The sequence below is a fragment of the Pleurodeles waltl genome, chromosome 5 (genome assembly GCF_031143425.1).
Source record: "Pleurodeles waltl isolate 20211129_DDA chromosome 5, aPleWal1.hap1.20221129, whole genome shotgun sequence".
Lineage (NCBI taxonomy): Eukaryota > Metazoa > Chordata > Amphibia > Caudata > Salamandridae > Pleurodeles > Pleurodeles waltl.
The window spans coordinates 678315079-678387167 of record NC_090444.1 but is presented as its reverse complement, the minus strand read 5'-3'; positions in this window follow the sequence as shown (position 1 = coordinate 678387167).

Genomic DNA, 72089 nt, shown 5'->3' with positions numbered 1-72089 from the left:
CGTCCTCAGAACAACAGTCGATCAGCAAGGCATTCAGGATTCAGCATCAAAGTTCAGAAAACGCAAAGTCTTTAAGCTTTAAAGTTAAGCACGTCTCTGGTCAAGAAGCACACGAAATATTGACCTTTTCGGCCAGCAAGAATATGGGCAATGATGGTAATAGCAAAATGCAGAATGCTGGGTTTTTCTTAGTGCAGTGTCATTAAATTAAAACTAGTAAAACTACTTCCCAAATCCCCATTGGTCAATTAATCACATGTTCACACTTTGTCCAATGAAACTAAAACTTCAAATCTATGAATTCTACCATTACTCCATTCACATGTCGTTGATTGGTTGTCCTGCAATGTCCTCACCATCCGGCTTGTCAGGTAACAATATTGTTGCAGCTTCCACTCCAGTCAGTTTCTCCATTGTCCTCCTCCTGAGAAAGTCAGCCTCACACACATTACACACAAAATATTATGTTAGCAAGAACAGCATCTTCTAGCATTCGATTCTCATGAGAAAGCTTCCGTTATGAGCACATATAAACAATACAATAAAAATCACAGTTTAACTCTCTAGGACAGCCATTTTTTTAAACGTTAAGAAATAGAGCTTTGACATGAGGCTTGGCAAGTAGGCCAAGGCACTAGCTAAGTTAAGGCCTAAGCCTAAAATTAATAAAACTAGAGCATAATGCATAACCCTTAATATGACATTTTATTACATTAGTCAAACATATATTCAACATTTCACAGAGTTAGGATATTAATAAGTACACTTTGTGCGCATTGGCAGCCACTCTTTTTAATCACATTTTCAAATGTGTGTGTTATTTTCTACGTTATTATATTTTCTACACAAATCACTTATTCAGAATACATGAACACTCATTAGTAATTTATATTAATACACCTGCGCTAGCAATCCCTCCTCTGATTACTAAATGTGTCATCACACTAACTACCACCCACAAATTTTTGCAGCAGCTAAAATTCTGTCAATTCAATCCCTTCATACTTTTGAATTTTCTTCCCTATACAATTTTTTCCTTTTTTTCTTCCCTCCTTTGATTATTCTTTGACCTTTTCAATTTAATCTTTTTGCACAATTTACACAATCCCCATATTCCAATTAGACAAATCACAACAATTAATATCCCTTGCAAGATTTTCAATAGTATCCCATTCCAAATGCTGATGAGGCAATTTCCCACTGAAGCAAAACCTTTGCAAGCCTTTTCCCAAACACCTGGTTCTTTCAATTGTTTCAGATCAGCACTTTCATTAGTCAGATTAGTAATTAAGCCTCTAATTTCTTTACTTTTATCAGGAATGTACGACCCACAATGCCTAGAATTAATCATTCAACAGACTCCACCATCCTTCGCTAAAAGAATGTCTAAAGCAAGATGATTCTGAAGAGCCATAGCTCTATCAGCAGCTAACTCAGTATCTATCAGGCGTATGGCTCCTGTAAAATTTGTCAGCATGTTATCCACAATAGTAGACGACTTTCAAATCTTTATCAAATTCAGAATGACTCCCACTGAAGGAATCACTGCTCCAAATATATCTCCCACTATACCACAAGAGGACTCCCTCCTCTGTCTCTTATGATGTAATTCAGTGACTTTCGGAAACTTCTTCAAAACATCCATTTGATAAATCTTTAGGAAAACTATCCCCAAATAACATGTCCCATACCATCCTTTTGAAAGACTGTAATAAGCATTGAGACCACAGATATAATAAATTCTGGTAATCGCCAGGTTCTGTCCATTCAACATAAATGTCCATTTACTCTGCAACAAAAACACATGCTTACGTTCACTCGTTTCCACAAACAAAGTATCAGTGCGTGATTTAGGCCTAAAGATACAAAGTTTCCCTACGTGTTGTGCAGCTAAAGCTATTTTCCCTTGCGTTTCAATTGCACTATAAGCATAATACTTCCTGTAAGTCCTTTTCTCTAAGCCTTTTTCTAACTTCTCCTTCAATGCCTTTCTCCTGTCATCTGTGTGATCTAAAAAACTTTTCTCTAAACGTGTAAGCAAGCATGTCAGATTATTTCTATGTGCATAAGCTGTGCCAAACGTCAATGTAGGCTCAAAGAAACCTCTAACTATTACTATGTCATTATCCTTAGCTACTCTACTCCAATAACTAATTATGGGAACAAACGAAAACACAACATCATAGTTTGAGTAAAAGTACTGTATGTACTCCTCGTTATAAAATCTTGTTAGTAGCAGACCACAAGTTATTCCATACGTTAATGGCAAGCTATGATAGGTAACTCCTTCCTCAACTGATGAAGGAATCTGCGTACACACATAACAATTCTTCGCATCCATCGTCTCAACATACTCACCTAACAAGCAATAGAAGACATTAGAAGAAAGTTCTCCTTGCACATTAGTATCCTCAGGCAAATATTTCTCATCTCACCTAAACTTCTCTAATGCCGTTAGTGCAGTAGTCATTTCAAAAGCAGAAGTATGGTTGTCTTCACTCTTATCAAGAACAGACATACCCATAAACAACACCACAAACAATATCCCACACATAATCACCAAACCAATGCTCATATATTTACAGTGTCTAGTGTTCCTACTCTATTGACTAATGTTATTCATGATCTGTAAAGACTCAGAAAGCAGAAGAAAAGTTTTAAAACTGCAGCAAAACTAAAAAAAATACACAGCTCTTCTTTCAGCAGTTATTTACAGCTCTCAGTCTCACTTCCAGGATCCCTTATCAAAATCGGTAAGCAGCTTGCCAGAATCAGGTTTCAAAAGTCAAATCAGGCTATCAATGTCTCTTCCGGTTACTTTCAATAGCCTCTCTTTTTCAAAGATTTTCCTCTCAGATTCTTTCAACAGTTCAGTTCATCAGTTTCTTTCAAGTGCCAAAATTTGGACCCGGAATGTCTCTATGAAAACAAAAAGACAAAAGCTCTTGCTGCCATTCATTTGTAGTTGCATACACCCTTTCAGGACCTGCGTACCTTCGACTTGCTATTCTCTTTCCTTTCAACTTTCGATCACCATTCAATTCTCCTTTACTTAGATCTTCTCTCCTTGTTGTATCTACTTATTCCTCAATTGTTGTCTCAATAACCACTTCCTTTCCTATTTCTACTTGTGACTCTAGCCACTTATCTTCTTTCAGTGGACCTTTTGTCAGTGTTCTCTTCAGAGTCAAACTTAAACCTTCTCCTTATTCTGCCGTGTTTTCTCTTGACGGACCTGTAATCGGTTCAAGAGAAGTCAGATCACAATGACTTTGATCCACCTCAACTCCTTTTCCCTCTGGGTCTGGAAACTGCTCTGTTTGTCTCTCAAGACCTCCTGGTGGTCTTCTCCTTCGTCTCTCACAGGAGTGACTGAACTGTCTTCAACGTGCTCAGATCCGGTCTCCGTTTCCCTTTGTTCTCTTTCTGGCCCTGAGACTTGTCTCACTGTTGTTGGTACTCTCAACAACTCTTCTTCCTCATGATCCAGTGGACATGCCACTTTCTTCGTATGACTTGCATGAATCTAGTTCGGAATTCCAGCACACTTCACAGCTGTGGTATTTGTAAGAACTACCTAATAAGGTCCCTTCCAACGAGGCTTCAAAACGTTTTCCTCACCACAACCCAGTCTCCGGCTCTCAGGTTTTGCCCTGGGTCATGGATCGGTGGCAGTGTGGTGGCTTCCACCTGCTGAGAGAAAGAGCGAACCACATCAGCCAGACCTTTGCAGTAGTCCAACACCATATCATCTATAATGTTGACAAGTGCATTTGCAGGCACTGCTGGCAACCTCATGGCTCGGCCTATAGGGATTTCATGTGGCGACAATCCTGTCTTCGGGTGTGTTTCTCATTAACATCAACACTAAAGGCAATGCGTCAGGCCATTTCAAATTTGTGGACGCACACATCTTTGTAACTCTTGACTTCAAGGTACCATTCATCTGTTCCACTAGTTCTAATGCTTCAGGGCGGTAACTACAATGCAACGTCTGCTCAATGTTCAATCCTGTACACGGTAATTTAATTCTTTCATTGTTGAAGTGACTTCTCTTATCTGATTCTAAAGAGTTCCGAAACCTGAAACGTGGTATCAGTTCCCTAAGCAGTAATTTTGCTACTGTGAGACTATCATTCCTTTGTGTGGGGTAAGCTTCAATCCAGTGACTAAAGATGCAAACAATCACCAACACATATCTCAAACCTCCACACACAGGCATCTCAATAAAATCCATCTGCATTCTGCTGAATTAACCTCCCGCTCTTCCAATGTGGCTCAAATTAACCACTGTCCCTTTTCCTGCATATAGTTGTTGGCAAATTACACAACAATGGCAAACTTCTTCAGCAACTTGTCTAAACCTTGGGTTGAACCAGTCATGTTTGAACAATTGCATCCCTCCCAATATCTGCTTGGCCATGATAGTACCTTGCCATTTGAGACAACAGACTGTTTGGCAAAACCAGTTGACCCTCTTCTGAAACCCACAATGCATCTTGTCTTTGCATGCATTTCATTTTGCTCCATGAACACTTTTCCTCCCTGTCAGCATTATTCTGCAACATTTTCAATTTCTCCTAAGTGTCAATTACTTTTAATGCATAGCTTGTACAGGTTTCATCTTCTTCAGATAACATTTCACGCTTGTCTTTGAGTGATATACAGTTCAATGTGCAAAACCTTGCGACTTGAACCGCACATCCAATTCCCAATGACTCAAAGTCCTGCGACTTCAGATGTGCACTGCATTTCACCACAACAATCTTTTCAGGCATTTGAATAGCATGTAACAATTCTTTAATTCTTTCACCATTTCTCACTGGTGAACCAGAAGAGGTCTTGAAACTTCTGTGTGACCACAACATGCCAAAATCATGGACTTTTACAAATCCATACTGGCTATCCGTATAGATGGTAACTTTCAGCTGAGAAGAAACATGGCACACTCTGGTAAGGGCTACCTCGAAGCCAAGAAGCTTCCAAAATACCAGTAATTGGGCACAGAGCATATCCTGCTCTCAGTGTCCGAGCATTGTCTCTCAGACAAGAGCCATCAACAAGGACAATTTGGTCATTTTCTTCCAATCTGGTGTCTCTAATGTCAGGTCTCGGTTTTGTGCACAAGTCAGTTACTTCAAGACAATCATGCTCAACATCTTCCATTTTTTTCAATTTCAACATTTTCATTTAGAAGTAAGATAGCCGAGTTAAGCACTGTACATCTTTTCAATGACAAAACAATGTGAAAGGTCAGACATACCCAGTACTGGAACCTTGCACAAACTCTCTCTCAACTCAGTGAACGCTTTCATTCCAGCCTGGTCTAACACTATAGGATCCGTGCCTTCCTTATGAGTCAGCTTCTGCAATGGTCTCTAAATGACTGAAACATTTGGAATCCATTGGCAATAATAGCCTACCATCCTTAAAAACATCCTGACATCTCTCTGTGTGGTTGGGGTTTTTATTTGCAATATGGTTATAATCCTTTCTCTGGATATCTTTCTTGATCCCTTCTCAATCTGGTGACCCAAATATTTCACCACTTTTTGACAATATTGCAATTTAAGCTGAGACACTTTGTGACCATTCTTTCCCAAGTGGTTCAACAGGGCAATCGTATCATACTTGCAATCATCCCTTGTTTTGGACACAATCAGCAAGTTATCAATGTACTGCACCAAGGTCGATTGGAAAGGCAATTCCAACAACTCTAAATTATTTTTCATAATCTGATTGAATATGGAAGGTAATTCTGAAAACCCTTGAGGAATTCTGCACCAACAATAAACTCAATCCAGAAATTTGAAACAAAAGAGAAATTGGCTATTCTCATGGAAAGACACAGAAAAGAAGGCTTGCAACAAATAAAATGACAGTGAACCACTCGGCATCACATGGAATCTGAAACATTATCACAGCTGGATTTGGCACCACGGGACAACATTTGACCACAATCTCATTTATTTTTCTCGAATCCTGAACAATTCGAACCTTCCGACAGGGCTTTTGCAAACCCATTATCAGTGAATTACAAGGATTGCTCAATACTTCCTTCAAAACCCCTTGCTTTACAAAGTCTGCAATTATCTGGGCAGCCTTCATAAGGAAATCTTGTGGCATGTGGTACTGTGAAAGTTGAGGGAAAACTGCATTCGGCTTCACAGAAACTTTAACTGGCTCAACTCCCTTTATCAAATCAGTACTTCCTTCCCTGTCAAATCCCACACTTTCTCTTTAACCATTCCTTGCAAATAAGGATGAAGCTCTTTCACTCTGAACATCAGGAAATATTCAATCAGAGGGTACTCCTCATTTGTAGTTTTCCCCTCTATCTCTGGGGCTTGGTCATCTTCATCATCACTATTCACCTGGACCTCTATTCCCTCATTTGAACAAGTTACCAAACACTTAGTTTTACAAAGCAAGTCTCTTCCCAGTAGGGATACCGACTTGAACCACAGACTACGAATTTGTGCAATCCCTGAAAGTTGCCAATCTCAACTTGAACTGGACCTGTAATTGGGTCTGTCAAATACTGGTTCGCTACTCCCACAACCTGAACAGTTCTACCTGAAAGGGGCAAATTTGGAACTTCTACACTTCTCACTGTAGAGTGTGTAGCTCCCATGTCAACCAAGAATAAAACTCTGTGACCCATAACCTTTCCCTTCACATAGGGACCTCTTTGATCTACTTCTAAGGAAGTTGCAAGCACACACTGCTCCTCATCTGAACTATCACTTGTCCAATCGTCATTTATTCCATTCTCACTGTATAACGGGAATTGGTGCACTGTGTTACTACTTTGGTTAAGCTTCTGACCTGTGACCTGTGACCTGTTGAGAAAGCATCATCTGTTGCTGTTCCATCGGGGCTTGAGGTATTTGAATTTGCTGTCTAGGTACCATGGGAACCTGTATTGGCTGCAACTGTGTCATTTTCACACTTGGCATTTGCACCTGTTGCATGGGTTGGAAATTCAGCGTTTGATTCACATTATTCTGAAAATTTGGATTAGGACCTCTCACTCTCGATCCTCTCATGTTCTGGAATGAACGATGTCAGTGCTCTGCTGAATGACACCTTCCTGCACCATCATCGGACACTCCCGTTTCCAATGTCCAACGGCTCCGCAAACGTGACATGGAAATACCTTCTTCATTCCCTGCACATCATTCTGAACCCCTACAGTACCAAAGTCGGGACCACGAGTCATATTTCCTCCACGACCTTTCCCTCTCATCTGGGGCTGAAACATCATGTTTCCCTGCTGATGCTGCGGTCACTGTTGCAGAAAATTCCTTTGCACCCCTGTTTGAGCTGCTTTAATCTGCATCACCACCGCCTTCTCTTTCTACTTTTTCTGCTTCAACTCAGTCTCATCACTACAGTACTTCGCATACTGCAACACCTCATCAATCAGCTTTGCTTGCCAGCAAATCAAGTGACTCTCAATCATCTGGCTAATTTCAGGTCTCAACCCTTCCACAAATCTGAACACAAAATAGAGCATGTCTTTCGCCTCAATTGTTTCTGTACCACTGTAATGCTTGAATGCCTTTAACAATCTTTCATAATACGAATGTATGGACTCCTTTGCTTCCTGAGCCATCCTGTCAATCCTCTGCCAATCAATATTCCTGGGCAAAATTCTCATTTTCAAAAAGTCAATCACCTTATTGTAATATTTCATAACATCAGGAGATGGTGCACCTGTATTTGCAGTCAGCTCCAAAGAATCCCTTTTTCTTTTGTCTCTCTTCTTTACCCATCTGCCTCCCATTTGTCTAATGCTCTCCAGGTCTGAGCACTTTGAAGCAATTCCTTAAGGTGTGCTTTCATTCCGGCAGATCTCTTGTGTTCAAAACATTTAGCCTCAAAATCTAATCTGTAACTCCTTTTCAAATGCTTTGTTTTCTCTATTTCCGTGCCGTACTTCTCTGCCAAGTCTGCTAGTTTCTGAAGCACATTGCTCACTTCTCTTGTTATTTTTGGACACAAATATCTCAATCCTGCCTCTGTGTAGGATTCTAACCTATTCACACCCATAGTTCCCTCAATGCGTTCACCTACTTCTATGCTTAGCCTAGCACAATTCAAATACTCCTCTCCCTTAGGAGAACTCTTTGGGGTACTCAGCTTGTCTAACCATTCAGTCAGCTGCTGAGCTGTCAATCCTTGTAGCAAAATGTTACTTGCTTGGACAGGTGGCATCTGCTTTGCAACTGCATTTGGGGTCTGCGGTGTCAATAATTTCAAACTCTGGCTAACGTTTGACCCTGCCATAGCATCTGGAAGTGCTACAAATGGACTAATGTCTAGCAATGATCTTGGTCCGTCAAAAGTCTGTCCCACGGGAGAGACTACTCAAGCACTTTCATAATGTCCTCCCCTCGTTATACCTTGAGACATCGTTTCCTGTTTATCTACAGTAGTTTTTGTTGGTGCAAATAAGGGTACAGTTGGACCAACAGTAATAGGTAGCGATATGGCATCTGGGGCTGTTCTGGCACTTACACTCTGTGGGAGAGTAACTCCCATATTCTGATTCATTATCGAAGTCTGACTGTGTCCCTGGTACTGGACTAAATCTTGGCATTACCTGCGGCTGCACTTGGGGCAATAAAATTGGAGTTGGTTCAGTCTGAACCAACATCGGTCTCGGGTAAGCCTGTTCCATAGGCACTATTAAGTTCGAAGTTGTTGCCATAATGGGCACATCAGGATAAATTCTCTGAGCCTGTGGTGGTTGCATCTGATTTTGTACTAAAGAGTAGTGGGCACATTAAGACCACTCTGCATCGCATTCTGTGTATGACTAGCATTAACCTGCATCAGACTCATTGTCCCATTGACCTATGTCGGGGCTGTCGGATTAGCACTGATACTTGCACCACTCTCATGTGCTTCATATGGTGGTGGGCTATTTCTCAATAACTGCGTAATAAACTCATCATCATCTGATTCCTCCTTCGCTGTTGAAGGCTTTCTAGCCTCCCTACTTTCGGATGGACTTCTGTTAGTCTTTTAGTAGCTTTCCGTCCTTCCTTCTCATTGTCCTGCATAATTGCCAGAAGCAACTTAATTCAGTGTAAAGTCTCCATCCCCCAAACTCTCTGAGCACTGTCCCACCTAGCCTCTGTTAAAGTCTTTTCAGCCTTTCTCATCCTCCTCTCGAATTTCTGTTGCTGTTACTGTCTGGCTACTAAGTCATAAACCGCTAATGCCTCAAACTGTGCTGGTCTCGGAAGGGGCTTCGACTCATATAGAGCCATCCTTAAATGCTCCAAAACCCTTAAATTGAATGTCCCATTTATAGGAAACTCTAAGTTCCCATACTTCTCTGTCAATTTTCACCATTGCTTTAGCCAAAGACCTGGTGCGACACCCTTCTCTTCTATTACAATGTAAGCTGGTGTACCTTCTGGTGGTGTAGCCTCACCTACACTCGTTCTAATGTACGTATCTGCCCTTAAGGCACTTTTTAACGCTTTGAAAAATTTCACCTTTCAACCTTTTTGTCATTCAAAATCAAATGAGGAAGTCACTTTTAATCCCAAGATTCCTTTCACCTACATTCTCAACCAGTTGCCTCTCATGGACGGCTGCCAATCCGTGTGCGACCCTTCTCACTAACCGACCTATCCCAGTGCTGCTCCAATGATGTCACACTCACACGTACTGCTGCTAACAAAGTCTTGCAGATTGTCCTCCCAAACTCTGATTCACACAAACTAATGCACAAATTGCGAGCACTAATCAAAAACCAAAAACCAAATCTGCTGGTTTACTACAGGAAAGGTAACACAATTGTTTCAGAAACCTTACAGATTTTTCACTGATGGCTCTTTCCACACTTACAGCTACTCTTTCTTTCTCGGTCTCCCAGATTCACTAACAAATTTCGACCCGCAAATTTTACTCTCAAATGATCAATGGGTCTCTCCTGGTGCACATAGGACTCGCCAAATCTCAGTCGAAATTTTCTTTCACTCACTTTGACTCACACTCTGACTTGTTGACCACGCCCGATCAACCTACTAAACCAGGCAGATTACAACATAAAACCAAGTGTCTCATACACTTTTCAATATACTCCACAGTCTTAGACCATGCAGGGTCCGTACATCAACAACCATGTGTACAATTCTGTTGAGCACAAAACACCACACACATATGAATTTCGACGACTTCCCTACTCACACTGCGGAGTACACACACTCCTTCTACAACTTCATTCACTCAAACTCCCTAAACCCTCACAAAGCTCATAATTCACCTGCGATTTGCATAAGCTGTGCAAGCGCAACTACTTCATTCACACTGTCACTAGAAAGCTGAGAACATCCTCAACCAATCATTAGCAGGATCCAAGATTCTGGGAAAGTCATTTCTGGACTTAAGGGAACATTTTCTCTCCAATTAACACCATTGAAAAACAAAATCCAAATCTCAATAATAATAAATCTTCACCTCTGTTACTATGTCTGGACATCTATCATGGGCTCTTAAGGAGTCAAACCTTCACCTCTTTCTACCAACACTGCTAACACCTAATACTCTGTACTGAACATCTATGATAAAGTCTTAAGGACTAACCATCAGTCTCTCTTACCATCGCTGTTAACACCTATTACTCTGTACCAGACGTCTATGATAGTCTCTTCAGGAGACTTACCATTATCTCTGCTACCATCTCTGTTAGCGCGTCTGACCTTAATAAATAAACTTACAAGGGGACGCGAATAGGTCGATTAACCTTTTGACTTACAATTAAGATGAATCTTACCATAGCTCCAGTACATAATCAATAACCAATACACAATATCATTAATCAACAACAATCAATAATGATAATAATAAATAAAGTCAGTAATTATCACGCACCATGACCTTCCAGTCATGAATAACCATGCCAAAGTAATTACGTAAATTCAAATTCAGCAGAGAAATTCATCAAGCATTAATCCCTATTAGCACAATTTCATTAGTGAGGATCCTTAACTAACATCAGATTAGCATCAGCATGTTGGGCTTCATGCAAAACAATTTAGTAGCACAAATTTGGAAAAACATCTAACTATGGCTCTATCAAAACAATGCAGTTGGTACCTAGAAAGGAAAAGCAAATACACATGATATTCAACAGTCTAATTCATAATACCTATCCTCAATGTGGATCAGCAAGCAGAGTCAGTCTTCGTCCTTAGGACATCAGTCGATCAGCAAGGCATTCAGGATTCCGCATCAAAGTTCAGAAAACGCAAAGTCTTTAAGCTTTAAAGTTAAGCATGTCTCTGGTCAAGAAGCACAAGAAATATTGACCTTTCGGCCAGCAAGAATATGGGCAAAGTGCAGAATGCTGGGTTTTTCTTAGTGCAGTGTTGTTAAATTAAAACTAGTAAAACTACTTCCCAAATCCTCATCCGGCTTGTCAGGTAACGATATTGTTGCAGCTTCCACTCCCTTCAGTATCTCCATTGTTCTCCTCCTGAGAAAGTCAGTCTCACACACACTACACACAAAATGTTATGTTAGCAAGAACAGCATCTTCTAGCAGTTGGTTCTCATGAGAAAGCTTCCGTTATGAGCACATTTAAGCAATACAATAAAAATCAAGTTAAACTCTCTAGGACAGCCTTTTTTTTAAACGTTAAGATATGCAGCTTTGACATGAGGCCTAGCAAGTAGGCCAAGACACTCGCTAAGTTAAGGTCTACAATTAATAAAACTAGAGCATAATGCATAACCCTTAATATGACATTTTACTACATTAGTCAAACATATATTCAACATTTTACAGTGTAAGGATATTAATATGTACACTTTGTGCGTATTGGCGGCCACTCTTCATAATCACATTTTCAAATGTGTGCATTATTTTCTACGTTATTATATTTTCTACACAAATCACTTATTCAGAATACATGAACACTCATTCATAATTTCTATTAATACACCTGCGCTAGCAATCCCTCCTCTGATGACTAAATGTGTCATCACACTAACTACCACCAACACATTTTTGCATCAGCTAAAATTCTGTCAATTCAATCCCATCATACTTTTGTTTCCCTTTTTAATTTTCTTCCCTATAAATTTTTTCCTTTTCTTTTCTTCCCTTCTTTGATTATTCTTTGACCTTTTCAAATTAATCTTTTTGCACAATTTACACAATCCCCATATTCCAATTAGACAAATCACAACAATTAATATCCCGTGCAAGATTTTCAATAGTATCCCATCCCAAATGCTGCTGATCCAATTTCCCACTGAAGCAAAACCTTTGCCATCCTTTTCCCAAACACCTGGTTCTTTCAATTGTTTCAGATCAGCACTTTCATTAGTCAGATTAGTAATTAAGCCTCTAATTTCTTTACTATCAAGGAATGAACAACCATTACGCCTAGAATTAATCATTCTACAGACTCTACCATCCTTCGCTAAAAGAATGTCTAAAGCAGATGATTCTGAAGAGTCATAGGTCTATCAGCAGCTAACTCAGTATCTATCAGGAGTATGGCTCCTGTGAAATTTATCAGCATGTTATCCACAATAGTAGACAACTTTCGAATCTTTATCAAATTCAGAATGACTCCAACTGAAGGAATCACTGCTCCAAATATATCTCCCACTATACCAGAAGAGGACTCCCTCCTCAGTCTCTTCTGATGTAATTCAGTGAGTTTCAGAAACTTCTTCAAATCATCTATTTGATAAATCTTTGGGAAAACTATCCACAAATAACATGTCCCCTACCATCCTCTTGGAAGACGGTAATAAGCATTGAGACCACAGATATAATAAATTCCGGGAATCGCCAGGTCCTATCCATTCAACAGAAATGTCCATTTACTCTGCAACAAAAACACATGCTTACATTCACTCGTTCCCACAAACAAAGTATTAGTGCGTGATTTAGCCTATATATACAAAGTTTCCCTACGTGTTGCACATCTAAAGCTAATTTCCCTTGCGCTTTAATTGCAATTTCGTAATCCCATTTTCAAATACGTACATTATTTTCTACGTAATAATATTTTCTACACAAATCACTTATTCAGAATACATGAACACTCATTAATACTTTTTATTAATACACCTGCGCTAGCAGTATAAAATTGTTTAGTGCTAGAAGCTAAGCAAGAACGAACTGTTTTTGCATCACTTTGAATTTAAATGAGGTGCCATCTTTGTCAAACATAGATTAAGAAACATAGATTAAGAAAAATACTTTTTGAGGAAGGAGTTATCATATTTATTAAAGTAGACAACATTCGAAGGAGTGATTGAACACGTGGATGATACGAATAGGCTTTTATGATGGCTTTGTTCAGAATTTGTTTTAATTCATTCCGACTGTGCAGATTTGCACACTCTTAAACAGATTTTAGTGAAGGATCCATGAAATCCATGTCCATGTTGAAAGGAGTAAAATATTTTCTGATTTCGGATCTTAAATGCGTCAGCAGATTAAATTAACACCAGAAAGTTTAACCACTGGTGTTACCCTTTGGTTGGGCTGAAAAATTATTGTAGAGTGCAGATCGTTTTGCTATTCAATGCTGACATATTTCAGACGTGTACAGCTTTACTCTTTGGGAATGTGGGGGATGATGTGGCCATTTTTCAAAATATCCCTATATTTGCCAAAAGTGTGTTGGAATGGAATCACGTTTGGACTAGACATTGTCTGTGATACAGAGTAAAGGAATGAGTCCATGGTTTGAGAAATGTATAGTTTATTTGAAGCAGTGGAATTGTTGTGCCACAGAATCACGGGTTCGGGGATAAAACCAAACAAAAATATTTTTTGCTTGCGGTTAAGCAAGTCGAAATTCCAGAAAATGAGGTTTAGCTTTTGCAAGTATTACTCAAGGTTTGTTGAAGGGTTTGCAACAATTTGCTCTTCTTAGGTTGCTGTTTAAAAATGTTAAAGGTATCTTGACTCCATTCAAGAGTTAGCATTTTAGATGCTTATGTCTGCAATTTTGTATTCCAAAGCTCTTAGTGTGTTTACCCATGAGGTAAAGAATATTATCACCTTAGACACAAACGTTGAAGGTTTGGGAGCTGTGTTTTTTCAAGAGCAAAGAAGAGGAATACTTTGTTGGCTTAACCTCCACTATTCTGCGTGACACATAGAAGAGATAGTAAACTTGGAACTTGAAACGTTGGCCTCTGCTGGAGGAGGTGAGGCAATTGAACTTCTCAAATCATATATGAGGATCACCTTTGAACGTATGACTGACTACAAGCAACTGTTTTTTTGTAAAGAGATAATAGAGCAGAAAGTTTGCAGCTAAATTAGATTTTTGCAATATTGTATGAATATAATTTTGTCATTTTTCACATTACTGGAACAAAACAATCAAGAGACAATGGTTTATCCAGATTCCCATGTTGTTCATAGATTAATGATAAAGGAGAGCTGTTGGGGGAGTGGTGGCGAGTGTGGCAGATGCTATCGGTGGAAGCAAAAATGCTTTTTTTAAGGGGGCATGGAAAGATACTATGATGACACATTCTGTATTGAGTCAGGTTGCAAGATACATCAGAGCAGGATGGTCAAAAGGAAAAGGCACTATTGCAGAGCCACAGGTTTCTGGAAGGTAAAGGAGGACCTGTTGTGTGAAGGTGAGGTACCCATTTACAGAAATAGACTTGCAGACCTGCCAACTCACATGGTTCCACCGTGTGTTCACAATTTTGGCTCCCTTCTCACAGGGACCCGGTGAGGAGCCGAAATCACATGGTGGCAGGAAAAACTAGCTGGACATCACTGCACAGACTGGCTTTCTTACTTGTTTTCGGATCTGTAAGCATCCAATGCCCATTAAGGGGTATGAAAACACCCCAGGACATCGGCAACAGTCTCAGTGACCCTCTGTTTCTTTTTAGGGAAAGCAGTAGGGGTTGGGTGAGGGTTTTTTGGAGGATTTGTTGGGGTGGTAGGTGGAGAACAGAGGGCCTATATGTAGCTCTCAGAATGAGGCCCTCCACCCTCTTCACAAAGTGACATTTGTTTATAAGTTGGCAGGTATGGACTTGTGCCTCCCACTGCTGTGACACAGTTGACTATGCCAAAAAATATATTATATTTTAGACCTCTGCGAAAGTGCTAGAGCGATAGATGTCAAACGGAACAAGTTAAGCTTTCAGATGGACTCTGGAAAGAGGTTGCTATGGATTTTGTGGGTCGATTTGAACTGCTAGGTGCACTAAAGTGGTATAGTTTAGCAGTCATGGACCATTGTTCAGAGTAAATTGAGTACCAATGCTGGAGGAAATGGAATATGAGTAACGTGATTGACTTATTTAAGAAGTATTTTAACTAGAGAGAATCCGTATGTAGATCGCTGATAATGTTGTTCAGTTTATTTCATCCTAACGAGGAAGTTTTTGGAGGCAAGAATTATTTCTCACAAGGAAAGTGATTTGTATTCTTCTCACATAATTGTATTGTTTGAAAGGTTTACAAAGATCTTTATTGATGGTAGTAAATAGCATTCCAATTTGAATGTGAAGCAGGAGTTGAAATATACAGTCTATTCTTATCATTTTGCGAAACATAGTACAAGTAATATTTCTGCATTTGGTCTACTTGGGTGATGGAAAGCAATTGCAATTTGATTCCTGCTGTGTAAGGGAAAAAAAGTAAACATTATGAGGAATGCTGTTGAATGAGCAGTCTTGACATAAAGTGAGTTAGAGCAGAGGAAAGAAAATATGTGAATGCGAAAAATTAAACAATGGGAGGAAGCATTCATTTAAGCAAAAATGTAATTAAGATTAGAAACATACAGTCGCTTTACAAGGGGTTCCCAGCAGGTTTTTAAGATGAAACAGGTATGTAGAAATCAGTTTTGTTGGATAATAAATGGATAACGGCGGACTTTGTATAGGGCGATGAAGTTCGATGGCGTGGATGAATTCAGGGAGGATGTTTTGGGTGAGGTTTTTATTCAGATTGCAGAGGGGAAAGTGCAGCATTATGGTAGGTAGTCGAAGAGGAGTTACTGAATGTGTATTGGAAAGGATTTGGTCAATTTCGGGGAGGGGGTTACAGAATCTTGTTCTTGAATAGAAGCCTGTTTGGAGAAAGATAATGACATGATTGAAGTTAGGATGCCGGAGAAATACAAATGATTTTACTGCTTCTTGATCTATGGTCAAGAGAGATTTTTGGGGTGGTACATTTTGTGTTGAATGGAAGTGGCATTGTGCTGAAGTATGGCAGGGTTAACATTCTACCTAAAATTCTTTCGAATATGCATAGTATTCTCTTGTTTTATTGTTATTTGTTTTCATGTTCAAAGTATGGATTTTGTCTCCTTTGCTACATTCTAGTTTTCTCTTTGAAGAACGGAGATATGCAGTACTTGTCATACTTGCCTTGGAATGCTGCTTGCAATTGCCCTGGCTAGTGTTTGTTACATGCGTGTGTTTTAAAGGCTGGTGTGGATTTGACAGTTTGAAAACGGTTGTGTCAGTTTGGAGAGAAGCGCTATGGGCTCTCAATAATTACCACATTTAACTTCTCTGCTGCCTGACTTCATTGTTAAAACTGGGACTTCACAGACTTGGTTGAAAATGATATTTAAACAGACGTTTACTGATTTGGTTTAGTGCTTCGCTAAAGTTAGCTGGTGCACAATGTAACAATGCCTTCATATTTTTTAAGAAAGAAAATTTTTGGGCAAAACTAATTCTAAAAACTACAGGAGTGGGTTATTCACAAGTGAATGTTGACGGTTATATGTAGATTTTAAGAACTTAAGGCCCGTTGTACAAAACACATCTGCAGTCTTAAACCTTCAGATTTGCAAGCTCACAGGCTTTGGAAACAGAAAAGTGCTATGTGCAATGTACTAAATCCATTATGTGAGTTGGAATACCCTTTCCGACTTGCAAATAGTTTACCATCTATTCTAACTTGCAGTTAGGAGGGAGGGTGACAGAGAGATTCCCTCCTAATTGTGAATCTAATGATACGCTCAGTGATTTTTGACTGCAATTGAAGTTGCAAACCATTGAGCAGTTACTAGCACCTCGAAAGGAGGTTGTAATAGATTTAAAATGGGAGTGCTTTCCCCTTAGGAAACATTCCCTTGGTGCACCCTGTTGTATGATCTCAGTGTAGATCAGGCAGTGGTCCAGGAGACCACTGCCTGCTCGCACATAAATGTTCCAAATGGAAAATATTTCCTTTAAAAAGCAGCACTGGTTCCTTCAAGATGGGACATGGGCTGCTTTAAAACATGTTTCCCTTTTAAAAACGCTGTTCCTTACAGGGCACCAATCCTTTGTTTGTGAACCAATCACAGAGGGTCACAGATAGTGGCCTACCTAATTATTGTTTATTAGGCAGATTATTCTGCATTAGAAATTTGGCAACACAACCTACCTCTGTCCTTGGCAGGATGAAGCACTCTGGGCACCAAGCCCCCTCCAGAACCAGTGGACATTTACATCCACTACCTCTGTCCTTGACAGGATGAAGCACTCTGGGCACCAAGCCCCCTCCAGAACCAGTGGATACTGTTATCCACTTGAGAGACTGTGGCTTTGCACTCCCCAGGATATAGCAGTGGGCAACCCACCCACTTCAGAGACTTGTGAGACTGTGGCTTTGCACTCCCCAGGATTGAACAGTGGGCAAACCACCCACTGTAGAGACTTGTGAGACTGTGGCTTTGCACTCCCCAGGGTTGAACAGTGGGCAAACCACCCACTGTAGAGACTTGAGAGACTGTGGCTTTGCACTCCCCGGGATATAGCAGTGGGCAACCCACCCACTGTGGAGACTTGTGAGACTGTGGCTTTGCACTCCCAGGATTGAACAGTGGGCATGGGGCCCCCTCGTGGATTTTGGCGTCGTGCACTCAAACGGCTGAGGTGCCCACCCTTTCCCTTCCCCCTGAGGTGCCTGTTTTATTTCTATCTGATGCCCCTGCAGTGTTCTCTTCGTCATGTTCGGGTATCTTGTGTAGGCCTCGCTCATGCAGTATGGGACCAGTGGTCCACGGACTATAAGGGTGCAATACCTTGGACTAATATTCTTGGTGTATATATTTGTAAATAGTGTATGTATATTATTTGACTACTGAATTTTAATATATTACAATCGTTCACCTTATTTCCTTTTGTCTTTGCATTCTTCCGGGGGGTTAGGGGTGTCACTGTAATGTATCATGCTGTATTAGTGTGTGTGTTGTCATGGGTGAGGGTGGGGGTGTTGTGTGTTGCATGTGTGTGTCACTGTTTTTTCCCTCCCCTTCCCCTGTATCGTAGGTGCAGTACTCACCGTGGTCTTCGCCGCCAGCGTTCGTGCTCCTGGTAGAGGAGCAAGAAGATAAAGGCTGGTAAAATGTGGAGCTCTGGTTCCATGGCGTGCTGGTTCCTCGTGGGGTGTGCAGAGTTGAGCGTTTTCCCTTCGAAGTCCTGTTTCCGCTGTGTTTTTGTTTGCGGTGAATCCGCCCCGGAAAAGGTGGCGGATTGGTAGGTTGTGATACTGTGGGCGGTACACTGTCTCCCACCTTTCTGTTGGCGGTGACCGCCGCGCTGTTTGTTTGAACCGCCGTGGCGGTCCGAGTGTTAAAGTGGCTGTCTTTGTTGGCGGTTTCCGCCACGGTCGTAATTCCATTTTTTTTCCGCCGGCCTGTTGGCGGTCTTACCGCCGCTTTAACACCGACCGCCAGGGTTGTAAAGACCACCTAAATGTTTTTGTTTGATCACTTGAGCACCACAATTAAAACCTTTTACCAGCATTCTTAACTTAAATGCAAATCAATAGAAGAAAAATGATTAGAAAATCTTGAATGAAATTCATAAAACCAAATAAATTAACAGTTGATATTTGTTCTTAGGGTAATAAACATCTTTAATTTCATTAAATTATGTTTCTTGAAATATTGTTAACATAGTTTCAAGACTTCTGTTATGCTTGGTCATCGGGTTAGCAAAAATCAAGATATTATCCTGGTAGGCCACCACACCCTTTATGTGTCAAAACTACTTGTGCATGAGCATGTGGAAAAACAAGACTCTGGACCAACCCAAACAGCATGCTAGTATATCTGAATGCTATTTCTGGGCTAAGGAAGCTTGTAATATGCCTACACTTGGGGGTCAACTGAGTTTGACAATAAGTTAATTTAAGGTCTAATGTATTGAAGTACCTGGCAAGTTGGTGTACCAAGTAACCAGGGCACTTGTCCTCATGAGTTATAGGCTTTATCCTCCTCAGCTTGCTAATTTGAAAGTATCTCATCATGTTCGCCTTATTGGCTTGTTGAACAAAGAGACGTCCCAGAGGCACACACAAAGTTGTGGGAAAGTCAACATATTTTATGTAAAAAACATAGAGAGCAGAACTGGTACAGCAGTTATTATCTTCTTCGCTCCCTGCCTCTGCTTGGACCCACCAACATTGATTCCATGGTGCAAAGTGTTTGTACAAAAATGAAAAAATTGAAGATCATTTGGAGCGGGGCAGAGACTGTTTGAGGAAGCTCTAGCTAAAACCTACATCTCGTTAATATGTTTAGTGCCTTTTTAAGTCTTCCTAAGTAATAGGTCAGTTTAGTGACTCAGCAGCTACCCTATCCTCTCATTGTTTCAGAATACATTTGCCACATCATACCGACACATGTTGATTCCTCAAAATTAAAGCAAGTAAATATTTGTTAACATATTTTATTCCATATTCATGTTTACACTAAAAATTAACTTTACGTAAACTTGGCAGGACAGAACATTAAGCTTCCATCTCATAATCTGTAGATCGTATAAGCAGCAATATCCTGGTTAACTGTATCATTCTACACTTGCTAGTTGTTCTTGGAACCTACACCATATAATCTGCAGAAACCCTTTTTCATCCTTTTAATTGATGAGGTGGAGTTATATTTGGATACCAGTTAATGTCCATCTATATATAACCCTTTTGATGACCCTCTGTATCCTGTCTTGGCTGCTTCAAATCACAAGACAAGTTCACTTTGCCGCAGAATTGGTCGCGTGTGTAGTGCATATTGTATCCTCTCATTCACACTTGACTTCTATTTCCTTTCAATTCCTCTAGTCTGTGGCCCACTTTTACAGATCCTGGCTCCATTCTTTATAGTTCCAGTCCATTGTTCTATTAGTGCTAATCTGATTATTTCAGTCACCCCGTACCTCAGATTTTACACTGGTAGTAATCCTTGAGCTTGTTGATTCCAGAAGAGAAATAGAGCCCCAAAAATATTCTGCCTGCCCAGAATTTCACAACCCATAACACATAGAAGAAATATTCTGCCCTTTCTCTCATTTCACTTATTATGATGTCTTGGCCTCACAAAGTTAATGTTAACAGCGAAAGTGTAATGTATGCATATCTGAAGGGGATTAACTTTGATCGCCTGTTCAGATAAATCTTAATTGTATGAGCAAACATCCATGCCTAGTGTGCCTCTGTTAGTAGTTCACCAAGGCCCATCTGCCATTTTGTTCCGATTCTAGCCAAAGCTGCTCCCACTGTTTGTCACCTCAATTCTTATAGTGCACACACTCTACCACCTCTGTTCTTCAGGTGTTTCAGTGTTAGGTTAGCCAAAAGTTTGACTGGTAGTGAAGAGAATTCTGTCCAAGTTTTACATGCTATACAGCTATGAAGTTCCTTTAGATTTGAGGTTTGCTTCCACAGACCTTGGTCATACTGCTGAATCAATGATTATTCTACACATGAATTAGCAGTTGAACCTGCCTGTCCACCACCTCAACTTACATGCATGCCTTCGAATCCGGTGAAGTCACAAATGTGAATTAAGGTATATGTTCTGTATAATTTCAACTAGGCCGTGAGGTTGCCTTGCCAATTTCCTCTTAACCACTTAACCAATAAATCAAAAAAAATTCAAAACATCTAAGGAGTTTCACAGTTGTTGGGTGATTAAAAACATTAAAAGGAAACCAAAAATAATCAGAATGACCATCAGCAAAAATAAATACTTGAAAGTGTTGGATTAGAATCCAATGAGAAATCAGGAATACTGAAAAACGTTACAATCAAATCTAATGCTGAGAATGCAAATTTAGAAATAATGGCAAATCAACCACAATTGCAAATATTTTGATGGAATGCAAAGATATTGTATCTTAACATATCAATGAGAAATAAAATGTATGAAGGGCTAACAAATAATTTCTTCCAAAATTTCATTTTTGCAGCACAAGACACTGGTGTTTTGCTCTGTACAAGCTCTTCAGTAGAGCACTACTGGTACTAAGTGCCAAACTTGTTTGCAGCATAACATTTAAAGACCAGTGCCTTCTTAACTGTTCATCAAACAGCATGTTACTGCACGAGTCACCTCCCTCTGGTAGGTATTGGTACTGGGAACAGTTTTATGCAAAACAACCTCAATGTGGCAGCACTCAGAGCAGGACTGAGACACACCAGTAGCCTTCAGGTCTGGGTTTCAAATGAAACACAACTCAGTAGCCCTCCCAGTGCATTCTAATCAATAAGGCCCATCATTGCAAAGTCTCAGTTCTTCTAGTGAAGGAAAACTTGATGACTATTTAATTCTGCCTATATTTCATTTTCTGTTGGATTTACTTTCCAACTGTACAAATCTCACTAAGACTTCTGGGTAAGATTGCATATTGCAGATGTCTTCCTGCTTGAAAACGGTGTCTTTCTCCAACAGTGGCTATTCACAGAAAGTACATGGTTCGAAGTGAGTTGGCTCATGGAAATCAATGGGTAGGGAAAATGAACAACATCTCTTTTGACAGTGAAACACCCTTGCAGAGGGGGAAGGGGGTACAGGTCAGAAACACCTGCACTGAGATGTGTCTGCAGAAACTTGAATGGAGAACTCTATTCCCTTTTGTTTTTTGGCAGATTTTGTTTTAACACAACTATTATGATTACTACTACACATTTTCTTGTGTCCAAATGTTATATTAAAAAAACAAATGAAAATGCCAAGATGGTTTGCCAAACCTATTTTCAGAGCTTGGGTACAAGATCAGGATGAGGTGGGGTGGAAAAGAGTAGGGGTAGAAAATGAAACAGGAAGTGGAATCCTATGATGCAACATTCTATCTACTGTTGATACCCTGTTGTATTTTATTACCACATCTGAAAGAAAAAAAGGAAGTAAATAGTGTCCTTTCAAAAGAACATTGGCTATACATCTTTACTTGTGACATAAACGAGCCCCTCTTCTTTCAGTGTCCAGCATCAAGAAAGTTTTCAAAAACAGAAAAAGACTTACCCAGTCAACATCAGCTCCCAAAGCAGTGGATAATCCTTTTAACAATTACACAACTTTCCTGCCCCTTTCCCAGTTAGCATTTACTGCGACCTGATTGACCCATGAAAAGTAATTATTATGTTTCGCCTGCACAGCAATTGTGCTTGTTAGGTTTCGCCTGCACAGATTTTACGCTGAGCTTGTGAAAGCTATTGTATTCAATATAAATCTTAAAAGGGGATTCCATCCCACCCCTGCTTTCATTGGTTCCTGTGCTTACCACTTACTTTTCCTTCCTCTCTATTGGCTGTGGCATACTATTTCCTGCATTTGCCAATGCCTGTTCCTTGTTCCTCGTGTGTTTGCTCTTATCAGTGTCCAGAGGCCCAAGTACTGTTTTCATCCGCTTTTGTAGAAATATTTCTTTAGGTTTTGCCTACACAGCGCTTGCTTTGTTTGCCCTCCACCCATCTCACTTTTTGTATTAATTGTTAAATTACCCCTGGAAGGCTGACTGCCCTCCCATTTCCCATCTCCTCTTATTATCCTCCTCCTCCACATGGTTCCCTTCACTTGCATTTGAAATGGGGACTGACATTCACACTGAGTCATTGCTCTACCACTGATTCTAATGAGAAAAATGTAAGGGTCATACACGTGCACATCTGCCGGGAGCAGCCCGATCTCCTGCGCCCTGGATGAAGTCCATCTATGGGCACCGACGGACCATGATCTGCAGAAGGTAAAGCGGGAGATCGCCTGAAGTTGTCAATCAGCTATTATCACACGTTTGTGCGTACAACACTGTAAGCACTCGCTTCACAGTGCTGTGTGTTAAATACTGCCCCAGAAGGCACGTTGGCTGCGTAAGGGTGATTTATTTGTGACTTGGTATGGGGATTAAACCTTCTGTACCTTAGGTCCAGTCAGGGAGTCTCCTTTCAGACACTCACGCACCTAGCTGCATGTTAAAGGTGCGTGATGAAGCACCTTTATTCAGCAGTGCTCACTCTGTAATTTCCCCTCAGTATTGCTCCTCCCCCCACTACTAACTAGTGGATTCCAAACACACCATTCTATTCTGAACTTTGCACATTCTGTCTCGCTCAAGCACTGTCTTGTTTATCTTTTTGCAGTGTTCAAACTTTTTTCCTGGTAGTCTCCCAAGATGGTCCCCGACCTCCCTCCCTCACTCCTTCTTCATGTTGTTTTAAACCCCAATCTATAATTTGCTTGCTCCTTTCAGTCCTCCTCCTCACGCTATGTATTGCTTCCTCCATCCATCCTCCTCTACTCACTGAGCTAAAATGTAAAAAAAAAAAGTATATATATTAATAACATTGGTGAAACCTGATGCATTTACCAATGCTGTTTTTTTAAGCTATTCCTGGCTCCAAAATATAACAAACAATCGTCCATTTATCAAAAACCAAAGCTGATGTTTGAAATGAAAGTTTTGTTTGCTTCAGATAATATTTAACAGATTTAATGAAAATAAAATGATTAGCTAACATATAAAAAGCTATGAATCAGATTTTTTTTAAAGACTTTGCCAAAAGTAAGCACACATCTTCAAGTTGTCAGCTTGCCTGGTGATCCATAAGACAATTTCTGGTTTCTCACCATTAGAAATTATATATCACTACACTGCCCAGATCAATGTAACTTCACAGACAGCATGTACTTTTTTCATACAGGAGCTTACAGATTTAATAGTGTACATATTTAAGTCTCAGGCCTGTGCTCTGGCCTTCTGGTAGGTCATGTCTGTAACCGAAAGGATTGGTTTCAGAGTAAAAGCTATGTGGTTTTACAATGCGCATACATGGAGTGACACCACTTTACCAAGCGCTGGATCCCAAAGTCGGTCAAAACCTATGGATTGAAAAAGATAAATGTTAACAATGAAGGTGTAGTTTCTCGCAAGCAGTCTGCAGAACTGAAAGTCTTCCGTTTCCAAAATGGCCACCATGTATAGTTTATTTCGTTTATAAACTCTTCCAGCAACAAAGGTGTCTATTGGTCCTGCGTCTTATTCCTATTGGAAATAAACCACTCCTAATCCGCATGAACACTTACCATCATAACCCCAGAATGATTTGCAAACCACTAAAGAGTGTACATGTATTATGCCTCCCTGTTGAAACCGATGCACTAAGCCATCTCTGTCTCTTGGGCTTAGATGTTGCTGCATTCAATGAGGAAAACCTGCTGGTCTGTGTTTTGTGCTTGCACTAAAAGTGTTGACTTGTCACACGCACTAAACATGACATTTTTCACAAAATTTCTCAGCACGGAAATCTGGAAACTGCTTTATCCAATCCAGCTAAAACACCCATAGTACTTTCCCATACTTCTACATAAATTCTAAGTTGATCTATATATCGTCTATAGGAGCTGGTAAATTTAATGTTGATCGTCCAAAAGATTTTCTTGCCAGGGACCAAGTATATTAAATAGATGGCCTGTTCTATTTTATGGTTGCTCACTAGGATCTGCAACTAAGCCTTGGGGCCAGATGTAGCAAAAATAAAAATTGCGACTCGCATTTTGCGAGTTGATGCGACTCGCAAAATGCGAGTCGCAAATTGGAATGCCAGAAAAAAAAGCGATCCGATTTTGCGACTCGCAGCCGGACTCGCAACGCTGTGTGCGAGTCCGCAGTTTGCGAGGTCGCTGTTTGCGAGTGTGCAAAAACGAACTCGCAATTAGCGAGTGGGTGTCGCAAATTGCGAATACCTTCAAAATTGCTTGCAGATGCAGCAGAACACTCCAGAGAGCATACCAGAACACCCTGGAAACACTTCCTGGCACATGATGATGACATCACAGCCAGGAAGTTAACAAATACACCTGGGAGGAGGGCTCAACAGTGAGCAGTGTCTCTGCCACTCACAGTAGGGTGCTGAGGAGTGGTAGGCACAGCACCATGGACGCAGCAGGGACCAGCCAGGCTGGCAGGAGGGGCAGGAGATCATAGATAACAGCCAGGACAGATTCATGTGGCACATGGCGTTAATGTGCCACATGACTGGTTGGCATTTTCCTGCCCATGGACAATTTCAACTTGTATATAGTTTCTTCATGACATTAATAAAACAGTTATTTTTGTTCCACTTAACAAATGGTTAATAGGTGAGTATGGTGGGAGTTGACACGTACCGTCCAGAATATTGCGTTGCAATGTGGTCCCGTCTCAGTCTGCCTTGATTAGCTAGACTCCAATCCCCATGATGGCGATGTGGTTGTTCTTTCTCTTCATCATCAGGATCTGGGTCTGCAGGGGTGAGAGGTAGCCCACGTCGGGTGGCTATGTTGTGGAGGATGGCGCATGCGACCACAATTTTGAAAGCGGTAATGGGGGTGTATTGGAGGGCGACTCCGCTGCGGTGGAGGCATCGGAATCTTGCCTTCAGGAGTCCGAAGGTGCGCTCTATGAGGTTCCTGGTCCTCTTATGCGCACTGTTGTATTGCCTCTCTGAATCATTGCTGGGTGTTAAAAATGGAGTCATGATCCATGGCCTTAGAGCATATGCACTGTCACCTGTTGGGCACAAAAGTACACTGTTAGTAAGTCCAGATAGTCGTGCACAGTGACCTGTGTGTATGTCTGCAAGGTGTATGCAGCTCTACCTAGGAGGTATCCGTCTCCAAACTCCCCACGTTCCAGGCGTTGATGTATCCCACTATGTCTACAAATGTATGAGTCATGGGTACTGCCTGGAAACTTAGCTACGATGTCCGTGATGACGTAATGGGCATCACAAACAACCTGTATGTTGAGTGAGTGGGTACACTTTCTGTTGCGGAAAATATGTTCCAGATTAGCGGGGGGCATATTTGAATGTGTGTCCCATCTACACATCCAATGACATGGGGGAAGTGGGCAATGCGGTAAAAGTCCAGCTTTGTGCTGTTAATTTCTGCCTCATTCCTTGGTAAGTATATGAACTGAGACCTGTGCGCTACTAAGGCATCTAGGAATGCCCTGAGGAACCTTGACACTGCACTTTGGGATACCCCACCTGCCACGGCAATGACCCCCTGATAGCTCCCTGAGGCCAAGAGGTGCAGTGCGCATAGTACTTGCACATGCGTAGGGATGGCGCAGCCACGCAGAGTCTTGTGTTCTAGCTGTGGTTTTAGTAAATCTATTAATTCTAGAATGGCAGGGCTGCTAAGGCGGTATTTATCATAGATCTCCTCTTCAGTTTGCTGGAAAAGGGTCTGCCTTGTTCTATATATCTTCTCCTGTCTGTGGCCCCTCCTCCTCCTCTGCTGGGCTGCGTAGACTGTCCTCCTCACTGCTATCAGGTATATGTCCGCCATCTTGAGTGACCCAGATGCCTTCTGGGTCTCCTTTTATACTTTGGTAATGGTTACCACCTGCTCTGAGTTAGTGGTAAATGCGACTTGCAAACGGGGCTTTTTGCGACTAGTCGCAATTTGCGAGTTGCAATTGCATAAGGTTTGCGACTCGCAAATTGCGACTTGCAATTTGCGGGTCGCAAAATGGGGTCGCAATGGATGCGACTCGCAAACGGGTCCCATCGCTTTTTGCGAGTCGAAAATGGGCTTTTTGCATCCCATTTCCGATTTTGCACTGTCGCAAATTGCGAATCGGCCCGTTTGCGAGTCGCAAACGTTTGCTACATCTGGCCCTTGGTTCCTTAATACCCATGCTATTTGTACCTTCACCTCAAGAGAGGGAACGTTTAAGGGCACACCCGGCGGAACTGCAGGTTGACATACATCATCAGAAAAATATGCAACTTGTTCGTGGAGCCCTTCCAGATTATTCACATACCTAGTACTCACACAATCCCCTTGCTGGATTTCTTTCTTGAAATTTGAAGTTGAAAAAATACACTACTTCCAATCAGCCATTGTGGGCTTGGCTGCTGGGAGACTGGTGACACCACCTCTGGCAGTCAGGCCAGCCTCTTGCTTGACAGACACCTCTGGCAAACAAACAGCAACATCTTTGATCATCATTAGTCTTCTCTTGGTTGGTGAGGTTTTAGCTTTATATGTGGTATCATGTTGAACATATGAATAGATCTCAACGACTGTAACTTCTTTTCCTTTGAAACCCGATGCAGTACTTCATGTTTAAAAGTCCTTGTTGTAACAGGATTTTAAATCTGGTTTGTATAAGAAATTTTGTTGCAATATTCATATTTTATTGAAATAATACAATAAACGTATGACAATTTTGTAAGTGATATGTTTCCTTATGGGCTGTTTTCTGTTTTATATGAAGATATTTTGGGACTGTTAAAGCACAGACGCCCTTCAACTCAACCTTTTTCTCTTTAAGAAGTTTAATTGAGAAGCCCTCAAGTGTGGATGCTATTGGGGTTTACATACTGATTGTAATTACTTCTCTGAGCAATTAACATAATTACTATAGGTGTGTAAAGTACCCCGGAAAGCATGGAATGTAACTATCCAGAATTTCTTTTTTAACTGAGTGCATTGTTTAAGGCCATTTAGCATATTAAGGAGAATATTAACCTCCATCGATAGAAGGCATATTCAAAGCATTTTTGTAAATAAGAAAACTGTATTGTTAACATGACTGACAGCGTTTCATTTTAAACGCACATGTTACAGACGAAAACACATGATAAGAACACATTAAACAAAAGTTAGTAGGAAGGTGCCTTTTGACATAACACTTAGTAAACCTACACCCGTCAAAGTAAGCCCAAGAATAGGTGCGCATTTACTGCTTGTTGGAATTCACGAAGAGTCGCAGTAATGTGCCTTGTAAAGCTGCACCAGGTGCAGGGTTCCATCTGCGCTATTGGGAAAGTCATGTGATATCTCCCACTAGTTCCTGTTCTCTGATATGGATATCTACTGTACATAGTGTAGATTTAAGAAGAGGGTAATAGAGACCTCTGTGTAAATCCAATTTTTTTTCTTTTTTTCTATGCATGGTACATTTTGTTTCCTACTAGAAATAGCCTTTTCCCTAAAGCCATAGCAAATATAGGAGTGATCCATAATCTCTCACATCCTGTAAGGATAGTTACTTGGCTAGATTACCTTTCCAACTATTTTCAGGGTGGAAAAAGGTCAGATTTCCGCTTGTCAATGCCCACAAATTTGAAATTTCTTGTGAGTCGTCACAAACTTAAAAGGCTAACCATGGCATGTGGGGGGGGGGGCTCAGCTAAGGGGGAGGAGTATCGCCCCACTGCATTTTCAAAAAAGGAAAAATAAAATGATAACGTACACTACGTTATTATCATTTTATTTTTCCTTGTAGTAAGGGGTTGGGCGAGGCTGGACTGGAGGGAGGGGGCCGAAGGAGTGCTATGCACCATGCGCATGTCTGTTTAGCCTGCCATATTGGGCTGACCAAACAGACATTCGCGCTTTGCATGTTCTCTACCCGGCTGTATTGAACAGCCGAGTAAAGAACATGCCCATGCTCCCCCTCTCAGTGTGAGCGGCTAAGCAGGCCATGCTGGTGACAGCAGCGTTGTGATTGGATGGGACCCTGTACGCACCAAGGAACAGAAAGAGAAAGGAGGGGGAGATGAACGCATCACCCATTGAAGGAGTTTTTATCTTTTAAATCTCGTTGCAAACCGTCCCGTCCCACCACCCCAGTTCAATGGCAGCCACATCTGATGGCATGTAACCCCTAGTCTTTTCCCTTGCTTTGGATTTACTACTGGAGATTTTGGCACTTGTGATATGGAAATCAAAAGCAGTAAATCTTTTCTTCCCCCTTGCTTCATATTTACTACTGGTGATTTCAGCAATTGTGGAATGGAAATCTGTAGTAGATAATCCTTTCTTCCCCTTGCTTCAGATTTACTACTGGGGATTTCTGCACTCGTGGCAAGGAAATCTGTAGGACTAAGGGCCAGATGTAGCAAAATCCGATTTTGCGACTTGCAAATTGCGAGTCTGAGCGAAATCGGATGCAGAATGGTGTCTCAGACACATTCTGCGACTCGCTATGGGGTCGCAAAGACCCACCTCATCAATATTCATGAGGTGGGTCGCATTTTGCGACCCCATAGCGAGTCCCTGCACTCACAGGGATGGTGGTCTGCTGTAGTCAGCAGACCTCCATGTCTGTGACTGCTTTTTAAATAAAGCAGTTTTTTTTTTTCATTTTGCAGCCCGTTTTCCTTAAAGGATTATTTATTAATATAGTGGACAACTTTATACCGAGTGGGCAATTTAGCATTTCATACAGAGGAGCGCATGCCAGTCTAAGTTTGGAGCAAGTGTGGGTCATGTAAACTCAAAAAAAGAATACTGAGGCAGAAAAGACAGATGGGACATACCGCAGACGTGATGCTATAGTGACAAGCAGAGTTTTCAAATTGTTGCTGAAAGGGGCAGCAGAGTAGCTGAAGAAAGCCAGTAACTCATGAAACAGAGAAAAAATGCAAGGTATTAACGATAAGGCAAGTGGTCAACAAATCCACTGAAACAAGTCCAGAAGAATTGTAATGCAAGGATCTGCAATAAATACTGCCTTATACAGTATCAAAAAGTCCCATTTGACAGGAAGTGTGTGGTTGCACCCAGAAGCCACCTTTGATTAGATTCAAATCTCAGCTACAATGGCTCCTATATTGGGTTGGGTCTGACCTGTTGGCATCAAGCAGCCTCAACCAGATACTCAGTCTTGACTAGTCCTCTTGTAGGAGGCTCCAGACGTATAAAATTATCCGTTGTCACAAAATGCATGGTTGAATTATCGGATGTTACCCTCTGACGTCGCAAAGCTCCTCCCCAGGTGAGGAAATAACGAGAGAAGCAGTATGTAATGGAAAACAGAATGTGTACTTCAGCTCTGTGTTCACCGGAAGTGTTGAGCTAGTCTGTTGCAGCACTGCCAAAAGTTGACAAAACACCCTTGCAGTACAATAGTACATCACTTTCTTATGCATCAGGTTTCCAAATAAAGTCACAGGAGACAAATAAACCCTGACTCTTCAGCATGATAGAAATAGGAGAGGACTGGGGCCGCGCCGAGGATTGGGCAAACAGAACTAAGACAAGTGTAGTGTAAGCGTTGCTTTTTCTTTTACACCTCTAAAATGCTTTAAATCGAACTTGCACTAACATAACTAAAGAGGTACTGTCTTCCATCTTGAAATGATGCTGCACCACACCACACGGTTATTGTTATTTCTCAGCTCTAAATAAAGAATTGCAAGCTTCTCACCAGGAGAAGGTGAGCATCCCCAGAGGCTTCTCACCACACAGTACCTAACCAAGGACATTTCAACTGTCCCAGACCGTCATTTATACAATCTGTTGATTATAGTGCTTGAATAAACTGTGAGAGCAACTGAATTCAATGCAATAGTATTATGAGAGGATCATTGAATACATTCAGTAGTAAAATGTTTCTCCATGCTTGTTCCTCATTGATGAATATCATGAGAACCATGTACCTACTTAGAAATGTATGAAATGCTTTGTCTGAAGTCCTATAAAAGGACATTATTTTCATCTGTAACTAGGAGCACCATTCCAGCTTTTGTAAGGCAAATCTATGCTGGATTTTGCAGTGAACTTTACTGAGGTGTTTGTAGTTATTGTCTGTACTCTTTATTGCTAACCCTGCATATTATATATTTCTTGTAGTTTGCTTAATAATTCTTAATATAAACTCCTTAGAATCTCAACCAGTGTCTGTCATCCTTACTGGGAATGTCACAACTCCTATTGTTGATTTGAAGTAGAGATGGGCCACTTGGGGAGAATCAGCGTGTGTATAGGGACTACACCACTCCTGGTCAGAACTGTTAGCTTGCTTTTGATAAGGTTATGAGAAACTGGTTTGTGTGCAGATAGACCTGGTAGAAGAACTGATGGTTCCATTTGGACCCAGTCAGCATAAAACAATCCATTTGGCTATAGAACAGGTTAATGTACCCTCATGTTCCAGACAGTTTTCTGCTGAGATTCAAAGTGACCCAGTCCCAACCTGATCCTTGCTCCGGACGACGAGATGCCTGGAAAAAGACAACATGAGTATCAATAGGGATCTGTCCAAATGTGAATAATGAATGAGAAGCGAACTGTGAGGCAATTTATGTTGGGAATTGTAGTAGCTGTTTTGCAGTGGAGTGCAGTGGACGGATTTTGAGAACAATTGTTATGTGGCTTTAGCTCTTGGTTTTTGGGGATGATTGTAGATCAACTGATTTCTACTACTGATTCTTATCTCTGCCTGGGAGCTTGGCAATATTCTGACTTAAGGTTTAAATATCAGCTCAGTGTAATGCATATATATATATGCATCCTACTTGCAAAACCAACTGAGGAAAATCAACAGAAGTTTAAATAGCCCCAAAGGAACCCATGCATTAGAAATCTTCAGAGCAAAGCTAGAGCCACCAATCCTCTAATACAGGTTTTCAGTTTGGGTTATAAGTTGCACAAAGGTCCTGTGAAACTGCACTCAGGTGCAATTAGATCTGTGTTTTGGCTACCCAAGAGTTCACCAGTGAGTCAGCTCAGACTGGAGTTTGGAATGATTAATCTATCAAGTGTATTAGACCTACAATTCATCAAATATTCATCTAATATTGCTGTAGATGAAGGAATGGCCTTGGGAGTCATTATAAAACTTGATCTGGATAGAGTATTTAGCAGATCCTAGATCATACACTGACAATAGCATTCCCTAACTTGAGAAAATATTAATACAATTTTATTTAATGGACTGTAAGAACAACAACATTGCATATCATATTTTTAAAACCCAAGCAAAGTTGGTGGTAATAGAATACTCATGTATGCATAATATTTAGGCAATGGGTAAACTACCCAGAACACAGCTTCTCATATCAACATATACTTCATCCTCTTCCCAACCTTATCGCACTTTGAACATGAAGGCTGATATGTGAGACACAGATACAAAATGTAGGTTTTTTCTGGTTCCAGTTAGAGATTTGGCTTCCTGGAAATGTAATGTCTCATGCAAATGATGCGTGGGGTGTGGATATTGCAAGGAGTCTCTTGCACATGTTATCTGTATCTGCCCATACCTTCTGCACCTTAGAAGAAAGTTTCTTTGTAAATGTTTTGAGTGGATGGGAATAAGGGAATAAGGATGAAGCAATGAGTGTTTCTGTACAGTGCATTGGTCAACAGTTAATTTGTTGATTGCTTACATTTGTGGATTTAGCAAGAATTTAACTACACAATTTGAATATGGCTCCACTCCGCCCTCAATTTTCACAGTACCATTACACTTTTAATCAGTGTTAAGGGTCATAGCCAATGTCTGAGACCGGGAGAGCGATTGATATACTGTAGGAACATGTAATAACACTTATCCTGGGTTTCATATTTACCTGTCAATTAATGGTGTATCCTGTAATTTTGCAAATGGTAGACTGGTAAAGAGCTTAAAAGCTGTATGCTGCATCACTGGAAATTGATTGGTTTACATAAGCACACAGCACTTTGTTGTTAATTATTAGACACATTGAGTTGGTTTTAAATCCATGTTCTGATGATGAGTTTGAGGGCTCAATGAACCAAGGAACATAAGTGAGGTGGCTATGGCTAGATAGGGGTGGTTGTATTATAGAATGCAGAGGAATATTTCTCAAAGTTGGTGATTGAATTAGTTTTGAAGATGTATGAAGATGAATTGCCTGTATATTTTAGCATGAACATTATTTTTTCAAATGTACCTTGTATTTAGTGACGTGTCTTGTAAATTTCTCAAATCGCAGTCTTGGAGGGAGTTTAAATTCTGTACACTGCACTAATATTTGATTAGTTTACGTAAGCATATGCCAGTTTGGATTTAACAGCTTGTCCCATTGAGTTGGTTTTATATGTATGCATGAGGTAGCTTGTGGATTTTAACACGTATTTTACCTCCTATTACTAATTTCATTGAAGATGAATTGTTCCTGTATTTTAACTTGTATATCAAGTTTTGTCATGCTATTGCTCACTGATATGTTTTTTATTACCCACACAAAGTTGAACTCAAATTAGTGGGGATCATAGTCAGCGCATTCTTGATGATATCATTTGATTTTTTAATCTGCCAAATATGGGAGTTATTATATGTACGGTATAAAGTGGAGAGAGATAGATGACTAATTTGTTGAACTTGTCTGCTAAAGTGAGGTGTACTGTGATGCGCTATCAGTCACACCATGATAGGGACATAACGTTATGTTGTGTTGTGCAATATCAAGAAACACGACTTGCAGTAAAATATATCCAAGAAGCTTTTTTCTCCACAGTAAAAGTCAGCACCAGTGTCCTCATAACCGTCCGAAGCAAGGACCGCCAGCCAACTGTTGTAGCCTTGAACGCTGAGTCACCAGTACACCTAAAATCAAACATTCCACAACCTAGAACTTTGCACATAGTACTTGGTTACATACATATAACACATCTTCCCCCTTTACAACCTTCACACAAGAATACATACCATTAAATCTACTTCGATACAGTTATTTTGTTATTTTATTTATATTTCTTCCCTATAATTTAAAACATTTCATAATCATTCAAATGTTTAGATTTATTGATGCACTTTCTAAGTCTCCCTTTCATCCTCTTAAGACTTGCATTAGTCACCTCCCTATCAACATCCACAGGATCAATTCTGAGGTTGTCTTGCACATTCCCTGTGCTGTCCCTAACCCCAACCATTGGATCTTCAACCATAGCTGTATTCCTTTCAATCAGTGGCAGTGGGGGTGCATCACCATCTCCTTCACCCACATCACTAATTCTCCCTTCCTGCCTCTCATTCCTGTCAAAGTAATCACCCCCTTGAAGCGAATTCATGGCATTCAAGTATCCACCACACTCACCAAACTTGCCCACAAGACCTGTATTCATACATCTGGGAAGAAGTACTGCGACTTGGGATTATGACAATGCCTTTCTTGTACCACTATTTCCCATTCTCCCCCTTAACTGCATGTCTGGATACACACACCACCTTAGTTTCAGGAAAACATCTAGAACCCTTACAGCCCTTCCTATTGGGCTTCTTCACCTTAATTCTATCACCTATACTAAAATGCACCTCACTCACCCTTTTAAGTAAATCATACTGCCTTTTGCTGGCAACTTGGGATTCATCAACTCTTGCTTTAATTTGCATTGAAGTAGGAATTCTGTCATTCACTTTAGCTTCTTGAACCACCCATGTCAGAGATAACTCATTACTTGAATGCCTCCCTCTTAACAGCACAAATGGCGATACACCTGTGGTAGCATGTGGCGTACTATGATAACACCAAATCCTTTCCGCAACTGCATCCTGCACCAATCTACCTGAAGTGTTGGCTATCTGAATGGTCTCCTTAAGTATTCTATTGACTCTCTCGACCAACCATTTCCCTGAGGACTATACAAAGCAGTAGTGAGATGCTTAACACCCAACCCTCCCAAAAATCCTTCCACCATACATGACACATATTGTACACCATTGTCCATGACTACAAATGCTGGTATCCCTTCATTACAAAACAATTATTTTAAAAATGTCACTACACCTTCAGCATTTGGCTCTGTCAAGAACTTATAATGTATCTATAATGTATCTATTTAGAATGATATTCTACTGCCACTAGCATAAAACATTTGCCCTCACAAAAACCTCCAATGGGTCCTATGAAATCCATTCCAACTTTCTCCCAGGGTTCCTCCGGAAACTGCACTGGGCACAAAGGTACATTGTGAGCGTTGAATCTCTTATCCGCTGGAGCACATTTCTACAACTGTTCACCATAACCTCAATTTCCGTGTCAATTCACAGCCGCCAATAGTACAACCTTACACGTTTCCTGGTACCAGTGATGCCCACATGACCATCGTGAGCCAACTTTATTAACCTACCTCTCAAACCCACAGGTGGGATTAAACGCTCTCCCTTCGTTACCCAACCACCCTCAACACTTCCTTAACTTTAAAATAAGGTTGCAAGGTCATAGACAATGATCCTTCCCTAGACCACCTACCTGAGATGTGTTTTGCAAGAGCAACCTGACACGTGCCCTGCTCGCAAATTCTTTCCAGCAATGTTGCGAAATAACACCCTCCAATACACTCACCCCGTTAATTGCACCAATTACTACTTCCTCCTGATGTATCAAATTTTCAACTTCAAACTCAGCCACAGGACATCTGGATAAGCAATCTGCCCTGCATTTCTCCTTCCCAGCCACATGTTTCATCACAATGTTGAAATCATAAAGTTTAGATAACAATCTTGTTAATCTGGGGCAGGTCTTACTAAATGTTTTAAAATTCCACAAACAAACCAAAGATTTGTGATCTGTAACCAACATGAACCTCCTACCCTATAAATATAAAGCAAAATGCTGAGCACACCACACACAAGCTAACACCTCCCTTTCAATTGTACTGTAAGTTACTTCAGCCTCTGACAATCTCCTGGACGCAAATGCTATTGTGTTCTCCTTACCATCAACTAACTGGCTCAAAACAGCACCTAATCCTACACCACTCTAATCAACCATTACTATGGGTGTAATATTGTCTTGGTAAGGTTGCAAAGCCGGCACCCCAACAAATAAGCACCTTAAGTGTGCAAAAGGCCTCTTCTTGCTCACTTTCGCATACAAATTTCCCCCTTTCCTCAACAATTTATGCAACGCCTCAGATTGTAATGCAAAAATTTTGACTAAACGTGCAGAATATTCATAAAGACCCAGGAATGCTCTTAAATCATATGTGTTACTAGGAGATGCACATTTCTCAATTCCCCAAATTAGATCCTTTTTGGGTGAAATACCTGAATCCGAAATTCTGTGACCCAGATATTCTACTGTGTCTACCATGAACTTGCACTTCTCCTTTTTTACTGTGATGCCACGATCTCTTAATATTCCTAAGACTTTGTCTAACTTCAGCAAATGCTCATCAATAGAATCAGAACCAATTAGAATGTTGTCTTGATAAGTCAACACCCCTTTCAGATCCCCAAACAGATGATACATGAGTTTCTGGAATACTGCTGCTGAAGCTAAACCAAATGGCATGCCTAAGAAACGAAATGCTCTATAGGGTGTAACAAACGCCGTTAGGAAACAAGACTCCATGCTTAGTTCCACCTGATGATAAGCTGCTTTCAAATCAATGGTATTGAAAACTTTTACACCTCCCACTTGTGCTAGCATATCTTGGATTCTGGGAAGTGGAAAACAATCCACTTGTCTATTTTTATTAAGTGACCTTAAGTCAAAAAGAAGTCTAAGGTCACCATATTTTTTACTAAGGCCACCATTTTTTTAAGAGCCACTGCAACAGGTGAAATCCATTAGGAAGAATCTATAGGTTCAATGACACCATCATCACAGAGAATTTTAAGGTGCTCTTTCAACTTCCTTCTAATACTTAACAGGGCATTTCAAACTTTATGAACAATGGGAACAGCATCAGGTTTCAGGATGATCTTATGTTCGAAACCTTTCATCATACCCAATTTGTCCTGAAAAATGGTCTCATGTTTCTTAAGAACCTTTTTCAACAAGTCTGCTTTCACTTCAATATTTCCTACCAAGGCAATTGGTTAATTAGTACCAGGTTTGAGTACCATTCCAAACTAACCCTGATCTCTCCACCCCAGAATATTGTACCCTCTCTTTGCCACATATACATTTGTATGAATACACTTGTGCTGAAACTGAATCTTTTCTTCAAAATAACCGATCATATTTATCTCCTGACCCCCAAATGCAACAGTTTTAATGTCCAGTGTATACAATGTGATGCCCTTCCTCCTACAATAGGTAATTCTCAGAAATTATCGTAATGGGCGACCCTGAGTCCACTGTGACTCTCGTGACATTGTCTCCCATTGTCACTTCACAGACAGGACGTTTGTTACTATGAGGGTCATTACGACCTTGGCGGGCGGCATTAGCCGCCCGCCAAGATCTGACCACCATGCGGGCGCCAATGCGGCCGCACCCCCGCCGCGGCCATTTGGAGATCCCCACTGGGCCGGCGGGCGGAAACCTGGTTTCCGATCGCCGGCCCAGCGGGGATCATGGCTGCAACATATGAGCCGGCTCCAAATGTAGCCGGCGGTGTTGCGGCCGTGCGATGGCGCTTTTCTCTGTCTGCACAGCAGACAGTAAAAAAAGCCGCATGGGGCCCTGTCAGGGGGCACCAGCACTGCCCATGCCAGTAGCATGGGCAGTGCAGGGGCCCCCAGGGGCCCCACGACTCCCCGTACCGCCAGCCTTTTCCTGGCAGTTCAGAACGCCAGAAAAAGGCTGGCTGTCGGGGACTAGTAATCCCCTGGGCAGCGCTGCAAGCAGCGCTGCCCTGGTGGATTACATCCGCTGGGGCCATTGTGGCGGAAAACCGCCGGCCCCGGCGGTGCGACTGCGGCGCTACCGCCGTGGTCAAAATACACCAGGAGGCACCGCCAGCCTGTTGGCGGTGCTCCCGTCGTTTTGGCCCTGCGGTTGTAATACCGCCAGGGTCATAATGACCACCTATGTGACTTACCACCTTCTGCCTCCTGAGGTGATGATAACATGTTAATGGATAACCCACATTTCTTCTCAAGATTCAAATCATCAGCCTCATTTGCCAAATCAAAGGATTCACACCTCTTGAACATTGTGAATCAAATAACATGACTTTAGCTGTGTTCTTACAAACATGTGCAAAATGTCCAATTCTTTTACATTTTACACATGCCTAGCCTAATGCAGGACAATTTTTAGCATTTGCCAGATGTGATTTAGAGCCACACCTAAAACAAGTTGTTACCCCATTACCCTTCTTCTGTTCACCTAAGTCATTCTTTGAGGGTTTGTACTTCAGTGCCCCTACAGCCACATTATCTGTCTGAGCGATCTTTTAATTACTCAACTCTCTGGAAGCCATAACAGAATGTTCAACCCCTCTTGCAATCTCCATTGTCTCCCCCAAAGTGGGATTTCTGCAACACAAAATGTTCTCCTGAATTCTGTTGTCAGAGCAATTAACAGCTAACTCACATGTGGAAGCCAAGATTCTTAACTCTGCTAGGTAATTGTCAATAGGTGCATGTTGAAACTGCTTCTTTGTGAGAAACGTATGCCTCTCAACAATGTCATTCAGATCATCTTTGAAATAACTGTCAAGCCTTTTTACTGCTTTCCTAAATACATCCCACTGCATAGAAGAAGGAGGAGATAACTGTGGTTGATGCTCAAAAATCCTTTGACCCTCCGGCCCCAGACAATTATACAAAATTGCTTTCTTTCTTGCGACTGAGAAATTCAACCCATCAATAGCTACTAAATAATTTTCAAAGGTTTTGAACCAGGTCAGCCACTTCAACGTAGGCACACAAGGTTCTGCAAGAAAAGTTAAAGGAAGATTAGCTGTTTGCATGTTTACATATACCTTTCCCCAATTTGCAATTTTTTTTTAATTTCCACCACAGTAAAATATTTCAAATGTCAAATGTGATGCAATAAGCACAACAGCGTGCATGTCACTGTACAACCTGACCACCAGTAAATGTTACCCACTATTTACAACAGGCGTAGGAAGCGTGCTGATCACTGAAAATGTATGTCAATATTTGTGGCAGAGGCAAAAAGCATGCCTGTCACTGAAAAACATAACCATGAGTAGATATTACCAACTGTATCCAATTGGCATAGAAAGCATGCCTATCGCTGAAAACGTAACTCAATGTTCACAGCACAGGCCAAAAAGCGTGTCTATCGCTGTAAAGCTTGACCACAATTAAATGTAACCAACTGTATGCAATAGGCAAGAAAAGTGCGTCTATTGCTGAAAGTATAATTCCATGTTCGCGGCACTGTCAAAAGTGTGCCTGTCGCTGTAACTCTTGAAACTTCTGCTTCCAAAATGGCTGACCACGTCATATGATGTTCTCTTTAAAGCTGTTGGTGCTTGAAGTTTGTAAGCATGCGCAGATCGCAGCAGCACAATGACAGGACTCCAGTGGTTTATACTTGTCTTGTAGGCATGCGCAGACTACAGTAACACAATGGCACCAAGTAGCCCCCTTCACAGCATCAACACGACAACTTGCAAGCTTCCACACAAATCGTTTTACCCCACCAGCAACAAGACAAAGGAAAATTTGGCATGCGAGGACTCCAAATCAGCCTGAAAAATATCTTCGACATGTAGGTTCGAAAACCAATGCTGACCAACTCGTCGCCAAGTTATGTTGTGTCATGCAACATCAAGAAACATGACTCACAGTAAAATATATCCAAGAAGTTTTATTCTCTACAGTAAAATTCACCACCAGTGTCCTCACAACCGTCCAAAGTTAGGACTGCCAGCCAACTGTCGTAGCCTCAAACGCTGCGAGTCACCAGTACACCTGAAAACAAACATTCCACAATCTAGAACTTTGCACCTAGTACTTGGTTACATACATATAACACATTTCTATTGTGTGAATGCATTAATCGAGGTTAGTGGCGGGTCATAGGTGCACGGCAGTAAGGGCACTGAGTATGGCGACTCCTGCGGTTCGAGAGTCTACTGTTGTGTGAGAGTAGGTAGTCTTGTTGCTGTTATAGAGGTTTCTGTTTAGATGACGCAGAGGAAGGAAGGCCTGTGATGGGTGGCTGAGGAAGTCCTGGCTGTATTCAGCTGTTGTGTCATTTTGGTGCTACGCAAGGATTGGCTGGCGAACACTGTAGTGGCGCTGCAATAGGGTGACCATTGACAGAGACACACTGGTATTGGTGGGAAAATAGTGAACACAGCAATAAAGGGACAGTGTGATTGGAACGGAGAGTGATTGAGAATTTGGCACACTGATGTCAGTGACTCAGTACCAAGGAATGAAGAAAGCATTGAAGCTTTCCAGGAGCTTAACAATGTACTTTGCAGCGCACCCACTCTTGGAATGCCGGACTACACAAAATAATTTGTGCTCTTTTGCCTTGAGATTGCCTTGACAGACCCAAAGAGAGAGTAAGGGGCATATTTATAGGCTCCTAGCGCCACAGCTGCGTCACTTTTCATGACGCTCCTGTGGCGCTAAGCACTTTTTGTGGCTTAACGTCACCTTGGAAATACGGCCCCTTTCCACGCAGCACTGTGCATGGAAGGGCCGTGCAATGGGTGTTGCTGTGGGCGTGCCACAGCATCAACCATTGCATTTTGACACTGCCTCAGATTTATGAAATTTTGTAAACCTGGGGCAGCGCCAAAATCTAACGCCACCGCCAGGGGTGGTGTTAGCAGGGCGCAACAAGGAGGAATACTTTTATTCCTTCTCGTTATTTGCTTTTTCTATGCGTGCTGCATTCTGACATCCTTGCACGATGGTGCAAGGATGGCTGTGTTGGTGCTGGTAGCTAAATTTAGCGCCAGCGCAAGGACAACACAAGGATGCGCCATATTCACTTAAATACAGCGCATCCCTGCGCTTCTAATGTGAGGCAGTGCGGCGCTGCCAATTTTGGCGCAGCACTGCGCTGCGCCACTTTTCCATAAATCTGTTCCTAAGGAGCATATTTATATTCCATTTGCGCCAAATGTGCATCATTTGTTTATGCAAATTTGGCGCAAAACTAACTCTGTATTTATATTTTGACATTAGACCTGTCTAACGTCAAAATATTTTAGTTTGCACCATTTTTTCGATGCGTGAACCTACCTTGCGTCAATGAGATGCAAGGTAGGGGTTCCCATCAGACCAGGTGTCAGGGGACCTGTGGACCTATTTCCATGATTGAATACCATGGAATAGGTCCACAGGTGCCCTCCTCAAGCCCCAGGAACAACCCCACCCACACCAGAGGGACACTGGAGGATGGGGGACCCTATCCCAGGTAAGTAGGGTAAGTATAGGTAAGTATTTTTTTATTAAATTAAATTGTCATTGGGGGCCAACTTGGGGCCCCCTGCATGGTACAGGGTGCAATGGCCACACCCAGGGGACACTAGTCCACCTGTGCTGGCCATTGGGGTGGTGGGCATGACTCCTGTCTTTTCTAAGACAGAATTCATGTGGTATGGATGGTTTTGCATCAGGAAATGATGCCATGCTGGTTAGAGGCATTTATTTTTGCCTCTAACCAGTCTAGTGTCATTATTTTGGTGCAATACCCCCTTCCCCCATACCACCACCCACACCCGGCTAACGTCATTTTCCCAGACGCTAGCCCACCCTTTGTGCTGGCTTGTGGGATTCCATACATTTGGTGCACAGCTGGTGCCCTGGAATAAAGCAAGCCGGGGCTATACTTTTTTGACGCAAAACTGCGTTTGCATAAATATGGGCTAAAAGGCCCCATCTGGTATTTTTCCCTTACTGATGATCGAGTAGCTGCAGCATTGCCTGGGTGTCGCAAAGTGGTTGCAGCTGTAAGCCTTAGCATTCAGCAAACAGAAGGGATAGTGATGGGCTCCCTATTATTTGTAATGGTCTCTCATTGAGGTGAAATCCTCATGACTCGTACATGCACTCAGCATTTGGCAAACAGCCACATAACTCAATATGAGAAAATCATTTTGGTGGCCGGAAATACCTCTGTCAGACGATTTAACATCCTAAACTCTGCTTCTTTGTTGCCAACCCCAGAAGGAGATGAAGATGGAGATTTTGACCATGATTGCCTGAGTGTGAGTTGTGCATAAAACCAAGACCCAACATACTGGATGTACTCCTTCCTGAATCTGCTTTTGTCGATGGGTCTTGTTTGAGAGACTGACATGGCATTTTAAGAGCCTCCTATGCTGTGTGCACTCTAAGTGGGATTGTGGAAGCATATTACCTGTGCCATGTAACATCTGCCCAAGTGGCTGAACAGATTGCCTTTACCTGTGCTTGTTGTATATCAGAAGGCTCACAAGTCACAATTTACAATGACAGCCAGTATGGGTTTGGGTTGTGCACGACTTTGGGCAGTTAAGGTCGCAGAGGGGATTCGTGACCTCTTCTGGGTCTTCCATCTGAAACAGGTTTTATGTTTCCAAGTTATTGGAAGCCCTACAGTTGCTGAACGAAATTGCAGTGGTGAAGTGTGCTGCACACAAAAGCGGCAATGATTTCATCTCTAAAAGCAACCAATATGCGGATGAAATTGACCGATATTGTGCTCATGAGTCCAGCACCTTTTACATGAATAAGCCATGCAAAGTAGAAACTGTGACAAGTATGCTATTAAACACTGTTCACATTTTCATTGAGCTGAGGGAACTGCAACACACTGCCTCAGAAATAGAGAAAGCAAAATGGGAAAATACGTGATGTGTAAGGGATGCACGTGACCTTTGGGTGTCCAGTGAAAGGGAGCTAGTTCTCCAGAACTCAATGTTACCTGCCATATTGATGGTCCCACACATATAGGCAATGATGGGATGTTGTCTACCTTTAACTGGTTAAGCATAATCCCCATTTTCGATCAATGGCTGAAAGTTTGTGTCAATGTTGTGCTATTTGTCAGAAACATAATGTGGGCAAACAGGTTGTGGTGACCATCAGCCACATAGGGAAGGCTGATGGTCGCATCAGCTGTCTCCAGATCGATTTTGTGGAGCTGCCCAATTGTAACCAGCTGATGTACATCCTTGTCATTTGTGTTTATTTTCTTGCTGGGTCGAGGCATATTCCACCCGGAGATGTGACAGTCACCAAATTATTGTTGTCGGAGTTGAAACCGCAATTCAGGATGCCAGAGAAGATTCCACCTCTGAGAGTCAGTCGGACCCATCAGAGCCCATCAGAGCCCATCAGAGCCAGAGATCACAAGCACCTCTCAGGATCTTGGCTCGACTCAAGCCAAAAGAGACTGTTGACAAATCAAAAAAGATCAGAGGCAATAAGGGAAGTTAGCAAGTTAGAAGAAACAGAGTATGCTAAACAGCTTGACTTTATGGATGAGAGCATAGATTTGACAAATTCCAAATTACCCAAAAGAGAGAGAAAGCCATTCAAAAGAATGCAAGCCCACATTGGACCTATCTCAACAAAACTCGATGTTGAATCTGATGTCTGTCTCAGCGACATTGACAAGCCTCCTTGAGGTCAGGACAACTGCAAAAGGATCTCACTTGTGCGAATCACTGGCAAAGATTCAAAAGGATGACTTGAGAGCTAGCGTAACAGACAGAGGACCTTAGAGCCGTAGGTCTCCACTTGACACAAAATAAAAACCACTGTAGATTTGGAGATAGGGTACTGACGATACAGTAGAGATTAGAGGACTAAGGGCCAGATGTAGGAAAGGTTTAGCGACTCGCAAACGGCGAAAAACGCCGTTTGCGAGTCGCTAAACCCCATCTGGTATGTAGAAATGCATTTTGCGAGTCAGAACCGACTCGTAAAATGCATTTCCAAGTCGCAAATAGGAAGGGGTGTTCCCTTCCTATTTGCGAGTCGCAGTGGTATGCAAATGGACTCGCAGTTACCATCCACTTGAAGTGGATGGTAACCCACTCGCAAACGGGAAGGGGTCTCCATGGGACCTCTTCCCCTTTGTGACTGGACCTAATAATAATTTTTCAGAGCAGGTAGTGGTCCAATGGACCACTACCTGCCCTGAAAAATACCGAAACAAAAGGTTTCGGTTTATTTTTCAAAGTGCAGCTCGTTTTCCTTTAAGGAAAACAGGTTGCACTTTGAAAAAAAGAAACTGCTTTATTTAAAAGCAGTCACGGACATGGAGGTCTGCGGTTCCCAGCAGGCCTCCATCCCCGTGAGTGCCCTGAGTCGCTATGGGGTCGCAAATTGCCATAGCGACTCACAGAAGGTGTCTGAGACACCTTTCTGCATCCCAAATTGCGACTTGCAATTTGCGAGTCGCAGGGACTCGCAAATTGAAAGTCGCAATTTGGGAGTTTCCTACATCTGGCCCCAACTGCTTCATCTTGAATTTTCAATTCATTTCCTTGATTTGATTTGAGCTAGCATGGAGCAGCAACACTGCAAATTCTTACTTGCAGCTCTGGCCATTGCTGTTTCTGTTCCTATTGTATTGTATTGTATTGTATTGTGTTGTAATCGTATTTATATAGCGCTTACTACCCCTGACGAGGTGTTGAAGTGCTTTTCGATGAGTAGCACGCTACTCTGGAACCCAACAAGAATTAGTGATGGATTAGAATCGGGAAATAATGAGTACAGTTTTAGTATTATTATGAGTTAATTTGAGCCGCGGATATGAGAGTTTGTTAGGTAGATTGACTGGAGTAATGGAGGGGTGGAGGAGGAAAGAAATCCAGAAGTGTTAATTGAGAGTATATCCTTCATTTACTCAACCCAAAGGCTTGGGATGAATAAAGGGGGCAGAGGGGGAAGAGTATGTGGAAGGGTTAGGGAGAGCATAGTAGCAGGGTGAGATAAATGCAGGAGGATTTAGTAGGGTTGTGTGGGAGGTGACAGTAGTAGAGAGGTTTGGTGAGTTAGATGTGGAAGCGGAGGGAAGAGCTTAGGCAAAGATATTTAGGAGATGAAAGGGGTAGAAGGGATTTGGGATGAGTCAGAGTGAGAATGGAGGATAGTTTGATAGAGACATGACATAAGAGCGATGAGTAGAGAAGTGTGATAAGATGAGAGCAGGAATTCATAGAGATCTAGTATAACAACCCACCCAGGAGCCATGCAATGATCCACGAAACATGCCAAGCACAGAAACAACATATACACATTCATACATATATATTTATATATATATATACACACACACACACATGAATACACACACATATGCACATACAACACATAATTAGAACCATAGGTAAAAAATACTTAGTCAAACAGGTTTAAAGAGTGTGTGTGTATTTTATTGTTATGACATAGTAGCGATACATATTTTCTAAAGAAACTATAAATAAATAGAAATATACACATAATCTGAAAAAATATTTATCAACATAGGCATATACAGTTCAAAGTTGTTTGAATATGGTGGTTATGAAGGAAAGAGCCAACTCTTGAGTAGTTTTCTGAAGACAAGAAAGTTGTCTGTGGCTCTTATAGTTGGGGGTAATGAATTCCATAGTTTGGCTGCTTGGACAGAGAAGGATGTCCCACCTATAGTCTTTTCTTGTATGGTGGTGTTCTAAGGCGGCGTGCCAATCTTGAGCGGAGGTTTCTTTGTTGGATGTATTTGGTAATTTACTTTCTGATAAAAAGCGGTCCTGTTCCATGTATAGCTTTGTGGGTGATACAAAGCAGCTTGAAAGTGCATCGTCTGGCAACGGGTAACCAGTGTAGTGCTCTCAAGGCGGATGAGATGTGGGCTTGCTGCTTTACATGTAATAGTAGCCTGGCTGTAGAATTCTGGATACGTTGTCGTTTTTTCATAACAGATAGAGATGATTCATGGTAGGGGCCATTGGCATAATCCAGTTTGGATAGTACAAGCGAGATAGTAGATTGCACCTTGTGTGGAAATCCGAGGTGGTATGACTGCATAGCTCTCAGACATCTATTTGCTGGGTCATGGGATTATACTTACTCCATTAAACACCTCAATTAGATTGATTCTCAGTTAACCAGAGCAGGAAGACAAAAATTCACACGTCTCGCATCATGAGATTGTTTTAGTTATAATGTGTACTGATAATAGCCAAGTATGTGAAAGTAATGCAGATAGAAAACTATTTTTTCTGTTCCTATCTTCCAGCCCCTGTGGCTAAAGGGGTGGCATATTTTCTTTTGCCTCTGTCTTACTCTGTTTGTTATGCTGTCTTTCTGAACCTTTCTACAGAATTCTATTAAGTTGTTGTATTCTGATTATGATAGGCCTTTAGAAAATGTACCAATTGTGACTGATGCCAATATGTATTTGTGGGCTACTAAAAATGTTTATCGTTCTTCCAAGGCTTTTACATTCAGGGATCAGCGTGAGAATGTGGTGAAATTCTTTACTTCTGTGACTAATTCAAGCCCTACAAATCAAAGCATGCATCCTATAGGATTAGCATGGATGAAAGAGTTTTTGTTGTTGACTTAAAAGATCAGATGAAGAGAAAGGCAAAAAGAAAATTTGTTTCAAACACTTTATTTGGAAGGCAACAGAGATTGTAAGAAAACCATCCCCAAGACTGAGCATTGACATTGCTAAAAAGGGACCTTTATGTATGATAAGAAAGCAGGAGTGGAACAACACTGTTGAGGTACTGGGTGGGAGTACAGGTCTCTTTTGTCATGATTAGTCCACACTTTTGTCTTGGTATTTGATGTGGTCTCAAAGTTGTTAGTGCTCATGGCCCCTGTTAAACAGATTCCCTGGGTCAGATCTCTTTCACAAAACTGCTAAACTGCTGTGATGCATTGGCACAATTGGCAACACCCTTAGCTGCCAGTATAAGTCCCTAGTAAATGGTACTTTAGTACCCAGGGCCCCTGAGGGCAGCAGCACAGATTGTGTCACCCTCTAGGGCCATACATCGAGATGCACCCAGCGCTGCCATTGCAGGCTGAGTGTCCTGGGCAATCCTAAAATGCAAACTTGACATGGCACACAGCCTGTGTAACAGTACTGGATCTATTGCAAAATATACCCGAGGGACAACTTAGAGGTATCTGCTGCAAAAATGAACTATCCTGGCATGGTGGCTGGCTGGTCACAACCAGCCTGCCACCTCCAGACAAAATTCTGGGACCAAGGGTGAGAGCTCCTGCTCTCTGGGTCTCAGAACAAAGCCCTTCCTGGGTGGAGGTGTTGCACCTCCTTCCTCAGAAATGTTCACTGCCCTGCTAGCGAGCTTCAAAGGGCTTACCACCTTTGGAACTTGACCCCAAGCCTGCTGCTAGCAGCAGATGGCTGCCCCCATTGCATACCCCCACTTTTGGCGGGAGCAAAGGCGAGAAAACACGCAAAGGACGGGAGGAGTGGTCAGCCCCAGCTTTCACCACCACAAAGGTGTTGCATGGGAGGTGACCCCTCTGTTTCATTTTCCTTCATCTGGCGTGGAAGGAAAATTGCCAATCAGGTGTAGGGAACTGACCTCAGCCCACAGGAAAAGGTCAATTAGTTGGGGTAGCCACCCTATGGTAGATGACCCATTGGTCACTACTGGGTACTCTCGTAAACGCCCAATAAATACAGTAGTTAGTGGGCACCCCAAGACCAGATATTCAGATTCCAAGGACAAAAGAAGACCAGCAACAAAGAAGACCCAATGCTCAAGAACTGAAGTCCTGCTGCAACAAGAAGAAGGTGACAAAGCCTGCCTGCAGCATCCAGGACTCAACAGTCGCCAATGAGGGGTTGCTCGGATATTGGATGGACTCTAAAAACCCCCAGAGGTCCTCCACACTTCTGAAAATCGCTGAAGATCTCCCTCCAGGTTGAAGGCATCACTCTTCTACAACAAAGACCAGTGAAGTCCTTTTCACTGACCGGTTGCTGACCAAGGAACCGGACACCGCCGCCAGACCAAAATCCATCTGACTGACTGCAAGGACAAAACCTACCAGTGTTCCAAGGTTTAGGGCACTACGACCTCCAGTGGCCAAACCGTGCAATACCCCCGGGTACTGGTTACTTCACATCAGACACCCAGAAGGACAGTCCACTCTGGACTGAAAAAGGACCAAGAGGGAGCCCCAGTCGAAGGACTTTAGAAATCACCAGGACCTCCCACCAGAGTTCCCCTGCTGACCAGCAAGCAACCCTTAACGTGACCTACCTCCTGCTTCCAAGGGTACCTTTGCACAGAGCTCTGGGCTTGCAGATCCACTCTGCACCCTGCCCCCCTGTGTCTTGCACGAAGATCCAGCTGTGTTCTAAGGGTCCCCCGCCCCTTGCAACCTTGACACTCCAAGAGCACGTGCCAGACTCATCTTGAAGTCCACCTGTGCAGTGCTTTTCGAAGTGGTCCCACGCAGTGGCCGGGCACCAGCTCCACTAACTTTCTGCAGCTGCTCCAGCTGAAACCTGGAGCCGCCCAAACTTCTCCAGCTGGTCCAGAGGGCCCACCAATGACCTCATCCTATCTGCAAAAGAAGACATTGGTAAACACTTTGCCTGATTTTATATACATTTTTAAAGTATTTCTCCATTGATTCCTATGGTGCGTTATTACGCACAGAACTGAGACATTTCCTAAACTTTGAAAATTCTTAACTTAAAAAGTACTTAACCGATTTTGATGATCCTAGTCTTAAAAATGTTATACAAATTTGAGGTATTTTTGTAAATTGGTCTTGAGTTATTCTTTTGAGTGTGTGGTCTCATTTATTGATAATGTGAGTACAACACATACTTTGCACTTCTCCAAGAGTAGCCTAACTGCTCGACCAAGCTGCCATAAAAATTAGAGCATTAGGTGGTCTAGTTATACCTCTGTAAACCAACATGTGGTTGCCCGGACTCTCTGCACAGTGTGTCTAGCTTTGCACAATACATAGAGAGACAGTCACCTACACTAGGGTGGAGTGAATGTGAGAATAGGTATTTGATTAAAAGCAGGGCTTCTGATGAACTAGAGTTGAGTATAAAAGGCATCTAATATGTGTGTGGTAAGTTGGCTTATTTCCAATTACCATATAACTGGCCAGGCAGTTGTTAAGCAAATAATTTCATTTTGGTAATAAAAAGCATCCACAATTAAAATCCACACACATGGAAAAATCCTCCCCAGAGTCAACCTGCAATACAATAACATTCTATCTACATTGCATGCATGCCCACCTGAGGCACCCAAACTACCTTTTCCCTGAATTCCTCAGGGTTGTAAAAATATCCAATCTACATTTCCGCAATTTATATTCTACGTAAAGAAGAGATACCAGTCTTAAAAATCCCAAGGTTAATCGTACACCCTGAAGACAGTCTAAAGTCATGTACACTGATATAATTGTATTAAAAAATACTTAAAACAATGTGCCACTGGGATCCTCTTGTACAGTCAGAAACAGTTTAAAATGCAGTCTCTATGACAAATAATTCTAACTAAAATACACTTCTATACGATTCATGCCATCTCTTTTCACTGCTTTCGGCTAACTCCCTTTTAATAATAGCTGTTCCACTTTATTCATAAATAAGCAGACAGTTGTTATGCAGCTTTACTCTTTCCCCAGAATATATCATACTAATGAGTTAGACTAACCCCTGGATCACTACATTAAACAAAGTAAGCAGAGCTTTAAGAAGATCCTTAGTGATATTTTTGGAGTACTTTTACCTTCTATAGAAGTTGCATTGAAAGATTGTAAGATGAGCAAGCTATCAACGCTAGTAGACCAGCTTGCTACTAATACAGCAGGAGCACTAACTGTATTAGATAAAGAATTGCTTGCTACGAGAGCTATGCTCATGCACAACCGCCTTGCACTAGATTTGCGGCTTGTGAAGGAAGTTGGAGCCTGCAAGGTCATTCATGCTGGAAATGTTCATACATCCTGAAAACAGATAGTCATCTCAATAGTTATGTTGCTAATCTAATACGAATATCACACATGAATTAACTGAATTAGAAGAGACAGATGCCGGGGAAAGAAAAGGGTCAGTGTTTGGATATATTGGAAGAGGATTTGCTACGATGGATGAATGTTTGGGAAGTATAGGTGGAGGAATACTGAATTAGCTTTTAACTACTCTCTTGATTATACTAATTGGTGTTGCATGTGTGTTTGTTTCCCTAAATTTCTGCAAAGAAATTTCATCAGGCAATGGGTTTTGTTGTGGGTATAAGAAGCTGTTAGCAATGACAAAAAGTAAAAGAAAAAGAATTGATGTAAAGGTTGAAGAAATGCAAAGTGAACTCTACGAAAGGAGAATCAAAGTAGAAGAACCCCAAGCTGATGCAATCTGTGTTGTAATAAATGTGTAGACGTAATGAGTTAGAAATCATCAGAGGGGAGGGGTTGTGAGTGTTGTTTTACCTTCTACACTTCTAAAATGCTTGAAATTGAACTTTCACTGACATAATCAAAGATGTACTGTCTCCCCACTTGAAATGATGCTCATCACACCAGCTAATCGTTGTTGTTATTTTTCTGCTCTAAAAATAGAACTGCATTCTTCTCTCTAGGACATGGTGAGTATTCTCAGAGACTTCCCACCACGCTGTACCTAAACAAGGACATCCCAACTGTCTCAAACTATTGTTTTTACTGTGTGTTGATTACAGTGCTTGAATAAACTGTAAGATCAACTGAATTCAATGTAATAGTATTATGAGAGAATCCTTGAATGTATTCTATTGTAAAATATTACTTCTTGTTTGTTCTTTATTCTTGTTCTTTATTGGTGTATCTCTTCAAAACCATGAACCTGTTTAGAAATGTATGAAATATTTTGTCTGAAGTCCTATAAAAGGATGTACTTTCGCTCTGTAACTAGGGCCCTCATTCCCACTTTTGTAAGGCGAATCTATGACAGATTTTGCGTTGAACTACACTGAGTTTCTTTGTACTTATGATCAGTATTCTTTATTGCCAACCATGCTTATGATATACTTCTTGTACTTTGCTCAACAATTCTTTAAATAAATCATGAAAATCTTGAACCCTGTCTGTCATACATACAGAGAATATTACAACTCCTGTTATTGATCTCAGATCAACAGAAGTAGAGGCCAGTCCACTGAGGGAGCACCAAAACCGTGTAGGGACCACACCACTACAGGTTCAAGCCATTGGCATGCTCTTGATACGGTTATGAGAAACTGGTTTGCACACCAACAATAGCATGAGAGACTACCACAATGCAGTAGGAGGAGGTATGGCCCCTAGTATTCCACTACCACAATAAAATAAAACAATGAGCTATTTACATCATTAGAGTAACTTGGTCAGGAGCATAGTCCCGAAGGGATGTATGGGATGGAACACCCCCTGAACTTTTCCATAGTCGAGTCAGGGCCCGCAGTTCCAGTCAGGCCCTGATGTCTGTTATAAATGGGGCAGAGGGCCCCTTCCTATCACTCACTCCACGTCCTGTCATGACTTGGGTATGGAGCTCGGGCACAGAAGCACAAGGCTCCAGCAGTTAAAGTTGTGTCTCTAATTCTGTGCACTATGCTGCAATATGCTGAATGTGTCATTGCAAATAAGTGCAGGTACACACTTTGCATACACATGGTTCGTTCTTATAGCACTTCATGCTAACCCATTCCTAAGTGCTGTAAATAAAGAGTGTTCTGATAATTGGTAACTTGGTAAACACCCAGGTTGGAGTCACAGTTGTTTTTATGCAATCTAAGAATTGCAATGTGCATGTCAACCCTCTTCATTTCAGTGCCACTGCATGTTATACCTCATTCTCCGATAGCTCACTTCTTGAAATGTGCATGTCACCTCTCTATTGTAATTGGTATTGCATGTTTTACTTTATTCTGAGGTGGCTCACTTCTCAGAATGTGCATACCACCCTATATTTCAGTTCTACCACATTATACCTCATTCAGAGATGGCTCATTTCTTGGAATGTACATGTCAACCCTTTTACTTCCAGTGCCACCTCATGTTATTCCTCATTCTGAAATGGCTCACTTCTTGGAATTTGCATGTCAATCACTCTATTTTCAATGCCACAGCATGTTATACTGCATTATGAGATGGCTCACTTCTCAGAATCTGTATGTCTTCCTCTTTCTTTTCAGTACCACCCCATGTTATGCCTCATTCTGAGGTGGTTCACATATTGGAATGTGCATGTCACCCCCATATTTTCAGTGCCACTTCATGTAATACCTCATTCTGAGATGGCTTACTTCTTGGAATGTGCATGCCATCCCTTTATTTTCATATCACTGTATGCTATACCTCGTTCAAAATTGGCTCACTTCTTGGAATTTTTATGTCACAAATTTATTTTAGAACTATCGCATGTTATACCTCATTCTGAGATGGCACACATCTTAGAACATGCATGTCACCCCTTTTGTTTCCAATGCTATATTATGTTGTACATCAATCTGAGACGTCTCACTTTTTGAATGTGCATGTCACCCCCTTGTTACCAGTACTACCGCATGTTGAACCTAATTCTGAGACGACACACTTCTTGGAACCTGCATATCATAAGTTTATTTCAGTGCTAACTCATGTTATACTTCAACCTGAGGTGGCTCACTTTTTGGAATATGCACATCACTCCTTTTGTTAGCAGTGCTATAACTTGTTATACCTCTTTCAAAGATGGGTCACCTCTTGGGATATGCCTGTCATCCCCCTTTTTACCAGTGTACTTCATTCTGAGAAGGCTCACTTCTTGGAATGTGTATTTCACCCCCTTTCTTACCTGTTGTTAGAAAGTGGGTCTCTAGTTGGCATAGGTATGCACCCTGTCCAAGTAGGGACCACACTCCTAGTCAGGGTAAGTCAGTTACACACCAAAAATTAACCTGTGCTCACCCTCATGTACCTTGTCACAGAGCACAGCAAGGCTTAACTTAGGAGGCAATGTGTATTTGTGCAACACTTTAAACAGTAACAAAGTACAAACACAACAAAAATACTCCACATCAAGCTAGAAGAATAGAGTCTGTTTGTGTGAGTACAACAAGACGAAAATGGCAAAAATCCAATAAGCAGAGTGTAGCGGGGTGTCCTCCGTAGACGCAACCCGCAGATGCCCCGGGGGTACGTCCACGGACGCCCACAGCACCGGGCGTACTTCCGGAGCCACCTTGTCTGACCTGGAAGCTCTTTCCACAATACAGAGGATCGCCGGGCCACCAGATATTGCAGGGCTTAATAAATCCCGGGAAATCGAGGAGGGAGGAAGGCCACTGCAGCCACCGCAGGAACGGAGGAAGATGGACGAGCTGACCACGACGTGGAAAGACGACAATTCCGCACTGACACAGCAGCCAAACAGCGGACCGGGCGATCAGGAGGCAGCAGCACGCTGAAGCAGGCCACGCTCTAGGAAGAGCGTGGCCTAACCAGGTACGGAAAGGGGGGCGGGCGAGAAAAGGGATGTTTTCTTTTTTTTTGTTTCTTCTTTTTAGGTTTTCTCTTCAAAATATAAACAGGCCCAGATAAAAGACCTGAACATAGTGTGAATTATTATCTACAATGTCCCTGAGACTTCAGAACAGGAGCCAAGCCAGCACGTCCTTGGAGTCACTTTCATTCTGGGGATGTAGAGATGCAGGTCTAGTCCTTCCAACTCCCAGGCAAGCAGGACAGCAGGCAGCAAGGCAGGCACAGCAAAGCAGGAGTCCAGCAAAGTCCTCCAGAGTTCCAGCAGAGAGACAGCCTATTCAGCACAGCAGTCCTTCTTTCTGGAGGAATGTCCTCAGGGCCAGAAGTGTGCTGATTTGGTGAGGTCTTAGATGTAATACTTATACCCAGGTGTGCCTTTGAAGTGGGGGAGACTTCAAAGAGACATCTTTGAAGGGCACAAAGTCCCCTCCCTTCCTATCCTGGCCCCAGGCACACTACAAGGGGTTATGTAGCCCTTTCTGAAGGCTCAGGACCCAGACCATTCAGGTGTGTCAGCTCCTCCCTCCATTCCTGCCCAAAATGACCCATGAAGATGTTAATGGCCCATCAGGATGTGGAAGGTCCATCTGGCACACCTAAGCTCCCTTTGTGTGTGGATGTCTAGAGGGAATGCAGAAGGGCCCAGCTGTTACCCACTCAGGTGTGTATTCAGAGACAGACAGAGGCACAAAATGGTTAAAGAAAGAAAATACAACTTTACCATTTATCATAAGTTGCAATTCTAAATTGTGAGTTCAGAGACACCAAACTCGAAATATCTATCTGGTCCCAATTGGAAATGACACTTAGAAAATATAACAAAACAATCTTAGTGTTAATCTATAGAAGAGATAGGCCTTGCAGTAGTGAAAAACTAATTTAAGAGTTCTTCACTACCTTGACATGTAAGATGTGAAAATGTATGTCCAACTTGTTAAATAAACTGCACCCTGCCACTGGGGCTATCCAGGGCCCATCTTGAGGGTGAGTTATATGTGTTTAAAAAGGAAGATTTGGGCCGGGCAAGTTAGTTGTCTTGCCATATAGACATGGCAGTCTAAAACTGCATATAAAGGCTCAGCAGTGGCAGGCCTGAGTTATGTTTAAAGGGCTACTGAAGTGGGTGGCACAATCAGGGCTGCAGGCCCACCAGTAACATTTGATTTACAGTCCCTGGGCAACGTTAGTGCAATTTATTAGGGATCTATAAGTAAATTTAATATGCCAATTGTGGATAAACCAAAGTTATCATGTTTTAAGCTGATAGAACATGCCCTTTAGCATTGGTTAGCAGTGGTAAGGTGCCCAGAGTCTTAAAGCCAACAGAAACAAGGTCAGAAAAAAGGGGAGGAGTAAGGCACTCAGTCTGGGGATGATCCTGCAGAAAGGGTCAGGTCCAACACCAGTGTTATTGAATGTTACCTAAATTTTGAGATGTCTCACTTCTTGGAATATGCATTACCCATTTTTTTCATTGTTAAAGCATGTTGTTCCTCATACCGAGACGGCCCACTTCTTGTAATATGCATGTCACTCCATTTGTTTCAGTGCTACTGCGTATTATACCTCATTCTGAGATGTCTCACATCCTGGAATGTGCATGTCACCCCATTTGAACCCAGTGCTACCAGATATAGTACCCCATTCTGAGCTGGCTCACTTCTATTCTTTAAGTTATGAGTTTTTTTTTGTAAAGTTGCTATCTTACTGCCAGCAGTGTCAGAGCCACAGTTTCAAATGAAAGACATCATGTTTGTTGCTTTCAGAATCTTCTAACACTGGGGTATGACATATAAGTGCACAAAAGAACCACAATCATTTTGCAGCCTCAGGATTCCCAAATAGTATTAGATGGTGGTGCTGTTCCACCACAATAATTTACAGTGCTTTGTTGAGCTGCAAGCGGTTGTAAGTGCCCTGCAAGGTTCCAATCCCTTTTGTACAGCTCACCATGTGCTAAGGGGAGAAGCTCCAAGCACAACAGCATCAAGGTACATGGATCCATCTCCACATTGGCACACATGATCTGTCCACACATACATCCACCCGCACACCATAGGCATACATATATCCCTCATGCACAAACTGACCATGGCTCACATGTTCACAAACACTCATCAATCCACAGACGTCTTCTTTTAACATTTATTCTTCATCAACAGCATCTACGCATCTACTCATCTATCTGTCCATCCACACAAATTCAACAATCATCCAAATATTAATTCAGGAGCCAAAACGCCTTTGATTCCCTCCAACTGCCCACCAACTTACTCCACTATTCTAACACCCACTCCTCCACCCTCTCACATAGCAATACAGTATTTCACTCCCGAATTACTCATCCACATTTAACTGTTAACCCACTCAGCCACTCATACACTTAGTAATCCACACAGCCATACTGCAGCATACACATCAAACAGGTGAGGGTGTTTGCACTCTTGAGGAAGGCTGTGCTGTACATATTATGTATAGGAAGCTGGTTTTGCTGAAGTAGTGCGAGAACTTTTTTTGTCAAGGAGAAAAGCTTTTAATGCTTTTATCATGCTGTGCCTGTTCATGACAGAGAGAAGCTTGCACAGCTGCTGCCCAGTTGCACCTGCTCTGTGAGAGAGAGGCTTGAACTGATGAAGCCTATGAGGAAGAGGTTTGAACTGGTTAGGCCCAGTTATACCTGCTTTCTGAGGGAGAGGCTTGCATGGTGAGGCCCAGTTGTACCTGCTCTGCGAGTGTGCTTTGCACTGATGATTGTGTACTGTACCTGTTCTGTGAGGGCCAGGCTTGGGCTGATGAGGCCCAGTTGTACTTGTTCTGTGAGGGAGAGGCTTATACTGCTATTATCATGCTGTAGCTGTGCTGTGAGACAGCGCTTGCACTGCTGATGTCCACTTGTATCTGTTATGTGAGGATGGTTTGTTCTGATGACTGTGTACTGTACCTGTTCTGTGAGGGAGAAGCTTGCACCTCTGCTGTTGTGCTGTACTTACCTTGTGAGGATTGGATGCTAAACTGTAGATAGCATGCTATAGCTTTCCAGTGAGAAAGTGAAGCTTGCACTCAAGCTGCTGTGTTATACTTGTTTATGAAGGAGGGAATTTGCACTGTTTATGCCTTTTAGATGAGGGACACGTACACCACTGATGGTTTGCTTGGGTAGGGAAACTTGCAAATGCCCTTCCTTTGTCTTAGAAGCATTAGGCACACATGCTAAGGTTTACCTGTTTGCTAGTGTCCTAGATGTGTACCTGAGTATGGATTCTAAACAGTTTACCTTGACAGTGAGCAGCAAGTGTGTTCCCCCATGATCTACAGGATTTGACTCATGGGCTATACTAGCTCAGTTCTCACTGCCCTCCACAAACCTGGTCTGCTAAGGCTAGGCATGTGCTGGTACAAGGCCTGCTCTCCTTGGATTCCCTCTCCTTCAGTGCTGTGTGAATAAAGTTGACTAGAGCAGACCAAGACATCCAGACCATCTTACCGTGGTCCTAGGCTGACCAGCTCTACTTTTCTAAATAACTCAAAACAAATGTCCCTAACCCTGTCCATTAACCTGGCCAGTGGCCCCAGCCCTCCCTATTTTAGTTGGGTGCACCACGTTGCTTGTTGGGAAGTCTCTGACTCATACTTCCCTAACATTATTGACTGAGGTACGCCCCTGAAATTGACGTATTTTCGGAAGGGCCTTCATAGTAACTATACTTCAATAGATACATTCACTTGTGATTGATGGAATATTTCTGCTTCTTTTTACGGTAAGAGTGATCCTTTAGGCTACATATTGCATCATAGTTAGCAGCACTGCATACCCTTTCAAATGTACTGTCTGTCTCAACAGAAAAGAAAACTTGCAAAGGGTTTTCAAAGCACAGCTTGAAAATGCAGCACTTCTGCATTTCCGTGAAAAACTTTAGGCACTCTAATGACAGGAGCAGAGTTACCTTAATTACATCGTGCTCTACAGATGCACAGGAATGTTCGTAAAGAAAGAAGAAAGGCCCTGAGCAATCACTTGACCTTTTAGGTTCTGCATTGTGTGAGCTTTGTATTTTGACACCAGAATAACTGATCCCTTAAAAATGCTTGCACTATTTTATTTGATCCTCATTGTAAACGCTATAAATATTTTGTTGAGTTCATAGTTTGCCATTCTACTTGGTCACCATGCGATCTTATAATCTTCACATTTTAATTGTGCATACTTATTGCATTGGTAGCATGTAATAAGTAAAGCAACGAGAGACACATCCATCATGGTAATGGGCAGCACTCACGGAGTTCCATAAAAACTCAGTGAGATTCCTCTGAGTTCAGTGAACAGGCAGAAATCAGCATGTGGCACTGCTTGCACTGATTTTTAGCACTGGCAGCGTGAACAATATCATACAGCACACCAGAGTTTCTTTTGCCTGCTGCTCAAGTAGACTTTCTACTCAAGAGGCAGCTATCTCACCCTCGACCGCCAGCATTGGGAAAATCTTGCTGGGTGTCCTTCTGGTGCCTGAAAATCGCACTAGGGGATGTCAGTTCTCGCCTACTTACCTTTGATGAGCCGCATGGCAGAAAAAACTCCGCTGCACAATGGTTTAGCGAAATTTGGCCAGAACTCCACATTACAAGCATAACATTGAGGCCCATATTTATACTTTTTGGCGCAAATCAGCACTAGGGCAGATTTGCGTCAAAAAGTTTACCGCCGGCTAACGCGACTGCCGGGCACCTCATTTATGGAATGACATTAGCCGGCGCTGCGGCCTGGTTAGTGTTAAAATAAATGACTCTAACCGGGCAGCGGAGGTGTAGGGACGAATGGGGGTGGTGCGTCAAAGAATTGTGCGAGTCAGGTTAGAGCCAAAAATATTGGCTCTATTTTTGGTCTGGTCTCTTATATGATAGTTTCCTCTCTAAAGGGATAACACTGTACAAGATTTCAAAACTCCAGCCTGTTCAGCGGCTTAGAATCTCTATGAAGCCCACTATTTTGCCATGCTTTTCCCAGGTCTGGACTGAAAATCAAAGTTAGCCCTCGAAAAATATCCAAACTAACTCCACAACGAGAATAACATAGGCCTCTGAGCACAAGGGGCCACACAACAGGGGTACAACAGGGGCACCCCCATCCCTTAAGGTGCTTCCATTTAGCATAAGGCCCATAGGTTTATGTGAAAGCCTAAGTGACACTCACAACATTCTGTAGGAGGACCCCTATCAATTTTCATTGAACTACTGCCCCACACTGCAGGAGGCGGCAACTAGAATGGGGCCACAGGGGAAAAAGTTGGGTCCTGGCAGCCCATCCTGCTCTGAAACCAGCCCCCTATGCTGCAGCCGACAGAGGAAATGTCAAAGGGGCAAAATGCCTTCACTGCGGCGTGGCAGGTTTTCTGTGAGCTTCCTCAAAAGGTCGAAGTGGGCAGGATCTGTGGGGCACAATTTGACAATTTTTTCAATTTAACAAAAACAGTTCCCCTACATTTTATGCAAGGCCAACCGTCCCAGGACGGTTAATTACAACAGATGAGATGCTCCAGCTGAAATGAAAGGCAGGAAGTCTACTTTGCTGTGAACCCGAAGGAGGGCCAAACAAGAAACAAGCCTTCTTGCTAGGGTGCCTGTTGCCTCTAAGAATTGTAAATGTTGCTTGGAACCTGGTATTGGCTTAAATTGATGGAGTCACTTGAAGCTTCCTGATATTAAAGATTTATTTTCTTTGAGCGGTATTATAAGGGTGTTAGTAGCTGAGCTGTACAGTACCTGCTTTTAATCGACACTTATAAAACATGTTTGCACTAGATACAATTTATGTATTACTAAAATGTGTATTTAAAAAAAACATTATATCCCAAACCAAAATGTTTTGTGCATTTTGGCACCGTCTATCTTATACTGTGTGTAGTGGAATTTTAAAATAATGACATATTCATAGTTCTTTCTCTTAAATGCTTCGACTTAATAACATTCAAAATACACAAGTCACACCTCCCTACTGCACCAACCATGATTTATCTGTGGCTCTCTGGTTACAGGGACATTCATCTACAGTGATTAGTTTAACCAACAAAGGTTTCATAACCTAAAAGAGTACATTTCCCATTTTAACCTGCATTTTGTTTTGTTTCAGCAGGTGTGTGTCATTTTAAATGCAGTTTCCTGAAAGTGAAAGGCCAAGAAAATAGTTACAGAATATTTTGTTCTTTTAGGCAAGCCTTCCCCATGCTCACTGACCCTGGCCATGCCCCATTGCTCTCAGGCATGCAGTTCCCATTCTGTGTTTTTAATGCACTTCAACTGCAGGCTTCATCATGTCATTTGTAGCAAAGGCCACAACTTTGAATGGGATGTTTCATCTTTACAGTCATTTCAGCGTGCCTCGCTAGGACGTCCATTTGTTTGTCACATGACGAAGCAGAGGAAAGGGCATGCTAGTCCCTTCCCTTTTGAATAAACACACACTGGGTCTGAGCAGTCCCAACCAGTGCTTTAAATGGACTGTTACTCATTGGCACTGAGTACCTGCATTTTTTAATTTTCTTCCCTCAAGTAGCAGAACTTCTCTTGGGACAAGAAGGGGACCATCATCACAGGTACTACTGCGGTCAACACCTGTTACCTGTGTGAAGGATGGAAAGTAAAAGCAAAATGTGTTTGAGTTTTCGAGCGAAGTTATGGTTGTTAGAATGTTTCTCACGTGTTCATGTGCGAAACTGTGTTTCCAAGAGTATGAAATGGGCTTTTAAGTGATTGTGATTGTAGGCGTTTGACAGGGGCAGGTCCTTCGCAATGGCGAAGGAGCACCCACCCCCCCCCGGCTAAGAGCCAGCAGATGAAAAATAAAAGGATGTTTTGTGATTGTTTTATTTTTCAGCTGCTGGCTCAGCCAGCTGGGAAGGGTAGGGATGGTCCATGGGAGCAGGGAGGAAGGGAGTGGAGTCAGTGCACTAAATGTGGATGTCAGTTTGGCTGCCCATCTCAGGCAGGCCAAACTGACAGGGCATTTAAGTTTCTCCAACCCAGCTGTGTTGCACAGCCGGGTTGGAGAAACTGCACAGACTCCTACACAGTGTCTGATCGGCAGAACAAGCCGCTCACACCAAACCTGGCTCTGCTCTCATGCTAGTTATAGCATAGTATAGCTAGGTATAGCATGAGAGCCAGACCAGGATTGCTTGGGGAGCCTGTGCTGGTGTCCCAGGGACTGCTGGGACACCAACACCATCAAGAGAGGAGCTAGGCAGCCGGCGGTGGCAGGAAAAGGTAAGTTTATTTTTTAAATTATTTTGGTTATTTCACCCATTCCCCCACCCTATCCCCACCCCCCTCTTGAGATTTGCAGCAGCCAACGCTAGTGTTTGATCTCATTGTGTGAAAAGGGGCATCTGTATTTACTTTGACTGTGTAAGACTTAATTTCCATATCAGCCAAGTTACAATCTTTATTTATTCGGCAAGTTAGATATAGAGGCCCAGATTTACTAAACTTTCACTCAATGCAGCTCATTGCATGGAAGGGAGTGAGCAGAAATGCACCCTATGTACTAAGACATGGTGCACTTCTGATCTCTCCATATGCTAGCGCACTTAAGGAAGCGAAGTACCAACAAAGGCATCCTTGTGCCACGTTGCAAGGGGTACTTGTGTTGTGGTCAGAATAGTTTTGTGCAGGCAGAGTTAACTTTGTGCAAAAAAACTATTCTTAGAGTCCTACTCCTATTTGTATGTGTGCCGCACACGTGCAAAGGGGAAGTATTGAGGAGAAATAAAAATATTTGTTACTCCAACCTCGAGTAGGCACGCCATTTTGGAGCAGGTTTACAATTTCATAAATCTGAGTTTTTATCAAAATACATGGGTGGATGCATGGGAACATCTGTGCTCCACACACGTATTGCCTTCCTGATGCAAAGTAACACGAGGTAGCACTATGTGCTGCATTAGGTTACTTTTAAAAATAACAAATTCTATGCAAATCGGGCTTTATGTGGCTTTGTAAATCCTGAAAGTGCATCATGGCCACACCAAAAAAGTGGCACATCCATAACGCAAAATGTCAGTACACCTGCATAAAGATGTTTGGAGCAGCACTTCAGACACCAGAAAGCTTGGATGCGAGAACTGCTGTTTAATTTCATGGCTGAAGAAACTGAATTGGCTGGGAAATTGTTGAAGTATTATGTTGTCAATTTCTTTAAAAGCATATTGTCAGGTATGCAAATGAGGAAGCAGATTTACCTTGGTAGAGTAAAATGTATTTTAAAAACGGACACTAGAGAGGCTAACGTCAGCTTAATTACTCAAGAAAAGGCCACAGGTTGACTGCATACATTTTATTTTTTTAAACTCTGCCTCAAAAAATTTACACGATAAATGTGATAGTAACTCTGTTCTGGCTTACTTAACTGGTCAAAATAGGATGCGTTTTAAAATACCTTATGGAGTTAAGGCACCTGCTACAGAAATTGTTGTGTACTCAGCAAGTTTCAAGGTACAGTGGTGCTTTGATGTGTGCAGTCTAGACACAGGTTTGACTCATCATAAAATAACATAGACCATCAATTTCCCTTGTATAAAGCAGAGCCTGCAACATACAGATCCCTGGTTTGTTTTCTATGTAGAAAGCTCAGTTGTTTAATGTTTTTGTTGCAGAGACCCTTGTCATATAGCTTGCGAGTTATAACCCTACATCAAAGAGCTGCATGTTAACTAGGCATACTTTTAGAACCAAAATGTTTTCCCTTCATCTTTTATTATTCTAATGTTGCTTTAAAAAGGTTGCTTTGGGTAGTAATAAACACTTATTAGTAAGTACCATTTAATTGGTTAGTGTAAAAACTCATAGTCAGGTACATCCAACATTCTTACAGTGCATGGAGATTTTTTGGTACACAAAGCTCGGTAAAATCAAAAACTATCACTGCCTAAGGGCTATAATTAGGGCAGGTCTCTCAAGGTGTCAGACCTAGCGGTAAAAAGTGACTTTGAAACCGGTTCCTAGTGGGCCTTATATGAAGGTTCTTAACTTTACAGGTAAAAACACAGATTGATTGCTCAAGATCAGTATCTCAGCAATGACTATAAAACCATTAAAGTAATTCATGTCAGTGTGGTTGCTCTGTTTTACATTTCACGTTTGCTTAATTGTCTTCCCCTAGAGTGTTTGCTTTTTTCTACAATGTTCTCTTGCTGCAGTTTTTTTTTAAATTCAGTATATTAATACATTGTGCTTACCAAGAAGTGTCTCGTCTGTAGTTTCTCTGTGGGATCAGGTGGGTAAGAGTTAATAAAGAGTCATGATTGAGCGCTCTGACGTTGAGGTTGACGGCAATGCAAGGTTCTCACAGCGCCTGTCAGTAGGTCATAAAGGCACTGGCAGCTGCCGGCAATCAAAAGTGATGGGGAGAGGGGGTTTCAGAAAAGGATCCTGGGGAGGGTTGTAAAAATATATATTTTTTAAAAACGTACCTCCCACTGCTTCTCCTGGTCCCGCTGCCACCTGCTTCCTCTCCTCCCGGCAGTCACCACAAAAGTATAGGTTAACAATCCAGACGCTGCTCTCATGCTATTCCAAGCATGAGAGCTCCGCTGGAATTGGCCTGTGTGGGCTGGGCTGACGCTCACTCAGGCACAGGGAGCCTGTGCCATTTCTCCACCCAGCTGTGCATCACAGTAGGGTTGGAGAAATGTAAGTGTGCATGTCGGTTTGGCCAGCCAAACCGACATACGCACTTTTCAGTGCCATCCACTCCTCCTCCCTATGGCCCGCCCCCACCCCACCCTACATTTAATGTCTGTCAGTGAGACAGCAACAAATGAAAAGACGGTGTTGAAGAGGAAATATATTATGTGAGAAATATGCAGATGGAGGATTTCAGAAAGATGATGGGAGAAAAACGATGAGAGTGTTTCACAGAGCAACTGCACGGCAATTTGTGTGAACAAAAGAGCAAGAGTGGTTGTTAAACTCTGGAGAGCACTGCCCATTTCACAACCTCCACAACGTTTAAGTCAGTCCCATGTTTTCACAAATTAAACATTTTCTATTCTAATTATTCACAACATTATCATTAGTTTATGCATTTAGTTTAAGAGGCTTTGGCAAAGCTAATAGGTCTGACTTGTTGTTGGCACGTTGGTTATTGAGTGATATGTTTGGATGCAATAACAGAAAGCTCACAGAGAGGTACTCCAATGCTAGTCAGCTGGCATGCTCTGTGCAGCACAGGAAGTTATGTTACCTATTAGGTAACATGTTTTAGGCCACGTCCTCAGTCCTTAATTACATAGGCCATTTGTCTTGGAAAGGACACATAGGCCCTCATTATGTCATAGGTGGTAAAAGCCACTTACCGCCGTGCAGAAGACCGCCACCACACTGCCAAGGCAGCGGAATTCCGCCAAAGCTATTATGACCCACAGTTCGGAATCCGCCAAAATCCAGACACCCACACAAGTCTGCCACTCCAAAGGTCGGTGATAAACTGGCGATAACAAAACCTCCACCGTCACGCCAACAGGAATACGCCCACACTATCACGACCCACGAATCCACGCGGCGGTCTTTCAACCGCGGTATTCCATTGGCGATACACACTGCCGCGCTCAAAATACACACACATTTACAAAACACAACCACATTGGACAATTCGAAATACACACACCTGATACACATACACACACCACTCCCACACACCCAATACAATATAAAACACACACCCACATCACCCACAAACCCTTACGACTACAAATCACAGACGAAAGCCAGAGAGAGACACCACCATCATCAACACTAGCATCCACAGGCACACAACACCATCACCCACATAACTTCCACGCACCTCACACAACACCCCACTACATATCAGCAAACTTATCACCCCATACACCACCCCACACATTACCCACACCACCCCATGGCACGGCAAAGACACCCCAGGTTCTCGGAGGAGGAGCTCAGGGTCATGGTGGAGGAAATCGTCCGGGTGGAGCTACAGCTATTCGGATCACAGGTGCAGCACACCTCCATTGCAAGGAAGATGGAGCTATGGCGAAGAATAGTGGACAGGGTCAACGCAGTGGGACAACACCCAAGAAATCGGGATGACATCAGGAAGAGGTGGAACGACCTACGGGGGAAGGTGCATTACGTGGTCTCAAGACACCAGATTGCAGTACAGAGGACTGGCGGCGGACCCCCACCTCCTTCCCCACAACTAACAACATGGGAGGAGCAAGTCTTGGCTATACTGCATCCTGAGGGCCTCGCAGGAGTAGCAGGAGGAATGGACACTGGTAAGTCAAACCTTAACTATTACATCCACCACCCTACCTGCATGCTATCACATACCCCACCTTCACCCTCACCCCCATCACTCCAACACCTCACAAATGTCCCACTATCACAACCCACACATCCCAACACCAAGCCCTGCATGCAACACCAAAGCATGGACACCCATCACCAAAGCATGTCCACTATAGATACCCACACAGACCCCAAACCGGTCCTACACAAGAATGCAAGCACTGGAGTACAGGGTCACCCACCCATTGCACACGATGGCACACACAGATGCAATAATCATACCTTTACATCACAACGTCACCGGACAGGAGGTTCCAGACTTGTCCACTCCCCCCACAGAAGAGGCCCACAGTGATGACAGCAGCTCTGTCCAACTGGATCAAGATGACCAGACCGGCCCATCTGGCACCTCGGGACAGTCGGTTCCCCTCACACTGGCACAAGCCACCACAGAGCCTCCCCCCTCAGGAAACACCAGCACAGCACCCACCCAGCGGGCCCATCCCTCTGTCCCCAGGACACTTCAAGCAGCAGTGTGTCCACCACTACAGGGAACCCAGGCAAACCCACCACCCCAAGAAAATCAGGGACATGGAGGCAGTGGCAGTGGGCACACGGTTCAGGGGACAGAGGCACTGGAAAACAGGGGAACTGGGAGGACTGCTGTGCGACAGGGGGAGGACAGGCCCAGGGAACCCACTCTCCACGAGGCCCTCTCTAACATCATGGGAGCGTACCATCATTCCCAGGAGACGATGTCAACGGTACTGGCCAAGTTTCAGGAGACCCAGCGGCTGCAGGATGAACAGTATCTGGGGATCAGGGAGGAACTTAAATCCATCAACACCACCCTGGTCACCGTTGTAGGGGTGCTGAAGGACCTTGTGAACACCAGGAGGGACACTGTGGCACATCAAGGGGCCCCTGACACTAGCCTGGATGATGAACAGCCCACCACCTCCGCCGGCGCTAGTGGACAGGAGGCAGCGCCACAGGACCACGACACCAGCACCCCACCCCCTGCAGAAGGAGAACCACCCCGCAAATGGTCCCTGAGATCCAGGACAAAGACAGAGAACAATGCCAAGACCCCCGCCAGGAAATGAGACCCCCCTGAATGTCATCCTTTTGTCCCACTTCGTCACCCTGTCCATCCATCAACTGCCCTAGCTCCACTTCCTCTGCCCCTTTGGACAATGCACCTGTGAAACAAATAGAATGGACTCTGCCATGGACAATCCTCCACTATCACCCCTGCCCATTTTACAACCCCCTCCACTATTTGGCACTGAAATAAACACTGGGTGAAAGTGACAGACATATGATGGGTCTAACAATTGTATGAGAGGTGTGAGGCAGTGACATCTTACCTGTGTCTCACTGGAAATATTGCTGGATAACGTTGTTTCTGTTGCCGATATCCTCTTCTTCTGCCTCCTCTTCTTCACTGGCCACAGGCTCCACAGCTGCCACAGGACCTCCATCTGGACCATCCTCCTGCAGAAAAGGCACCTGTCGTCGCAAAGGCAGGTTGTGTAGCATACAGGAGGCCACGATGATCTTGCACACCTTCTTTGGTGAGTAGTAGAGAGAACCACTTGTCATATGGAGGTACCGGAACCTGGCCTTCAGGAAGCCGAAGGTCCTTTCGATCACTCTCCTAGTTCGCCCATGTGCCTCATTGTAGCGTTCCTCTTCCCTTGTCCTGGGATTTCTCACTGGGGTCACTAGCCATGACAGGTTGGGGTACCCAGAGTCATCTGCAAATGTCGAGGGACAACTGTTAGACACACACTAACCCTTAGGGACAACCCCAGACCCAGACAACTATTCACAGGGTATAGGGTCCTTGTCCTCACCTATTAGCCACACACGGTGCCTCTGGAGTTGCCCCATCACATAAGGGATGCTGCTATTCCTCAGAATGTAAGCGTCATGCACTGAGCCAGGAAACTTGGCATTCACATGGGAGATGTACTGGTCGGCCAAACACACCATCTGCACATTCATTGAATGGTAGCTCTTCCGGTTTCTGTACGCCTGTTCACTCCTGCGGGGGTAGCAAGGCCACACGTGTCCCATCAAAGGCACCTATGATGTTGGGGATATGTCTCAGTGCATAGAAGTCACCTTTCACTGTAGGCAAATCCTCCACCTGAGGGAAAACGATGTAGCTGCGCATGTGTTTAAGCAGGGCAGACAACACTCTGGACAACACGTTTGAGAACATAGGCTGGGACATCCCTGATGCAATGTCCAGTGTTGTTTGAAAAGACTCACTTGCCAGGAAATGGAGTAATGACAGGACTTGAACTAGAGAGGGGATTCCTGTGGGATGGTGGATTGCTGACATCAGGTCTGGCTCCAACTGGGCACACAGTTCATGGATTGTTGCCCAATCAAGTCTGTAGCTGACTATTACGTGTCTCTCTTCCATTGTCGACAGGCCCTCCAGCGGTCTGTACACCGGAGAATGCCGCCATCTCACCACCTGCCCCAGCAGACATGCCCTATGGAGGAAAACAGCAAGCAGAGAGTCAGCCAACACTGAGGTAGTACTAAATATCATTAGCAAACATTTGTAAATCCGCAATGTGCCTGTTACTGTGTGTATGCAAGCCCTAGATAGGTCTGATGCAGTTAATATTAATGCCATGTGGCCCCCCGAAATGGCGGCTGCCTGACCTGTAAGGTGGGACAAGGGGATATGAGGTAACTGCGGTGGCGTTCTACACCGTCTTGGTAGGCAGTCAAAGACCGTGGCGCAATCCTGCATTGGTTAACATTGGACCCTATGGGTCCCAGGAGCCAATGACGATGTACGCCGGCGGTGACGGTACACATTCTGCATGGGCAATGCCTGTTTGGAGTGGTGTGGATGGAAGATGCATGGGGGTGGGAACTGAGGCCTGCATGTGCAGATGGTGTGTGTATGTGCGTCAGGGCAAGGGTGGGAACGTGGGCCAATGACTGTGATGGTCTGGACAGTTAAAGTTTTTCCTTTTCCCCTGTACTATTCCTCTAGGTCAGCGCCCACCAGAAGAAGGATATTTGGCGTGCCATCGCCAAGGACGTCCGGACCCTGGGGGTCTACCATAGACGGAGCACCCACTGCCGTAAAAGATGGGAGGACATTCGCAGCTGGAGCAAGAAGACGGTGGAGGCCCAGCTGGGGATGGCCTCCCAACGTGGGAGGGGTGCCCGTCACACCATGACCCCCCTGATGTTCCGGATCCTGGTGGTGGCGTATCCGGAGTTGGATGGGCGCTTGAGGGCATCACAGCAGCCACAAGGGGGTGAGTACCGTCACATCCATCTGACTCTGTGCGCACTGCGAGGTGTCTGGGTGGGGGAGGTGGGCAGTGGGTTACCCTAGGCCAGGGCGAGCTTTGTAGGCAAGAACCCTTTGTGAGGCAGGCTATTTGGCACCCCAACCCCACCAGTGGTAAGAGCCATCTACACCTGTGACTTCCATGTGTGCAGCAATCGGGCATAGGCCTTGTACCAAATGGGCATGTGATTAAGCTAGGAACTCTAAGTGCATGGCGTAGTGCAGAGGGCTGTTGTGTCTGTAGTGCCCGCCAAGGGTAGTGGTATTGCTTGCACTGAACATGTATTTCTTCTGTCTTTCCCCACCCTTTTTGTGGTCTCCCTGTTCTTGTGTGCAATAGCATCATCAGGCTGAGGAGCAGTGGCACCGGAGCAGGAGGGAGCTGCATCCCACTTGGCCCTGGAGGGCGAGACAACGGAGTCTGAAGCCACCAGAGGGACGGAGGGCGAGGGGAGCTCCACGGCGGGGACAGGAGGTGACATCAGCGACAGCGACTCCTCCTCTGATGGGAGCTCCTTTGCGGTGGCGGGCCCCTCTGTGCCCCCCGCATCAACAGGTACAGCCATCACCCCCTCAGCGTGTGTCCCGTGGCCACTCACCCAGGAGGGTAGGCATCTCCTTCGCCCCAGGCACCTCAGGCCCTGCCCCAGTCAGCCCTGCTGCCCTCAGTGAGGAGGCTATTGACCTACTGATATCCCTCACTGTTGGGCAATCTACCATTGTGAATGCCATCCAGGGTGTCGAGAGGCATTTGCAACAAACAAATGCATACCTGGAGGGCATTCATTCTGGCCAGGCAGCCGTACACAGAGAGCATTTCAGGCTCTGGCCTCAGCACTGATGGCAGCCATTGTCCTTGTGTCCAGCCTCCCCCTCCAACTTCCTCCACCCAGACCCAATCCCCTGTACCTCAGCCTATCTCAAGCACACCATCAGACCAGCATGCACACACCTCATCACACAAGGGTGGCTCAGGCAAACATAAGCTCCACACATCCCACAGGCACTCACAAAAGCATCATTCCCATGCAGACATACCAAAACCCACTGCCTCCACTGTGTCCCCCTCCTCCACATCGTCCTCCTCCCTCGTCTTGTCTCCACTCACACCTGCATGCACAACATCTTCAGCCACTACCTCCATCACCAGCACGCCCATCACCACACACCGCTCACGTGCACTCACCACCCCCTCTACCATTCACACATCCCCTGTGTCCTCTCAGCCCACCCACCCAACAGCCATCCACCTCACAACAGCCTCCAGCCCATGCACCTTCACCCAAATTCAGCAATCGTACACCTCCTACAACCACTACCTCTTCCTCCACTCCCAAACCCACTCCATCTACCCGTCCCAGTGAGTGTAAAAGAAATTTCCTGGTTAACATTGACCTTTTCCCTACACCTCCCCCAGTCCGTCCCCTAGAGCCAGGCTTTCCAGGTCCCAACCCAGCACCTCAGCCACCACATCACCGGGCACAGTGGTCCCAGCAACAGCGGGCTTTTGGAGTGTGCCAAGCATCAGGGCAGCCAGTGTGCCACGGAGCGAGGGGAAGGACATTCCGCCACCTGCGAAAGTAAAAAAGTTGCCCACATCCCATAGGGAGAAGGCGAAAACACCTTCCACCAAGGGCTCAGGGAAAACAAAAGGGGAAAGTGGCAAGACAGTTGCGCCACCGTCCAAGGTATGGAAGGGCCAGAAAATCAAGGGCAGGTCAGGAGAGGACATAGTGGCACCGACTATGGGACCAGTGTCACACCTTCTGTCCACTTCGACGCCAACCGGTACGGCGGAGAAGACCGCCACCTGCACCACCACATGCACCGCCACCAGCAGCACCGCAGTCACTGAGCCTGCCACCAGCACTGCAGTCACTGAGCCCACCACCAGCACCGCCGCCACAGAGCCTGCCACCAGCACCGCCACCACAGAGCCCGCCACCAGCACCGCCACCAGCACTGTCGCCACAGAGTCCGCCACCAGCACCGCCACCACAGAGCCCGCTGCTAGCACCAATGCCACAGAGGCCGCTGCAAGCACTGCTGCCACAGAGTCCTCTGCCAGCACCAATACCACAGAGGTCGCCGCAAGCACCGCCACTACTGACACCGCCGCAAGCACCGCCAGCAGCCCCGTGACATCCTGAGCCAGTGGCACCACCGCAGACATGGTTGCCATCCCCAGTGGTCAGTCGACCGAGCCTGGTGGTCAGTTCCAGGAGCCTGGGCAGCTTCCATGATGCAACACCTTCAGTAGAGAAAGGCATCCACTACCTCTGTCCTTGGCAGGATGAAGCACTCTAGGCACAAAGCCCCCTCCAGAACCAGTGGAGCAAGACATCCACTACCTCTGTCCTTGGGAGGATGAAGCACTCTGGGCACAAAGCCCCCTCCAGAACCAGTGGAGTTTCACATCCACTACCTCAGTCCTTGGCATGATGAAGCACTCTCGGCACAAAGCCCCCTCCAGAACCAGTGGAGATAGGCATCCACTACCTCTGTCCTTGGCAGGATGAAGCACTTTGGGCACAAAGCCCCCTCCAGAACCAGTGGAGTTTCACATCCACTACCTCAGTCCTTGGCAGGATGAAGCACTCTCGGCACAAAGCCCCCTCCAGAACCAGTGGAGAAAGGCATCCACTACCTCTGTCCTTGGCAGGATGAAGCACCCTGGGCACATAGCCCCCTCCAGAACCTGTGGAGTATCACATCCACTACCTCAGTCCTTGGCAGGATGAAGCACTCTGGGCACAAAACCCCCTCTAGAACCAGTGGAGTATCACATCCACTACCTCTGTCCTTGGCAGGATGAAGCACTCTGGGCACAAAGCCCCCTCTAGAACCAGTGGAGTATCACATCCACTATCTCAGTCCCTGGCAGGATGAAGCACTCTGGGCACAAAGCCCCCTCCAGAACCAGTGGAGAAAGGCATCCACTACCTCTGTCCTTGGCAGGATGAAGCACTCTGCGCACAAAGCCCCCTCCAGAACCAGTGGAGTATCACATCCACTACCTCAATCCTTGGCAGGTTGACACATTCTGGGCACAAAGCCCTCTCCAGAACCAGTGGAGTATCACATCCACTACCTCTGTCCTTGGCAGGATGAAGCACTCTGGACACAAAGCCCCCTCCAGAACCAGTGGAGATAGGCATCCACCTGAGTGACTGTGGCTTTGCACTCCCCAGGATAAAGGAGTAGGCAACCCACCCACTGGAGAGACTTGAGAGACTGTGGCTTTGCACTCCCCAGGATGCAGCAGTGGGCAAACCACCCGCTGGAGAGACTTGAGAGACTGTGGCTTTGCACTCCCAAGGATAAAGCAGTGGGCAAACCACCCACTGGAGAGACTTGAGAGAGTGTGGCTTTGCACTCCCCGGGAATAAGCAGTGGGCACACCACCCACTGGAGAGACCTGAGAGACTGTGGCTTTGCACTCCCCAGGATGCAGCAGTGGGCAAAACACCCACTGGAGAGACTTGAGAGACTGTGGCTTTGCACTCCCCAGGATAAAGCAGTGGGCAAACCACCCACTGGAGAGACTTGAGAGACTGTGGCTTTGCACTCCCCAGGATACAGCAGTGGGCATGGAGCCCCCTCGTGGAGCAGTGGCATCGTGCACTCATCCAGCTGAGGTGCCCCCCCTTCCCCTTGAGGTGCATGTTTCATTTCGAAGTGATGCCCCTGCAGTGTTCTCTCCGTTTGATCGAGTGTGGGCCTCTCCCATGTATTTTGGGCCCAGTGGTCCACGGACAATTATTGATGCACTATCCGGACTTGTGTAGTTGGTGTACATAATTGTATATACTGTATTTCGAGTTTTGACTACTGGTTTTTTCATGATTACAATCTTTCAACTCATTTCCTTTTGTCCTTGTGTTCTTGAAGAGGGGGTGTGGGGGGCGTAAATGTAATGTTGTAGAATGTATTTGTGTGTATGTTGCTGTGGGTGAGTGTGGGGGTGGGGGTGTTGCGTGTTGGGTGTGTGTGTCACTCTCTTTTCCCTCCCCGTCCCCTGTGTTGTAGGTACAGTACTCACCGTGGTCGTCGCCGCCGTCTTTGTTGCTCCTGATAGAGGAGCAGGAATTCCATTGCATAGAGTATTTGGATTTCTGGCTCCATTGCGTCCTGGTTCCTCATGGGGTGTAGAGAGGTGAGTGTTTTCCCTTCCAAGTCCTGTTTCCGCCGTGTTTTTGTTCGCGTTGGTTCCGCCCCTGAAAAGGTGACGGATTGGCCTCTCATAATAGTGTGGGCGGTACATTGTCTTCCGCCTGTCTGTTGGTGGTGACCACTGCGCTGTTTGTTTGTA